The sequence below is a fragment of the Mercenaria mercenaria genome, unplaced genomic scaffold (genome assembly GCF_021730395.1).
Source record: "Mercenaria mercenaria strain notata unplaced genomic scaffold, MADL_Memer_1 contig_1084, whole genome shotgun sequence".
In the NCBI taxonomy this organism is placed as follows: Eukaryota; Metazoa; Mollusca; class Bivalvia; order Venerida; family Veneridae; genus Mercenaria; species Mercenaria mercenaria.
Genome location: NW_026459056.1, coordinates 6,039 through 67,926, shown reverse-complemented (window position 1 = coordinate 67,926; position 61,888 = coordinate 6,039). Strand labels below are relative to the sequence as shown.

At 33.4% G+C, this 61,888-nt stretch overlaps 1 protein-coding gene across 1 annotated transcript; it reads left to right on the top strand.

Annotated features, from left to right (window-relative positions):
• The first annotated feature begins 1,949 nt into the window (after nt 1–1,949).
• Nucleotides 1,950–45,163, top strand: LOC123528263 (tyrosine-protein kinase STK-like). Its single transcript, XM_053532285.1, has 7 exons — nt 1,950–2,048; nt 39,547–39,602; nt 40,113–40,207; nt 42,010–42,078; nt 43,089–43,165; nt 44,341–44,609; nt 44,951–45,163. The coding sequence occupies exons 2-7, from the start codon at nt 39,600–39,602 to the stop codon at nt 45,161–45,163; spliced, it is 726 nt and encodes a 241-aa protein (XP_053388260.1). The 5' UTR covers nt 1,950–2,048; nt 39,547–39,599.
• Nucleotides 45,164–61,888: the final 16,725 nt, after the last annotated feature.

The window sequence follows — 61,888 nt, the reverse complement described above, 5'->3', positions numbered from 1 at the left end:
GATCACGGAAAGACTTTTAATCTGTCATTAATATACTAGTAGTATTCGTCTTGGAGCAGTCTTAAGAAAACACGCCAAAATTTTGTTACATCTTCAACATCTCTGGTAATTTAGATAAACATATCATATGAACTGTAGTAATTCGGTTCATCTACTGTACAGCGATTATACAGTACATATACCTGCAATTATCTGTTTATTTAAAATATGTTACGATATCATATATCTATATCGTCGTGTAAAAAATATAGTTTTTCATGTCTAGAGTTACATTTATTATCATTATATAGGTTTCATTTAACTCGGTAACGAAACTTACATACTGGTTCGAGTCGTAAATTCGGCCAGGTCGTAAATATACGGCCACCCATTTTAAAACTTTATTTCGAGCCAGATGCTTGAGAACGCATCTGTGTCATCACAAGCACTTACGTTAGCAACAAAGTCGGCAAAAACAACAACTTGAAGTGAGTATATAAAAAGTTGTCCTTCCCTAAAGTTGTGTACTGTAAATAACAAATATTTTGTCTCGCGCGTCGCGTGACGTCATCGCACGCGCTCGTTTATGTCGAGGCCCTGCAAGAGTGAATTCAAATCTAAACTTTATAACACGAAAATAACATGCGCTGAATAGCATTAAACGCGTTAAAACCAAGTAAACTAATATATTGTCTCTCAACGTCATTGAATTTCCATGTCAACGTTGTTTTTTCAAGTTGACGTCATTTCCTTTTGAAGTATCCATTTCGGGGCTGTTTATGCTTTGCCACGGAACGCACCTATATAAGAAGGTGTTACAGCAGCATGTGAGCGCGAGAATCTCTTTACTCTCCTGTTAAAACACCACTGAAAAGTGACAAGAACAGCAGTTTTATGCTAGAATGTATGACAGGCGGTTTTTAAATCTAGGTTGGAAAATATTTCCCACGGGGTATGTTGTTGAAAATTGATTGCAGTTTGTTGAAGAAAGAACGATTTTGGCTGTAGCATCGATTTATTTCCAGGAAAATGTTGAAAATATAACCAATTTTATATTTAAAAAGTGGCCGAATATTTACAACCTCCAGAAGGTAAAATGTGGAGGCTAAACCTGTTTGTTATTTTAAGCGCGGTTTTATTGTTTACCGTACTGTAAACGGCCGTTAATGATAACAATCAATGTTGCTGGTATTAAAGCACCTATGGTAGAACCTTTGTACAAATAAATTGTATAAAGAAAGAAATATTTATGAAAAACCGCAAAAAGTATCCGAATTTACGACTCGAACCAGTAGTTGGTTTGCATGCTATTTTTTCAAACTATTCCCTGTTCTATACGTATTGTTTTTATTATTTTTTTATATATTTTATATCACATGGTATTTTTTGACGTTACAGTAGAGTATATATATATATATATTACTAAAAGAACGTATAAATTTTGTTGCTTGAAAGCCTCTGCAGTCTGGATAGATGATTTTTAAACGTATTAGTGTTGCAGGAATTTTCCTAGAAATTCACTTGTTTTGGCAGAAATACTGTGATTTAGGCGAAATACGGCTGTCGGTAATAATCAACCGATTTCGAAATTTATAAAAGTTTTCTTTCAAAAGTTAATATTACTATTTGTCTTGTTTTATTGTAGTTGATATAAAACACGAAACGTTTGACACAGTAATGCTAAATTTTTAGACTAGAAAATCGCGACGTATATATTTTTTTCCTACCGCTAAACTGAAAGTTATCCAGTATGCAGAATTAAGAGGACTGAAAACCGGATTTCACTGATGACCGTCCTTACTTTTTATTTGTTTTCCATACTGATTTGACATTGCTTAATCAATTTTATGTATCATGTATAAAAATAGATATCACTTTTAATGACGCAGTATATATTTAATATATTACGGATTGTTTAGACAATAAAAGATAAGATAATTTGTGTCATATAAATACGCTATCCGCAGTTGCTTAAATGTCACATATATGCGGACTACCTGCATAAGTGTATTGTCAATTCTTAGACCAAGAATAAAAAAGTTTTGGCTGTAGCACAAATTAAATGGCTGGTAAGTGTTTAAAATCGCTTTTGAAATGCATAATCATTTCATACTCAATAAATTAAACATACGGTATTTTTATATTTTCATATTCTAGAAATGATACCGATGCTGCTTTCAATGAGAAAATAACAGTCCTCGTCGATTTTGTTTGTGCAATACTTTGAAAAAACGAAATATACGAGAGCTGCTCTATCCGTTCTTGGAATTTCTCTCTGAAAAGGTGTATTTGTGAATATTTATTGTAGTTATGAAACTCTCCCAGTATTAAGGAAATCATACTGGTCATCAGAAAATTACTACAACATTTAACATCAACAATATTTGTTTCTTATGTTTTAATTCAATATCAAAGAATCTCGTGTAAACCGGAGTGAATTTTTCATCTTAAAAATCTATCTATTATGATGTCAATCGATCATTGTTATCTGACAAACGTTTAAGGTTGAAGCGCAAATGAATCGTTAAAAATATTTTTGAAAGTCGGAAAAAGATATGTTAGATTTCTATTTTAAATTTTTGTATATTAATGTACAAAAACTGCAGGACTGGAACATTGTATACGGTCTGTTGTTATTAGTTTGCCATAAGTGTACGTTAAGATAATAGCCAAGTTGCTTCAAAGTACATGCTTTTTCAGTTTGTGTTTTCTTTGGTATTTAGCTTTTATCACATATAACAAATTTATTATTAATGTAAAAGATATTATGTCTAACACTCAGCGAATCTTACAGTCATTTCATTTTGCAGTTGTCAATATCTGCAACTGCTTTTCCAGTACTGCACAAGTCTTTAGTATGTATACTGTTTTAACGCTTTAGGAACGGAATACGTAAACCTATTCAACTTTCAACAAGTTCATGCAATTTCGCATTTACTTAAGTTCTTCCTGGTACGAAAGCAATATCACGTATATTAAATCGTGTGAATGTCGTGCGCATGTCATTCGTGGATCAGCATTCATATCCTTTCTTAAATTACTAGACGGACATTTTCTGTATTTTGAAATTAAAATAATAGAAATGATGGCCTGATTAGAGGTCAATTGTAGCTCTGCTAAATGATATCAACTCATTGGCAGGTAATGTGATTTAAACTTTATTTAGGGCAAAGGTTTGGCCTCAACAAAATCAAAATGTACGGTACAGATTTTGTTCCTTTTCAAAAGAAATGCTGAGCAGGTTTTTTATATTCATTTACGCCAGGTAGCTTTGCTTCATCTTCTTAAAATTCATAAATTTCTCAAATATATTGTCATCTTTTTAGTAAGGTAAAATCTATTATACATAATTTAATACGTGAACTAGCACCCGTGTAGTAAATACGTGCTACAAAAAAATGGTTTCTAAACATTGACCGATGAATTCAAATGTTTCACAAGTTTGTGTGAACACGATTATCTTCAGTTTGCAAATTACAGTCGACTGCGAAAGATTTCCGCGATTTCGGGATACTAGCCGTTATTTGCTTGCAAACCGCTCAAGAAAGGCAACCGTGTGAGTTTATTGCGCCTGCACAGCGAACAAACAACGATATCCGTAAAAATAATTCTCAGAAAATAACGTTACATTCTGCATATTCAATGTATTAGTTTAAGTTCACGATTTACTATGGACTCCTGACAAAATTTGCTAGCAATTAAGGGGAAACAGATGATCTACTTTACAGAAATGTTTTAATTGCCTTCGCGTTTAATGCCCATCATAACTTTTTAGGGAGGCGAGTTGAACTTGCGCCGTTTTACACATTTCTAAAATTAATACTAACATAATGTGATTAACACAAATTTGGACAATAATCTGCGGTCATCGAAGGGGCATGGTGTGCAATACAGCAGTTTGCTATCTGCTATCTAAAAATGATGTACACAATTTAGGCAATAATTTTAAAAATATCGAGAATGTAAGAAAAAAATGTAACAATCAAATTGACTTATGTCTTTTAGAATTTTTACAGAATTGATATAAATGTACTCAAGTACACAAATTTGTTTCAATACAAGAAACAAAACCTATCGTTCTGTAAACTGAAATATAAAACGGAAAACGGCGACCCCTCTACCCAGTCATACACCTGTCTCATATAAAGTCCGCTCTCTTTAAAGTTGCTTGTCAACCAACTAGGTTCTGTACTGGTTCTTCCCAGGAAAGACGGCTTCGCGTGCATCGGTGCTACCCACCGTGCACGTTAAAGAACCAGACTGTCTATTCGAAAAGAACTAGGCTGTATCTAAAAAGTTCTCTCTGTCTATTCTAGGGGCTTTATGTCATTCTGTCCCTCTGGTCAGATCGCTCTGTGTCTGTACTAGTAGAGGATGATTTCGCGCCCTGTGTTGCTGCAGTTGCTGTAAAGCACATTTGAACGTGTTTATGAACGAGCTCTATAGAAATCCGGAATAATAATAATAATAATAATAATAATAAAAGATTAATAATAAAAACAATTGTCAAATATATATCTTATAAATTTTAATTATTTCCGTTTACAAATCAATTATCATGTCCTTAAAATTGTTGTTTTTCCCATTTACCTCTGTTTTTGTCGATATTTTCAAAATCTTACGGGTTTTTTTTCTCATTTTAAATAATTGAGAAGTTGGAGAGGATGTTGGGCGCCATAGTCAAATCAAATAAAGAGGCGGTGAGGGGAGCTATGGGATCATCTGTCTGCTAAGGGTCTGGACACTTAAAATAGAAGGAAGACAAAGAACAAATACAAAGAAATTTTGTTTAGAAGTACACTAAAGAAGATCTAATTCGAAAGAAAAAAACAGCGGAAAAATATTGATATAAAGAATTTAGCATTTCTTTGCAATCTTGCAAGCTCATCAAATATCGAACATGCGACGAAACAATAAATTACACTAATTGATACGTGAAAATATCCAGTCAAACATAAATTTAAAGTTGTGTGCATTGCCCGGTGTTTGAAATCTGCGTACCATCAGAATTTAGGGTTCCCTAATTACCATACAAGTTCAAATTCAAATATTTGAATTGAGTCTCATCCTAGTGTATACATAAATATATATGTACAGTACATGTAACACAGAGCCAATCTAATAATATAGATACAGATTTGTAAGAAACTATACATATAAAAACATCATTTTAAGTTCACGTAAAATGATATAGATCACAATGGTGCCGTTCTAATTAAAACATGCTCTTACAGCTAAATACTGATAAAAGTTGGTAATACCATGTCACTTACATTAATAAAAGAGGAAAATAACCGACAGTAGAAGTTATGACATAGAATAAAAACGTTTTCTTTCATTAAGTATATTATGACAGGTGTTCGCGGCATTAAATACCACATTTACATTACTAAAATGTAAATTGAACTAAATTAAAAACTACATTAAACTAGATAAACTTTAAGGCAATGCTAAAGAATGGTGATCTTTTTATTGAAAATCATGGGAAGATGAAAATATTTCATTATAAAAATGGTCTTTGATTTATTCATTTGGAAGGAATTACAAAAAGGGAAAATAATTGCTGCCGTATCCACTCAAAAAGTCATAAAGTGTTATAAGTGAACAGAAAAATCTGGTTTATTTGTATGCAAAATAGAAAGATACTGTTATAAATAATCAAAAATACTTTGTTTTTTATCACTACGTAAAATATACATGTAGTTATCTTGCTCCATGTAATCTGAAATCTGGCATCGAAATTGTATAGGTAATAATTATTTATTTGTCTCGAAATCACTGAAAAGAATTCCGTCAAGTTATTGGGGAACAAAAGAAACCAATAAGGTCTGTATTCCGCTAATCGGATTTCCTTCCAGTGACTTCGATGAACGTAATCAATATATTACAAGTAAACTTCTTCAGCAAGGCTACCGTTATTACAAATTGCGTTGATATTTTGCTAAATTTTACTATCGGAATTCTGATTTAGTTTTAAAATTCAATAGTAATTTAAAGACACTTCTGCGAGAAGGTATTTCTAAACCCGTTTTTATGGGGATGTGGTTTATAAACTTCGTAAGATCTTGGGTCATGGTAATTTTCCAAATGTATTTGGTAAAATTATAAAACGTTTTATTAAAAGAGGTTAAGACCCAACTGTTATGAGATATACCGCATGTTTTGTTTTCAACCCGTTTACAGTTGGACACTACGCTTCCGTCTTTGATTGTGTCTGACGGGAGAGGGGTGATGGGGGGGGGGGGGGGGGGGGGGGGGTTTGGTATGGGGGACTCTATGATAAGCAGATTTTATATCCTACCAGGACTGAACTGTTTTGATATCTGTCTTCTAGCCTGTTTCGTCGGGCCCTTAAAGGTGTTTCTCTTGTTGCTCTGTCTTCTGAAAAGTCATTGTGTACATACGTTTTTGGTTCTAAAGGTTTGCTTTTTATATATTTATACACGAGCATTTTTTTGTTTTACATGTCATGCCTTTTTTATTTCCATTACGTGTGTTAGAGTAACCTGGAGGGGATACCTTTTATTTACACTGTCCCGTGTCTTTGGAACATGGTAGGGGTAAGAGTGAGCGCACCATAAACCGGTTTAAGCTCCCCAGTGGTGTTTTTGCCACTGACCGTTCCAAGGCGGTGCCCCACTGTGTTCCTTTGTTTGTTTGTTTTGTCCTCATGTGTTGGCTTTGTATGTGTGCGCGTAAATGTGGTGTTTGTGTTTGTGGTGTGCACGTCTGCGTGCTGTGGGTTTTGTTTTGGGGAGGCTGCGTTTTTGGTACGTGGCATTCCCTGTTTGATATTTGTCTTTGTTTTTATTTTCGCATAATTCCTCGGAGTCAGACAGCAAAATTCCTTAACTGAAACTGGCTGACTCGGAGAAGTTTCGAGTCGGAGTCTTGATACTCGTTTTGGCCATCATCCGAGAATGGAGTAGAATGGGTTTTTCGCGTGAGCTGATCTGTACATCTCTTTATTGAAATGAAAGAAAAATTGAGCAATTCTTCTTGCCTAAACTTGAGGATATATAATTGAATTAAGTGAGCTAAATTAACTAAGTTATTCTTGTAAAGGGTATTATAAAACTATTGCATACTTTTTCTTGCATTAATCTAAGGTAGTTTGAAATGGATACATTTAGCATATTATTTTACAGAGGCCTCCGTGGCCGAGTGGTTAATGTCGCTGACTTCAAATCACTTGCCCCTCATCGATATGGGTTCGAGCTTCTTCATGTGAGGAAGCCATCCAGCTGGCTTATGGAAGGTCGGTGGTTCTACCCAGGTGCCCGCTCGTGATGAAATAATGCACGGAGGGGCACTTTGGGTCTTCCTCCACCATTAAAAGCTGGAAAGTCGCTATATGACCTATCATGTATCGGTGCGACATTAAATCCAACAAAATAAAATAAATATTATTTTACAAAAATAATTTGGAAGAACAAATATTTCAAATATATTTTTTCCCGAAATATTCCTTGAATAATTTGAAATTAACAATACTAGTGGATTTTGTTGTAATACCATTCCATTCTTGTAAATAGCGATAATTTAATTTCTGCTTAAAAGTTAAATGATGGCATATTGTTCTTGATAGATATAATCAGTGATTATTGTATTTGCCTGTATTTCACCTTTATGTTTAAATTTTTTTTAATAGTAATTACCCACTGAGCCAAAAATTAACACTGTTTTTTATATTATTATTTACCTCTAGTTTCCGTTGATAGCAGTATTCTTTAAACACTTCTTGACTTGTCTATAGGTCATTGCTACTTTCATTTAGAAGAACTGTATCATCGGCATATAATATTATTAATAACTTAAAAAACAACCAATATCATTCGGGCTTATATCTAAAGTACTTTTGATATGCTCATACAAAATACTATCTACGCTAAAACTCTTGTTGTTTTTCAATATTTTGACAGTTTTTATTATTTCATCTTCTGTTATCTCAGTATCTATTTCTTCATTTATTTCATAAATTGATTCTTGTTCTGTATGATTTATATTCTTCTTATTATTATTATTATTGTCTATTGTATTCTTGCATGAATTTACTTCTTTAAAATATTCATGCAAATCGTGAAGATTTACTTGTTGTTTCTGTTTATATTTTGTTTATAAATTTTACGAGCAATATGATCTTGTTTCTAGTTCTGAAAAACTAATTGTTAAACCAAACCAGGGTTGAAATTGTTTTAATATGTTCTTAGTTTTGATTTAAATCTTTTACGTATAAAAATTGATTTGCGACTTCCCATGAAAATTCCATCTGTACTGTCTACAACTTGGTCTATATAATTCTGGTTTACTACATTGATATGCCTTAGTATATATAGTGTTTCTGGTTCTTCTTCTACTTTAAAAAGTTCAATATGTGTACCAAAATTAGCATTATTGTCATAATCCAACAATTTAAGGTATAGTTTCTTCGCTATTATTTGTTAGTGTACTAATTCTACTGTTCGTGACGATTTGATAAAAGACATTGTGTCTGAAATCATTCGTCCTCCACCTCTGATAACTCGTGTGGGGAAGTTGGCAGCTACTTGCAGGGAACAGGTTTGCACTGGTACAGAATTCAGGAAACTGGTTAGGTTAACTGCCCGCCGTTACATGACTGAAGTACTGTTGAAAAACGGCGTTAAACCCAAAACAAACAACAAATAAAAATATAAAAAAATCTACTGTCCATTCCTATTTGCAGCCCCACTGTTAGAACCAATATTTTGATTTTTTGACTTTCCATCTCTTCCTCAGGTCTCATATGTTCATTCTTACTCGTTTCTGTGTATTCGACACTATTGCCATCTTCATCAGTTTCTCTATTTGGTGGGCATTTTCTATGCTTTTATGTCTAGATACAAATCTAGAGGTAATTTAGCGGCTCTTTTTGCCTGCCTTTTATTATGAAATTTTCTGTGGAGCCATATTTGTTAAAATTCGAAACATGTTTGTTGTTGGGATTGTTGGGGTTTGTACAGATATTTAAGTTATATCTATGGGATTAGGTAGGTTATATTACCATGACTCAGATCTATTTACACTCTTTCTGTGATATACATTTGTATTGCTGTATTCTCGTGGGTTTTATCCCCTACTGATTTTGACTTAGGCTGACAAAATAATCCCTTTAATCTTTATCAGAAATAAACTAATGATAAATTAATACTATTTAGAAATGGATAATTATCACTACATTTAATATGTAAAATGGAGGTTCTGGTCCATATTGTACAAATGAGGTGAAACAGGCTAAAATCAGGACAATTTTGGCATGTTCTGGACTAACACTTATACGTTTTATTAGGATTCTGGACCAGCATTCACATCTTTTACTTCAGTTTTTAAGATAAGGCTTACAATGCATAATGATGATGGATTCTGCATCAAATTGTAAACTCTTGTAAAAGCTTTGAATAATCGATGGATGCTAAAATTAACATAAATTGGATTATTCAATACTCTCTATGCTCAATCTATTACATTTTACAATATAAACGTATCTATGATTTTATCTATCTGTTTTATCTGCACCACATTACACACATATTTCATATCATGCACATATACCACATATTATACATGGTACTTTGTTTGTATCTATTAAAACTGATTAAAACACTCACAATGGGGTAGTGTACAATAACAGCAAGTCGCATGTTCAAGTACATCTAATGTCAGATTGTGAGGTTATTGTTATTAGGAAGGTTGTGAAATATTTATCATTAAAATGTTTACCTATTAAAACAGTGATACTCTTCTATCTCGACATCAGTGTCTATATATAATGAACTTTGTTCTGTCAGTACACATGCCTTCACTTGTGTTATCTGACTTTCACCTTTATGACAGCTGATAGCACTAAAACAATTTAAGGATATACGAGCGAACTTTTTCTAACGTTAAGAATTATTTTCATACCCTGTGAGCTTGAAGAACATTAGTTTCTAAGTCAAACAAGAGCAGAAAAAACATAGGTCAACGAACACGTTTTAATATTATAGGGTATTTTCTTCACCTACTGTTTACGCATTTCTGAAGTTTTATAAGATTGAAAAAATCTTAGTACTTTATAAAACATATAATATCCTACTTCAGTTTATAGGGATTTCAGGTCTTACAGGTTAATATGAATATATGGTGATGTCAGTATTATATAAGCATAAATGTCACAAACAAATCTCTTTAATTTTTACATGTTGACATAATTACCCTCATCCACTATTTTTAATGGAAAAAACGTATTTAGATCTACAAAAAAATTTTGACGTTAAGATTATAAAACTGTTTTGCAGCATTAATGACATACAAAAATGCTTCAAAATGGAAAGAAAAAAAGTTGGGGTCACCGTGCATCTAAGAGATTTATTTAAAAAAAAAACTGTTAAAAAGTGGTGAATTTTGATATTATTTGTTCTTTTGTTTTAATTTATAGATAATATAAAGTGCTATCTTGAAAACTTTTATTTTATTTATAGCTGAACATTATATGTATCAGTCAAAAAATCAGTCAAAAAATTTCAAATCCAAACCTTATCTACTTTAATAGATATTACCTACCCCTACCCCATTGTAAATCTTACGTCAATTTTAGGCAAATGCCAGCTAAAAATAAGGGTGAAAGTTATCACCCATCACCTGTCAGATAAGCCCAGCCTACTCCCTAAAGGATTCAGCTTACATTCTTTTAGTGGCAACAAGAGCTAAAAAGAAAACTTTTAAACGATTCCGTTTCATGTTCCATACGGACTTCTCTCATGTTTTGCAAGTGAATCCACTAAATCCCTTTTAGGGGCCATCATTATAAAAAACCTTGACATGACTTCTTATTTAAGGAAGGCTAGGTAGATCACCACTAAACTAGGTTGGTAAAATCCTTAGACAAATATGTGGTTCCAGTTCGTTTACATGAATGCATGACCCTTATAGAGGCAGCCAGAGCTAATAAAAGAAAAACTTTTAAACGACTTTTTCTCATATACAGTTTCAAGGGCCTTCAAACTCTTCGTCTCTAGCGTCCTTATATATTGTCAGGTAAGTTTAAATGATTCCGTTTTACTCCTTTGGGGAGCAATCAGAGCTTAAGTAGATTTTTTGAATAGTAGACTATTTCTCGTGAACCACTTGACGGACCATACGCATGCCATAATATACATGTAATATTTTTATCACAAAGATCTGTATTTTATATTTTTTTTTTGTAAAATACCTGAAAAACCGTCTATGTAATTTCTTATTGTGTGAGACTATGTAATGCCTCTTTTTGTGATCGTTTTTTTTTTCACTGCCTACAGCCTAAAGGAGCCCGCCCTCTTAGCTCAATAGGGAGAGCGCAGATCTATGGATCTCGGGTCGTGAGTTCGGTCCCCGGGCGGGGCTATGTTCTCCATGATGATTTGGTCTGAAGTCATTCGTCCTTCACCTCTGATTCATGTGGTGAAGTTGGCAGTTACTTGCGGAAAACAGTTGTGTACTGGTTCAGAATCCACTGGTTAGGCTAACTGCCCGCCGTTACATAACTGAAATACTGTTAAACAAGAAATATCTTTAAAAATGATAGTCGGCGAATTGTAATAAGGAAAGAAGTTTATGAATTTTTCATCTAACATTTTTCAAATTGCAAAACTAAACCCCGCACTTTAACAATTTAAATGGTTCTCTTTTAATTTTTTCGCAAAGGTTTCGTAGGGTTGCAATTTTGTTTCGTTTATCCTTAGATGAATAATTACAACAGTAGTTTGATGAAGGTTCATGAAGCGGTTCGTGAGAAGAGGTCATTAAACGTGTTTATATTTTTAGCTAAATTGGTCCCTATCCCCATTTGTAACAAAATAGCAGGAGACCTTACGATATTGTTACACATCGAGTTTGATAAAAATCCATTACATTTTAGTGGTTAATGCGAAGAAAGGCATATCTACTTTTAGCTATAGTGGTCCCTAATAGGGCCCAAGTTTCTATATAAATAAATTTGGAAGAGAACCTTATAATGATGCTCCAGACCAAATATGACAAAGATCCACCAAGCTGTTCATGAGACGCTGTATAAAGACATTTCTAGTTTTAGCTCTAGCAGCCCCTAAAAGGGGTCAAATGTCCCAGCTGAACAAAGTTGGCTGCGGGCCTAATAAAGATGCTACAAATCAAGTTTGATTAGAATACATGAGAAAAATCAATTAAAGGAATTTTTTTATCTATTATTTTTATTTATTTCTAAAATAAACCAACTGATCCCGCTTTAACAAATAGCATATTCGCTATTCATGAATCTTTGGACAATGACGTCACACCCATAAAAAAGTGAAGGTCAAGCAAAATATACAATTGTAATTATTTCAATATTTCTGTTTCATAAGTAAAGTTTGACCGTAGTCATATCACATAGATAAACTGTATGCAGCGTACCTTCATTTCAGTGTAATGAAATTCAGTCATTATATAGCATATATATAATAAAACAGATTTCAACTGAGTTCAATATTTGCATACAATACTTAAGAAAAATATTCATGTATAATAAATCAGTTAAATAATACATAACAAATATATCAAAACAAACAAGTACTCATTTTAATATGCAATTTGAATAAGTCACAAAAGCATGAAACATTTTCATATACAGACGACAATTGTAACAAGGAAAATCTTTTAAAGTGCACTTCTCTACATAAAAGACTCTTATCACACCCTTATTCATGTGATACGCAGACCGTATTTAGTTCTTTCTTTAATTTGATATATGTTGGTATTTAAACAGGTTTTTATCATATTTATTAAACTTTCTTATCATTTTGAGATATATCAATATTCTTGCTAAATATACTGAGCCAAAGTTAGCTTTAAAACTGTAAACAGCGTCGTTTAGGATAAACGCTTTGTCTACATTTCACTCAGCGTAGCACATTCAACAGGGTGAAAGAAATTGACACTCTCGTCCAATCAGGCAGAGTGTTGCATAAATCTTCCACTTTGATAAATTATCTATAATGCGTTATCAAGTAGTTTGATTCGCAAACTGAAGTCACGTGGCATAGGTAACGAAAACGAATTTAGACGGCGTCGCCGAAAAACGGCGTTAAACCAAAAACGAACAAACAAACAAAAACAGCCTAAAGGATGTACATTTTCTGTTTTGAAATTGTTATTGTAATATCTATATGACAGAGAGCAATAAAATCTGATTATATCAAATATAAATCTCTCTTAATCTTTTCATTACCCTATGAATTGATATTGGACTTATCAGGAAATTTTAATCAATTTAAATAAAATCTTCTGCAGATTTATTAGTCGTCCAAAATTGTTTTTAGTTTAGGAATTGTAGAAGTTGATCTCTTGCAACAGTTAAACGTTATGTAAGGTGCATATCTGATAACATACAAGCGTTTAAAACTATGCAATATAATTTATAAACCATAAGGATAAAGGGAACAAAAATGCGAAGTGTCTCTTCTAGAATCTTGTGTGGTGAAGGGAAATTTAAGTAATTTTCAAGTACACGAAAAGAGCTTTTAAAGTTTCCAGTTATCAGCAACGACATATGGGTGTCATTTGCTGTAAATGTCTTCTTTGAAAACAGGAAGATTTTAAGAGTGTTGTCCTTTTCCATGTTATATGACAAACTTCCTTTTAACAAGAAGTGATTATTGTTTCAGTGCGGATTACTTGTTTAGATAATGATACGGAGTGGGCGCCTTAAGATGGTTAAATAGCCAATACCGCAAAAGTGAAAACAATGACACACACGTTTAAAATTAAAAATAGAAACATATTTGTAAAAAAAAGCTAGGTTATGTTATATGTCAATGTTTAAAGCTACTCGCCCACAGCTTTGGGTGAAATATTTCAATATGTTCTTTCCCACCATGTTTTGAATAGAATGTAGATAAGACACTGAAAAATGATAAAGTGGGTGAAAATAAAAGTTAGATATTGGTAGAACTACCAGAAGGATGTAAATTCTCTGTATTAATGCAAAAGCGTTGCAACGGTTTACTGCCTTTTGCACAATAGTTTTGGTTATTTATAGGAATTTCTTGCACAAATCCTATGTCAATAAGTTTGTACCACTAGTCACTTTCAGAGTACTCACTTTTTATGGAATTTTGAGAAAATTATTTTTCGCTTAAAAGGTGTGGGTTAGTCCTTTTAACTGGTCTTCTTTCGCAGCTACGTCTTTCAACCCTGATTAGCCAACGTGTTGCATTCCAGAGTGAACTGTTCTGTTTGTTTTGAGTCTAGCGCCGTTTTTCAACTATACGTCACATCGAGCATTTAACCTAAATACATTTCATGAATATTGTATCAAAACTCAGCTGTTACAGAACAAATAATTTCAGATACAATGTCTTGAAATCAAATTGTGAAGGAAAACATGCGCCTCGCCTAGAAATCGAAATTGCGTCTCATTAACCCATTGATATTGAGCCTTGCGTGCTGAATCCCAATTATGGAACTGTCTTTTGCTATATATATATATATATATATATATATATATATATTTACTACGACTTTCCTTCATCCTTTATGTTTCTGTCGACGAAATTAGAATTCATTTGCACACTGATATATTGTATAACAAATCCTTGAACAAATGTATAATTTAGTCCAGAGTTTTCTGTTATATCCTGCCATTAGGAGGCCGCTGAGGCAGGTTTAACCAAAAATGATTAATCTACTGAAACTTAGGTATACTACATACCCACTTTAATATTTGGCTTAATCATGACAACCACTTAACTAGTTAACAATGCCAATGTTAAAAAACACACAAGGAATTACATTTTGTATATGAAATATCTTATTGACCTACTCCCAAACTCATCACGTGGCTTCAAAAGTTCTATAATGTTAAACACTATTGTTGGATCTATTTTTTCCGTACTAAGGTGTTTTCATCATAGCTCTTACAATATAATATACCATATGTACTAAACAGTATTTTAGAGAACACAAGACTATCGTTATTAGTTAAGAATTCATCATTTAAAACGATTTTGGTAGGGTATTGTAAATTGTAAATTTCAGCCATTTAAGACACAAACATGTTTTCTAGATTTTGTTTGTTTGTTTGTTTTTGGGTTTAACGCTGTTTTTAACATTATTCAGTTATGTAACGGCGGGCAGTTAACCTTACCAGTGTTCCTGGATTCTGTACCAATTCAAAACTGTTCTCCGCAAGTAACTGTCAACTCCCCCATTTGAATCAGAGGTGGAGGACAAATGATACCAGACACAGTGTCTTTTATCAAATCATCACGGAGACCATACGCCCCGCCGGGGGATCGAACTCACGACCCTGCGATCCGTAGACCGGCGCTCTCCCTATTGAGCTAAGCGGGTGGGTTTTCTAGATTTAGTACCAAAAAACGTTAAGATATCTAAGCTTGTATGCTAGTATAAAATATATACAATCTTAAAATTACCCTACTACAATCCCTCTTAATGCCGGAAGTTTTAATTAAGTGCACTAATCGTATTTATTCATTCGCCTCTTAACTGATCGGCACAGTGTATTCAATTTTTTGGAATTAAACTAAGACAGTATAAAGAGTTCCAAGAGAAAGAGTTTAGCTGAGTGCTTGTACGTGCATGCTTTTCACGATAAATAAATAACCCTTCTGGCAAGAGGCGTTTGCAGGGGGTGGACGTATCTAGTAAGTTGCTGCTTTTAGGCGAGAAAAATGCTGGTTGCAGTTCAAAATGGCGGCATTTGTTTACTTTGTGACATAACAGAGGACACATTTTGCAGTGGTAAATATGTTTGTTATATACAAATTTTCAAACGATAACGCCCAGTTGGTGGCCATATAATTTATCTTCACTCGGCTTTTGGTCTTATATGTTTATCTTTGTTTGTTAAAAAGTTATCGAAGGTACAGTTGCAGTAGAAGTTGAAGTTGAAGTTGAAGGTACGTGTTCGTTTTGTACAGGTATTAATTTACATGCACGGCTACGATTTTTTCATTATTATAAACTGGAACTTTACCTTCAATAATTAAAAAATTCAGCAGTATCTAAATGACATCATAAACACGAAAAATGGCTGCCTCCATGATCAGCGATTTTCTTAAATTTCAAACTGCCATATCTTTTTTAATAGTTGTCCGATTTTGATTTTCTTTTCAGCATTATGAAAGGCTTCAGGATGGCTTTCATATAAAATTAACTTATTATCAGATTTTTTTTGTCCTTTAAGTTAGTGATATGCATAATTTGTAGCATAAATGACATGAAAAATGCAAGCAATGCACGACGACTTTCAGCTGCTTGCATGTCGTTCTTGACGTCTCTAAATGCCTTCGGTTTCTTTTGTTTCCTTATTACACACTTAAAAGTAGTGTAAGTCTTAAAATGGATAAAATAATGTTCTATATTTTTATTTTGTTACTTATACAGGTATTATCATGGATATGTATAGAACAGCGAGTGTGACAGGGTCAAGTTTAATTTCTTGAAAATGCAAAATGTGCCTTAGGTGTATTGTCATGTAATTTGCCTCATTAATATTCTATTTGTGTTGAAAGAACACAATGAAATTCTTGCAACCTGTAGAAAATAACTACTGTTTGCGTAAGTGTCTATGTTCTTTTTCTATACCTTTTTATCAAGGCGATTTGTTTTTAAATGATTGTAAGAACGGCATTTTACTTGAGCCAGCTCACGGTTTTTACTTTGAAGTAATTCAGCTCAACAGTATAAGAAAATATTATCATTACTTGTATATATACTACAATTACAAGGTACAAAATAATAGAAATAGTAAGGGGATTTGGGTCGGGGTGTCACGAAAGGGGGAATGTATTAAGATGTTTACACTACCATATCATGCACCTTTAGTGCGTTTCTACAAACAATCTGAAACAATTTTTTCACCGACTATGCTGTCACCGCACATCTTAATTTGATTTTGTTCCTATCTGTAGTTTAGGCACCTCCTGCGCTCGAACATTAGACGTGGCTTAATCGATGGTTATCGTTAATGACTAATTTACTTCAGTTAGTGTCGAGGCAGTATTGTAGGTTATCACGAACTCTGGTTCACTTTAATGGTTTGATTGTCGAAAAAAGAACTGAGCGTATCGTAAATATCTAGTTCACTTAACTCATTGCATAGAATTATATCTGAGGGTATCGTAAATATCTAGTTTACTTAAATCATTGCATAGAATTATATCTGAGGGTATAGTAAATATCTAGTTTACTTAAATCTTTGCCACAGTATTATCTCTGAGGGTATCGTAAATATCTAGTTCATCTGAATCATTGCAAATGAATTATATCTGGTGGTATCGTAAATATCTAATTCACTTAAATCAATGCCAAGAATTATATCTGAGGGTATTGTTAATATCTAGTTCACTTGAATCATTGCCATTGAATTATATCCGAGGGTATCGTAAATATCTAGTTTACTAAAATCAATGCCAAGAATTATATCTGAGGGTATCGTAATTATCTAGTTCACTTACATCATTGCCAAGGAATTATATCTGAGGGTATCTTAAGTATCTAGCTCACTTAAATCATTGCCAAGGAATTATATCTGAGGGTATCTTAAGTATCTAGCTCACTTAAATTATTGCCAAGGAATTATATCTGGTGGTATCGTAAATATCTAGTTCACTTAAATCATTGTCTAGGGATTATATTTGGTGGTATCGTAAATATCTAGTTCACTTAAATCATTGTCAAGGAATTATATCTTTGGGTATCGTAAATATCTAGTTCACTTAAATCATTGCCAAGGAATTATATGTGGTATCGTAAATATCTAATTCACTCAATCATTGTCAAGGAATTGTATCTGAGAATATCGTTAACCTCTAGTTCTCTCTTGCATTATTGCCGGTATATTACCTAGTTCACTTTAGTTATTGTCAAGCAATTACATCTGAGAGTATTGTTACCCTCTAGTTCTCTTGAATTATTGCCAAGATATTATCTAGTTTACTTGAATTATTGTAATGGTATTATCTTAGAGTATCGTAGATATCTGCTTCTCATTCGAATTACTGTTTTAGTATTATTTAAAGGTATTTTAATCACCAAGTTTACTTGCATTAATAAATGTCTAGTTTATTGACCTCGTTAATTTAGCAAGATAAGACATTGCAAATAATTCAGTTACTGCCAATTAAATCCTTATCATTTATTAGTAATCTACTGAACAAAACATATGCATCAGTTATGAAAATTTTTACTTAGGCTGCCTTGTCATTTTGAACAGGGAAACAGTGTCCACCTTTGATAGGCTTTTTACAAAAAAAACCCGAAAAATGAATATATTTTGAACTAGAATAACGGTTAAAACAGTTTTTGAATCATTTTTTTTTATACCGAGTTTGACACATCCAGCTTAATTTATATTCATACAAAAAATAAGCAAACATTTAATAAAGTTTGGGTGTTTCGGGTCAGTTTAGGTCCAATGACTTTTGTCATAGTTGTTTTCATTTTTTTCGGGGCTCAAATTAAAATTTCATAATTATTGTAGAATATTAAATACACACAAAATAGTGTAGTCATAAACTGTCATAATATTTATTTATTTATTTATTTATTATACCACATTTTTTATAGCATCTTTTCATGCACGTGAAACACTTTTCCAAAGTGCTTCACAGAAAAATGCTAAAATACTAACAAATACGCACAAAAATAATGCATTCCACATTTTAACAAAATTCATAAATGTAAAAACGTATTAGTTTAAACAAGATAAACATACATACATATTTAAAGAGTATTCAGGTTACCCTAGGATAAAATACTGTTCTACGCAGTTTTATGAAGAAGGAAAAAAATCATCAAAGGATTGTTTAGATAACAATTGGTATTAGCAACAATGTGTCACGCCATTGTATTATGTACTTTGTACCGTACAATTATTTATGAAATGAATGTAACAAACTTTAAACATTTTGTCATAATAATCTCACACAAATAACCTAAGAACGTTCTATATCATTATACTGACCATGCTTTTCTAATACATCGTATTTGCATTTAAATTTTCGCTTAACAGTGTACTTTTTTCGGAATCTCTCAATGTAAAAAAAAAACAAGGATAAATACTAGTAGGAAATATTTCGTGCCGAAATCACAGCAACCCCAAACTGCAATACTAAGCATGAGGACAAGCACAGGCCAAGCAGAAACGTACACAGTCAGGCAAAGCAAACTCACAAGGACAAAACGCAATAAAGAACTAGCTTGCGTTTTCTCAGCCAGTCTTGAAAGTATGGAGAAAGAACATTTGCAATGTTGCCAGCTTAATAGAAATTACATGATATAACAATGAACAGTCGATGATATCACACATTTTCCCACTGTGACAGGAAAGGCCGTACCGGCGACAGTAACCATCAGAACAAATCAACACCCTTTACAATATTTACAAATTTATTTACAAAAGATGATTATTAACAATGAATAGATATGAAAAGAAAAAAAAACTGATTATCAGAAAGAAAAAAAAAATTCAGTATCTCTAGATACAAAAGTTCTTATAGTCCATTCTAATCTGACGTGACACAGGTCTTTAATGTAATTGTGAACTTTAAGTAGCACAAACAAAACAGCTTCTAAATTCAAAATACGTCCCTTTAAACGTAAATACGTTGATTCCGTATTGGCTCCCTATGGTGGTAGGTGATTGCACCCCTGAGCTGACTTCAGAGGATAACAAAAATCATCGTCTTTGCGGTTTACGGCACAACCATGGGACGTAGCTCTGCCGCTGGGAATATCACATCCAGGCGAGTGAAGACAGTGAACCTCGGGCATTGTACTTCCGGGTTATGCATCACCAGGAAAAATCGTCTGGCGGAAGAAGCTAAAATATATAAATATGGAAAGCACCAAGCAAAACAAATAAGTCAGGGCATAAAACTGCTCCTTTGGGTACACCATACCCCGTAGGCTCCCATAAATAATACGTGCTACTTATAAAAAAATATATGTGCTACTAAGTTCAGACGTCACATGATTAAAATACGTCACTTATTACTTCCATTATTCCCAAAGATTACTTACTTAAAAGACTAAAGTTAAAAGTATGAAAAAGATAGGGAAAAGTATATGATGAAACATTATAGACACGGACATGATAAACTGCAGCCATTATTACAACTCCAAATTAACAAAATTCAATGTAAAATCAAACGTTATATGAGAGTTGGCATCCATATAATATCTAATGCCATACACTACAACGGAAAATTAATTAGATGTGCTATAGACTGGCACACAATTACAAATTACAATAATATATTACCAAACATGGCACTAGACTTGCCAGATAGATTTATACATAACAATACAATGCAGTAAGGGCGTTTCCATAATAACAAAATGTTTGACATAAGTTTTTTGAAACAAAGTACTTTAAAATATCATGTTACAAATTTCAGTCCAAATTTTACATTTATATAAAAAACATTTTAGTTTCCCTCTTTCGAATAATTTACAAAAGTCTGAAAAATTTAATAAATCATCCTGACATACCGAAAGTAGCCAAAATCATATGCCGAAAAGTAAATGTTACAGAATTCTGTAGAATGAACAAAAATTTACCAAATAAAATCGTAATGCAAAATCATACAAAAATCTAACAAATAAATTTCTTACCTCGATCGAGCATAAATTTCTAGAAAGAAAATAATTCAGACATAGATTCGTCTATAAAGTCGTAAGGTGGGGTGCGCAAGGCATATCTAGTCCAGTCTATTTAAAGGATAATGTCCGCCAAATACTAAATTTCATGGGATTCAGGGCCCTAAGCCGTGAGCTATGATATTGTCATTTTCAGGGGATTCACGATATAGCCGGGAAATCTAACAAATTTGGCGCGAATTGAAATTGACAATTTGGGCCCATTTTGTGGTTTTGGGGATAAAAACATAATTACTGAAGTTTATAAAATATCAACTTTCTTATTACTGAACAGAATTTAATGGAATTTACATGGAAATTTAAAGTTATGAAATACAGAAAAACATGAGAGGTATTTCATGCGTGAAATCGGGACTTTTTACCTCAATAACTCAAAAATTTACAAAAAGATGAGCAATACCTGCTTTACAATACATATAAAATAAGGCCCGTATGTAAATTTGTGACACACGTCCCCCCTTAAAAAGAAAATTTATAATTTTCTTAATTGAAAGCAAAATGACATACTGAAAATAGCAAACAAAAAAAGAAACAACACTGTCACTATCTGTACACCATATAATATAGCCACCTGTCTACACTCTACTCAAATATCTGCGCCTACATTTTCTCTACCAGGAATTGCTCTAATACTGATCCTATATGGCTGCAATGCCAATGCCCATCTCATCAGCCTGGAATTGCTAAGTTTCGCTTTTTCAAATAAGTGAGCGGCTGATGATCTGTCTCTAAGACAAAGTCTTTACCGAACAAATACCGGTAAACTTAGCTACTGCCCATACTATCGCTAAACACTCCTTCTCTATCACTGAGTACTTTTGCTCCCTAGGTAGCAATTTTCTACTAGCATACGCTACAGGTATTTCTCTCCATCCTTTCTTGAAGCAATACTGAGCCTAAACCTACATCTGAAGCATTACTCTCAATATAAAAGTCTGATCTAAATCTGGCAACTTCAAAATAGGCGGACCCATTAAGTTAGCCTTCAAAGTCTGGAAACCCTTTTTCTTGACTTTCACACCCCACTCTATAAAATTTGGCTGACCCTTTTTGGGTAATCTGGATGGAACTGCAATGGCGGCAAATTTGGGATAAACTTTCTGTAAAATCAACTACACCTAAGAATAAAACGTATTGCCTTCTTGGTTTCGGTCTTTCGGCATCCTGAATAGCCTGTACCTTATTTGGAATGGTTCAAGGGTCTGAACATCTCCTATCATGTGCCCTAAACAATTCTAACTTCTGAAAACCTATAAAACACTTAGTCGGTTTTGCTGTTAACTTAGCCTCTCTTAGTCGGGTTTAAAACAACTCAGTAAGGGCTACTACATGTTCGGGCCCCATGTGATTGTATACACCAGGTATCATCAATAAAGCTATCTGAGTGCCCTAGGCCATTAAAAACCCTTCCGCATCAGTCTACAAAACGTTGCTGGTGCGTTAACTAACCCAAAGGGCATCTTACGGAACTGGAACAAACCTTTCGGGGTTAAAAAAGCAGTCATGGGTTTTGCCTTTTCAGACAAAGGAACCTGCCAGAAAACCTTTGCTCAAGTCTATTTTGGGAAAAAATATCTGTACTTAGATAGTTTTGAAAACATCTCCTCCAGGGTTTGGCATAGGTTCCGCGTCGAAAACCGTCATTTTTGTTGACCTGGCGAAAATCTATACAAAACCTTATACTGTTATCTTTTTTCCTTATGAGGACAATAGGGGGGGAAAAATGGAGCATTTGATGGTCGATTACTCCCAACTCCAACATTTTATCTACTTCCTCTTTTACTACGGGCTGTGAATGAAAGGAATAGGAAAACCCTTTACTCTTATCGGATCTGTAGTTGACAACTGAATATCAGTTCAACTAAGTTAGTATTTCCAGGAATATCTGTCAGTACATCTGAGAAATTTTCTAACAAGTCTATATTTCCCTGCTTACATTCTTGGTAACCCCGGATTTATCTCTACATCTTTGTACGTTTCTGTACCCTGCTTTATAGGACACAAAACTATATCCTTTTCTACTCTATCGAAAACTCATCACTACTTTAATTCGGATCTAATCTATCATAACTCTCTGATCCTCCTCTAAAATAGCTGCTCCAACCTTATTTAAAAAATACCCTTATCTGGTATAGACTTACTATCGTCTTCCTTTCACAGTACTTTTTCAGCATGTTTGCATGAAACGTTTTCAATTTTCCCGTCTACCATCTATCCTGTAATCTAGTCTATTACTACCTCTAATATACGTAAGGACCCTTCCAATGTAACAAAAACTTATTATGTTTCGTAGGAAAACAATACAAGTACCTTACTACTGCCTTAATCTCCTTTCTTACCCTTTCCCTATTGTAATACTTCTTGTATCTAGCACTACTTTTTGCTAACTGTTGCTGAGCTATCTTACACGTATCCTCCACTTTTCTTGCAAATCCATAACATACGGTAAGTGGTTTTAACCTATCATTCTCCGTCTTACCAGCCCATAACTCTCTTAGCACAGTTATCGGGCCACGGATTGTTCTACCGTAAAGTAACTCAAAGGAGAAAATCCCCAAACTTTCTTGCGGAACTTCACGGTAAGCAAAAACATAGCATTCAAATACCTATCCCAATCTCTAGGTCTCTCACTACACATACGCTTCAACATTTGCTTTTAAACTACCGTTAAACTTCCTACTAAAACCCTTACACATAGGGTGATACGGTGTTGTAGTTAACTGCCTTAATGACAATAACCCACTAACTCTGCCATAAGGTCTGACGTAAACTGCGATCCACAATCGGTAAGCATTTCCTCTGGCACTCCTAATCTACTGTACATATCTTACTAAGGCCTCTGCTACTCTCTCAGTTTCAATACTAGGTAGTGCTAATAGCTTTGGAATCTAGTAGCATAAACTACCATAGTCAAAATGTACCTGTTTTTCCTATCAGTCATAGGTTCGATCGGACCAACGATGTCGAAAAGCAACTCTCTTAAACGGAGTATCAATCAAAGGCATTTTTCCTAACGGAACTTTACTTACTTACCCTTGCTATAGTACCCTTTTTACAAATACAAAATGACTGACAGTACCCCCTAACCTCTGCCATTACTCCTGGCCAGTAAAATTCGCCTAATACCTATCACTAGTTTTCCTTATACCTAAATTTGGGCCGACAGTAACGAATCAGTGCAACTTTCATCACAGTTTTCTAAGACATTTAGGTACAATCAGCTGTCTACTTTTGTCTAAATTCTGGGCGGTATACTCCCCTATATAAACAATCTATCCTTATCTCAAAACCCAATGAACCTTTACCTCACACTGCTTTAATCGTACCTTCCTCAGCCTTTTTTCTACACAAATCTAAAGTGCTATCTTTCTGTTGCTTTTCTAAGAATTCCTCTCTAGATACATCTAAAATCTGAGACGGAACTTTAAGCTTTACTTGCTTCTTAAAATTTGGCTTGCGCCCTAGTTTCTACTGCTTACGCTAAGCTACTAAACTGAGGGTTTTACAGCTCCCTCTACATTACCAATATAACATCATTGGTAGGATTATCTACAACCAACGCCTCTACTGTACCCTTGAAATACGGACAATCATATCTATTCTGCTACATCTAGCCTATGTTCACTCCATCTATGTACTTACATCTACGGGTTTTCTCTAAAAATGACTTGCTTCTACTAAGTTCCGTTTCACCATCACACATGTACAGCCTGTATCTCGCATAGCGATTACATCCCTACCATTACAAGTACCGGGTTTTGTAGGACATGTACCTTACACTAAGCATACCTAACTCCTCAACATCACTTAGTTCTATAATGCTATTTCCACTCTCTGACCTACTTTACTTTTCTCTACTCTATCTCTATTCTTCCTCTACCTCTACTCCCAGATCGGGCACGGCCTTACCTCTATTTCTACTTTCCCTTTCTATTTCTATTCTCCCCTTTACTACTTTCTGTTCCTGCTCTACTTCTAACTCTGCTGCTGCATTAGCATATTACCGCCGTACTTTCCACCCTACAGTAATAAAGAACTATGGGCCCCATTTGACCACACTTATAACACTTCAGTACACCAAAGGGTTGATAAAACCCCTACCTCTATTAGCAACATTGCTACTACCTCTATTACTAGTGCCTACATTACGACTAATAGGGTTTCTGTCTCTGAGGTGTTTCATATGGTTTATAGCTCCGGTCCTTATTGGTTCGATTGACGACATACTTGGGACCTCCACGAGTCTTTGCAAACAAATCTGCATCTTTGCTACATCCTTAGGTTAACTAACCTCTTACTACTTTAAATTTGGTAAAGTTCTCTATTACATAATCTAAAAATTGGTCCCTAAGAAAAATCTAACAATCCTTCGTACGTTTTCTCTACCTTACTCAATCTAAGCCAACCATCAAAAAATCTACTTTTTCTGGTAGAAATCACAAAGGTCTCATTATCCCGAGCCTCTCAGTTTAAACTTTTTTTATAGCCATCGTTTAGTGAGTTCGAACTGACGTAGCAAAGCGGCTTTCAGTTTATCATAATCCTTCCTATTCTTCCAACGGAAGCCCATCAAAAAAACCCCTCTTGCCGTACCTTTAGAAGGAACGGTAAGTTAAGTGCCATATCTCTTTATCCCCGTCCTGCGCAACAGCGTACGTTTCGTACACATTCAAGTACGCATCATGGAATCAATTTTTCTCATCAAAGGGAGACATTTTTAACCCTTTTCCTTTTTCTTACTCATCTTTTCTAAGTCTTGTCTTAAAACTTATGCTCTGTTTCTAATTTCCTACTTTCTGCTTCCTCCTTCTCTGTTTCTAACTTCTAGCTAACATTAACTTCTCCTTTTCCATTTCTAACTTATTAATTTTAAATTCGTTCTAACTCTAACTTTTTCCTTTTCAGCCTCTAAGCTACTACGTCGTTTTATATTCTATCTTTCCTTCTGCAAAACCCAACTTCTAACCTAATCTTTCCCCCATCGCTTCTAAAACTATTCTTTTCTGCTTCTAAATCTTAATCTCTCTGCTTCTAAATACTTTGTTTTTCATATTCTATCTTTTCTTTTTTGCAATCTAGCTTCTAACTCTAACCTTTCCTTCTCTGCTTCTACTCTATCTTTCTCTGCCTCTAATCTACTATGTCTTTCCTCACGTTCCCTGGCCTGCTCTTCCTTAACAAAGTTACGTAACTCCTCTCCTTCATAACCTAACTCCTTTCCACCTTCGTTAACTCTACTACACTAGTCATGAATTAAAACTACGTTTAAAACTATATAACACTACAGTACAACAGCTACTATAACAACCCGAGACACTAAATAAACAATCGTGAGGAAATAATAGACTACACTAGTTTTACACTAAGGCTCTACAGTTACCACTGAAGCCAAAACAAAATACTATACTCTACGTTATACTACACAAAACGTCCTCACTAAAATATACACTAAGTTGCGCAACAGTACTATGTGTCAATCAAGGTGCATAGGCAACAATCAACAAAGTACAGTGACAGTAGGCTGTAACAATACCCTTTGCCTTATCAAATATCAAAACAACTGTACCTGGTGTTAACACTTTTGGTAACAAATAAACAAAAATAAATCAACGTGCTTTATCCTAAGATAAAGTATAAGTATAAACACAATGTGTAGCCCCTAAAACATAAGAGTAGGTTTTAAAAATATATGCAAGAAACAAGCTTGCTAAAACACACCAAATTAAAATACTGTATCTAGTATGTATACAGTACACTAATAAAAAAATAGGATCACTGGGGGAGTAGGGCGACGCACAATTAAGAGTGAGTAGGATAACTCTCCTTGTCAAGGGCGGTCACTCCAGCACAGATATATGGTGGCTTAATCATAGAGTGACACAAAAATAAACCCAAAAGAAAATAAAAGGAACGAAACTCACCCAGAATCCAAGGGTCGTTTTTCAACTGTCTATCAGTCTGTGACCACTAAAGTGGTTAGCTGAAGCTATGGATCTGTCTTGTCTTGTCTGAGGTAAGACGTCACTCCCGAAAAAAGAATAAAACTATTATAGTGTACCAAAAGAACAAAAAAAAGAGGATCTTTACAAATTATATGCTGCAGTTAAATGGGTGTTTAATAATGTTCGAATAGCTACTGTGTCTGGTCGACCAATCCCATTCTGACACCATTGTGACAGGAAAGGCCGTACCGGCGACAGTAACCATCAGAACAAATCAACACCCTTTACAATATTCAAATTTATTTACAAAAGATGATTATTAACAATGAATAGATATGAAAAAAAAAAAAAAAACTGATTATCAGAAAGAAAAAAAAATTTCAGTATCTCTGATACAAAAAATTTTATAGTCCATTCTAATCTGACGTGACACAGGTCTTTAATGTAATTTGTGAACTTTAAAGTAGCACAAACAAAACAGCTTCTAAATTCAAAATACAGTCCCTTTAACCGTGAATACGTTGTTTTCCCTATTGGCTCCCTATGGTGGTAGGTGATTGCATCCCTGAGCTGACTTCAGAGGGTAACAAAATATCGTCTTTGCCCGGGTTTTCGGCACAACATGGGACGTAAGCTCTGCGCTGGGAATATCAATCCAGGGGAGTGAAGACAAGTGAACCTCGGGCATTGTACTTCCGGGTTATGACATCACCAGGAAAAATCGTCTGGCGGAAGAAGCTAAAAATATTTAAAATTGGTTTCACCATAGCAAAACAAATAAGTCAGGGCATAAAACTGCTCCTTTGGGTACACCATACCTCCGTAGGCTCCCCCTAAAAAAATCGTGCTACTTATACAAAATATATGTGCTACTAAGTTTCAGACGTCACATGATTAAAAAACGTCACTTATTACTTCCATTATTACAAAGATTACTTACTTAAAAGACTAAAAATTAAAGTATGAAAAAGATATGAAAAGTATATGATAAACATATAGACACGGACATGATAAACTGCAGCCATTATTTACAACTACAAATTAACAAAATTCAATGTAAATCAAAAGTTATATGAGAGTTGGCATCCATATAATATCTAATGCCATACACTACAACGGACATTAATTAGATGTGCTATAGACTGGCACACAAATTAAAATTACAATAATATATTACAAACATGGCACTAGACTTGCCAGATAGTTTATTTCATAACAATACAATGCAGTAATGGCGTTCCATAATAACGAAATGTTTGACATAAGTTTTTGAAACAAATACTTTATAAATAAAATGTTACAAATTTCAGTCCAAATTTTACATCTTATATAAATGAAACATTTTAGATTCCTCTTTCGAAATAATTTACAAAAGTCTGAAAAATTTAATAAATCACCTGACATACCGAAAACTAGCCAAAATCATATGCCGAAAAGTAAATGTTACAGAATTCTGTAGAATGAACAAAAATTTAAACCCAAATAAAAAACGTAATGCAAAATCATACAAAAATCTAACAAATAAATTTCTTACCCCGATCGAGCATAAATTTCTAGCAAGAAAATAATTCAGACATAGATTCGTCTATAATGTCGTAAGGGGGGTGTGCGCAAAGGGATATCTAGTCCAGTCTATTTAAAGGATAATGTCCCGCCAAAATACTAAATTTCATGGGGTTCACGGCTAAGGCCGTGAGCTATGACTTTTGTCATTTTCACGGGATTCACGATATAGCCGGAAATCTAACTAATTTGGCGCGAATTGAAATTGACAATTTGAGGCCCATTATAGTGGTTTTGGGATAAAACATAAAATTACTGAAGTTTATAAAATATCAACTTTCTTATTACGAACAGATTTAAAAGGAATTTACATGGAAATTTAAGTTATTTAAAAACAGAAAACTGAGAGGTTTTCATGGTGAACTGGGCCCTTTACCCCAATAACTCAAAAATTTACAAAAAGATGATGCAATACCTGCATTTACAATACATATAAAATAAGGCCCGTATGTCAATTTGTGACACCCACATCAGTTACAGATACATTTGTTTCATTTTTACACCCATGAAACAATGCATTGATATATTGTGCAATTAAATTGTTCTTAAACAATAAATAAAATGTGATCTATAGTAAATTTGTTTATGCCTCATGTAAAATGGCTGAATTTTAGTCTCGTCTGAAAAAATCAGATACTAATAAGTTTGGAATAGGTAACACATGATCATTGTAACAATATAGCTATAAATTTTGGCGCTGTTTGCTACTGTTTATGCTTCATTATCATTTTCGCAATCAGTATAGTTACATTTCGTTCGTTTTTACTACCTTAAAACAATGCATTGTGCAATTAAACTTTTCTTACAAAATAAAGAAAATGTGATCCATGGTAAAGTTTTTGTTTGTGGCGTCTTGTAAAATGCTGAATTTCAGTTTCGTCCGAAACATTCCATTTGATAATAAGTTTGAAATAGATAACATACAATAATGTATGGCTATAACGTATGGCGCAGCTCACTAGCTTTTTTGTTACATTGTCATGTAAACAATCTGCGCATGGTCAAGCATTTTCTTTCTTTCCACATAAAAACTTTCATTTTCGCAGATGAAAATATGCCATGTGACAAATTATTTTTGGCCAACAATTTGTACACTCCAGCTGTCACAGTCTAAAACTTTGTGTGCCGAGGTAACTATGCGACATTAGGATGACTACTGTAAGTGTATAAATATTAACGGTGTACTAATTTTCGCGCTATTAGCGGGATCGGGCATGCGCTAATTCATGTCTAGCGCTAATATTAGACTGAAATGAAAGGCTTTCCTAATAAAAAGTAACATTTATCGTATTGTAAATATCGTAGTTACAATGTAACAGAACACAGAGAAATACATATGTAGTATGTAAATATGACAATAACTGCATTCCTAACTAATATTCTGCTGAAAGTTTTGCTGTTTGAACATTAGTAAAAAAGTCATCTATTTTTGTAAATTAAGTTGCATTTTTATCAAGTTTCAAGTTCCTTCGGAGTAGATTGGATCGCCAGTTTGTCTGGTGGCGCTAATAACGAGTGTCACCATAACATTTTACTGCTTTGAAAACTAAGTTTGAATTTGAAAACAAACAATTATCACCATTCTGCACTGTATACATGTACAAATTTACAGTATACAGAGTAACATGATCTAAACAAATTTAGATTTTATGCCATACTGTAGACCTGTGCATGTTTATTTGCAGGCCATGTCGATTTCATTACGAATACCAGTCAGCCGCCAGCCATTTAGTATTGTCGAGTTTTTCACATTCTGATGGGCAGTAATAAGCCAGTTTGCGAGAATAGGATTCATTCTTGAATGTTTCGGGCTATTCCGTATTTCATCGGAAATTGGTGTTTTAGATACCGCCAATTGGTTATTTTAGCGCTGCTGATACTGCGCTAATACAAGTACGCGCTAATAAGCCGAAACTACTCAATTTAAAGCGTTTGCGCTAAAATTTAGCTGCGCTAATATTAGTTCACTTACAGTATGCATTAGCTGTGTTGCAATAATGTGAATATATGTACTATGCGTTATAGTGTAATTATTGAATTTGAAAATATTATGTGATGCCGCAACTGCATTCTGTTTTAAATTTGCTTTCATCACAGTATGACATTTGTATCAATATATGCACTTCATTTTGGGAATAAATATGTTTAAACTAAATAGTAGCTCTTTTTTTTAAAAAAAAAAAAATATTTTTCACGCACATTTTCGAGCTTACACGGATCTTTTTCTTCGCATAGGAAAAACACACTTTGTTTAATTCAAAAGACAACAACAAGAGCAAGAGCAAACAAACATTTTCAATACATATATTAATTTGCATCAACGCTGATTGCCTGTGATCTTTAAGGAGGTAGGTTACCTTCATATTTGTATGTGCGCATGTCCAACCGGAAGCTACCGTGACGATTTACGACGACGTTTACGACAAATTAAATGTGTTTCTATATTCATTCTCCTGAAAACAAATCATGAACCTGCCTCCGATCTGATACTTTATGGTTTAATAATGCAGAAATGATTAATCAATTGCCGCAGAAACGCTTCAAAACAATGTTGCCTTAAAATGACGTCATTGACGTCATGACGTTACGTGTCAGTTACCGCGCAAAATTAATAGCTTTTATCTTGAAAGTACGTAATTCTGTGCATTTTCTTTATTTTAACTATCTTCAAATAACAAATATTTGCTGAAATATTTGTTATGAATCTTTTGCTCTGAATAATCATCAATATTTTGCTTCTTTTATGTAGTTATATTGAAACGTTATGCGGATTGTAAGAAAATGGATGATGGTAACCAATGTTATTTGGAATATAGTTGGATGAAAGGTTACTTGTAACGGCCATTTTCAAATAAAAAATCTAGCAGTTTGATTTGTAATACTTATTTTTCAGGTTCCGTTGATAATTTGTTACTTATATACAAAAATAAGATCTAAAACTGTTCAAATTTCAGTAGAAAAATGTGGTTCCTTAAATTTAATTGATGTTACCATGGAAACGAAGCCCGTGACCTATGTATCTAAATGTAAAATTCAAAAGCGTTGACACTGGTCTATTTAAGAAACACAACTTCGGCTTTTTATTTTCATTTCAACAATATTCATTAGAATAATATCAGCATGCTGAACGATTTTTCCATGAAAAATGCCAGGCGAGGGGTACTGCCGTATGTATTCTAAGCTGTGAAATTTGTTTGAATCAATGCAAATAACAAGAAAATATAACTTACGTTAGAAATAATATGTTTTCAAGCTACATTAACTAGAAAGATAATCTTATTCAATATTTTTTTATAAGAAATTACGACAAAAAGCAAGATATAAGCTATTTTAATCATCTCTGTTGCCATGGTTACTGTAAACTTTAAGAAAAATAGGGTACCATGTAAAGTGCATGGTATTTTGCTTATAATATTTCCCAAATATTCCATGTTAGTTATTAACAGAATGCCACTTAAGCCGTCGAAAACCCCTATTTTTATACATAGTTGTTTAAAAATGAGAGAAAATGCGTTACCATGGAAACACGAGCCCCGCGACATATGCATTTAAAGCTTATATTAGAAAGCTAACGTGCATACTAGTAAAATTATCAATTATGCAGACTTCTACGGATATCAATGAAACTAAAATACACTGAAAAGTGTTAAATATCCGTATTTTCCTTCTTCTTTTAATATGAAATACCTTTAGAGGGTCATGTTCTTCAAACCTAGATAAAAATTGAATTTGAAGGGACAGAGACAAACGAAATTGAGATTGTAGCAGGTAAAACTTCATATTACACGAAATACAAACAAATGCTGCGGTTAAACTAACTTGAATTTACCCTTGTAACAAGGTAACCTACCTCCTTAAAAACATTTTCTCTATACGGCGGCAGCCCGCCTGCATAGCACAATAGGGAGAGCGCAGATCTACTGACCGAGGGGTCGTGAGTTAGAGCCCTGGGCGAGGCGTATGTTCTCCGTGACGATTTGATTAAAGACATTGTGTCTCAAATCATTCGTCCTCCACCTCTGATTCATGTGGAGAAGTTGGCAGCTACTTGCGGAGAACATTTTTGTACTGGTACAGAATTATGTTAACTGCCCGCCGTTACATAACTGAAATACTGTTGAAAAACGGCGTTAAACCCAAAACAAACAAACAATACGAGCGCAAGAGAAAATATTCATACATATATATATAAATACAAACCAAATAGCATCATATTTAGAATACAAAATAAAATTAAATTTGATCGCAACTGTTGACCCAGTCTAAACAAAGGGGGAAATTAATGCTACCTACGGGATGATTGGTTTGTTGCTGTAACCGTTTGCTTGAAAAACGGACATGCGCAGTATAACAGTATGACAAAATCGTTCAGCAATAACATCTTTTCTTAGTTTGGCGATTTACGATTAGGTAAGAACACGTTTTTTTTTATCCGAATGCAATAGATAATTGACTTGTTTTACCTGAATGTCTTAAAAATAAAACCTTTTCTTGCACGCGAATGTAAAATGACTCTCGTGCTGTAATTTTCGCTACTATGATAAAGTATTCCCTAAAAGAAACGCATTTGTTTCTAATATATCTTATTTATTTGGTTATTTGAAGAATATGGCATGCAATGAAAGGAGAAAGGAATTTATCACTTGTAGTAGGTATGGATGGAAATATCCGGCGCTCGGCTAATTGTTTGGAACCAACAGTTACCCTCGAGCCGGATATGTCCACTTGCACCTTCGATCAGTGAAACAGTCTTATAATTTAGCATCAGGAAAAAAACATATAAAGGATAAATAACAACAGTTTGATTTTTTAACACTGCTTTTTCGTTTTTATCTCATATTAACAAACATTTTGGCAGATGAAAGTGTTCCACATAATGCTCCCACAGTACAAAGTAAAGAAAGGAAAACTTGATTTTAATACAAAAACACAGGTCATTGTTTTTGAGAAATAAAACATAGAACATTATACTAAAAGACGTTTGCATTAAATGATATGTCTATTAAGGGTAAATATAGTGTAAATTTAGGTCATGAATGAGGAATAAGACTCGGCAAGTAGGAACTAGACCTGTATCTACTTGATTGCCCACCCGAAACTACTTTGCAGTAGGTTTTTTTCAGAAACAAACCTAATTCTATGAAAATTTGCATTTGGTGCCTTAGGAGTAGCCTTTTAAATATGAAACGTTTCAATCATTGCATGATCCCGAAAAGAACTGCATGTGGTGTGATGACCTCAAACACCGACAAAAATCTACTTCATCCACCAGACTGTACAAAGTGTTTGAATAAACGGCACAAATCTCAGCTAAATGAAAACATGTGCTAAGAAACGGACATATTTGCGCTCCAGATGCACCGATTGCTTTTATTTAGTTCGGTATATAACGGGAGGAATATCTTTTAAGATGAATTGATTGTAACATTTAGACATTAATGAAATGAATACAAGTATCTCGCCCTCATTTTAGAATTAAAGTATTTCCTTGTTACACAAATGATATCTACATATTTATGACGATACTGTTCAAGGTACGACAGCTATGTAATAGACCTTTTCTGTCTACATGAAGTCTGACTGTGAACATCATCGGCTGTCAAGAGAGCGTTTCAAAATAATTTTATTCATTTATTTCTTTATTTGTTTGTTTGTTTTGAGTTAAGTGCCGTTTTCCGACAGTAATTCAGTTATGTAACGACAGCAGTTGACATAACCAGTGTTTATAGTACCAGTACTTACCTGCTCTCGGCAAGTAAGTATAATTGTCTCTCCTCATAAATAAGATGTAGAGAACGTATTATTTCAGGCGGTGTTTTCTATCAAATCGCCATCAAGAACATACCTCTCGCCCAGGAATCGAACTGACGACCCAAAGATCCAAAGGTCTACGCTGTCACTGTTGAGTTCAGCAGACCGGCGATTGATTTATTTAATGACAAAGAAAAGTAACATTGACTTTTAAGACTGAATGATTTCTCTTATCTCGTTTAACGGGAAATTTGGGGAGTAATGTAACAAAACGACAATGTAGTAAAGCTTTTGCTATTTATTAAAGAGCAAGCATTTTGCTGAATGCGCGACATTAGCGCAACAATCAGTCTACATCTCTGGTAGATGTGGCAAAAAGATTGTAGGAAACATACTAGTAACAGTATCGTTTGTCGCTATCGACCATAAATTGTTCTTAAATTGAGTTGATACTGATTATTTTGCTAATAGATGCAGATGAGTCCAAAAGATCCAATGTTACTGTTCTAAATCTCGCATTAAACGTTCGTACGAACTATTGTCCGTAACAGAGCGCAGTGTATGCAACTTACATAATACGATGCATCCACATCCACATAAAAGGATGTTTCTACACCATATATATTTGAGACTCACACACGGCTGACATTTCAGCGGATCTTGAAATCTGCATACACTACACTATTAAGTGGCTATCAATGTTGAGAGCCTTTGTCTCTATTACTTGTTACCTGTTTTTCCTATAATAGCCACAAACGACCGCCGAACAGAAGGTATTTTGCAACCTTTTTACTACTTAATCCCTTAAAGGGGGGTTATTTAACTTAAGAACAGAAGACGGTCATAACACACTCCCACTTGGAGGAAATCATCATACACTGTATGATAACGTAAATTCATTATGGACTGACAAATCCCACACTAGTTTGTCCCGGACGAGCCCCCATCTTACGTGCATTTGTCCGCAGTTGAGCACTGTGTATGCATACTCCCAGAACCCTGAGAATACGGCATCATGTTGCATTTAATACAACTATGAAATGATTACGGCCGTATTTCATGGGAAATACTAAAATAATACGAATAGATTATGTTTAAGTTGCAGTAATACAGGAATAAATCACACTTGAACTGTTCTTACTGTTCTATGTTTAGTGAAAGAATAGTTAGCTTTGTGCGTTTGTCATGTAATTGTTTATAAACGATCTCGAAAATCTCTAAAACATTAAATTGCACGTAAAGGCAATGGGCGGATCTATATTCAGTCTTTAGCGATATTTTGACAGCAATATTTTTGCATTAAGAAAAATTTACGTCAGCTAAGTTTAGGAAATGAAATATGAAGTTAATGTTAGAAATATAATTGAAAATTATGCACGGTGGTATGTCGACTTTATGTGTAAAAATCAAAACTTTGTGAAAAGCCATTCATCATCAAAATCCGTACCTAGGTTTGCTACTCGCCATTTCTATAAAGATTCTATGAAATGCAACGAATAGTATTGGAAGGTATTAGAGACAAATTCTATTTAACAATGATTTGAAGGGTCATAACTCCATAAAATATAATTTTAGCGAGACGTGCCAACTATATGCTCAAGAAGGTCACTCCCATGAATTGTCATTGAAATCTTGACTAGAATCTTTGAGACGAAGCGTTAACAAAAAACTCTAAATAATCTTTATATAAAATAATGTCAGGTCCATAACAAAGTGTAAAATCATTCAACCGTAAAATCCATAATATATGCATATTCATTACTGCTACTGATGGTAAACTAATAGTGTACTAGAAGTAGTCCGAACGAATTTCATTCAATAAGTAACTTGAATTAGCCATAATTCCGGCAGGATATACCTACGACATGCAAAACTTATTCGAAACACTTTTATGAAGCTTCAGTGAAATCTGGTCAGAATGTTTGAATATACCTCATCACAGACTTGATGTAAGATAATCAAGAGGCATTAACTCTGTGGAAGCTCATTCAATAATTTACCCCGAAATGTATGCGCAACTATAGGGTTCGTACCGATCATTCATATCGAACTTCATTCAAGTCGCACGAACAGTAAAGTAGTTTGGACAAATGTTATCTAAAAGTAACTTTTAAGTGTTGAGTTTTTGAATAAAATGCTTTCCAGTATTTCACCAATAAGCATAAAATAAATGTTATTCTATATACAATTTGGTGATAACGAGCTTGGTAAAGTAATTGTTCTAATGTCTTATAAGAACATTACTACAAGTTCACTCATTTAAATTGTTGCACATTTCATTACTTTTTGGAAACAAATGAAATGAAGCTGTGAATTTCGGTTATCTTCTATGCTTGCAAAGGAGCTTCTTATGCATTTAACTGATGTTCCGTCAGGGCCTAAGTGAGCCACACAAGTATCGTATTGCATGTTATATCAACAGCAAATAAAATACAAGTATGTTTTGAGACGACCCTCATTCATAGTTCATTGTCCACATAAACTTAAGCCGACAATGTCTAATAGCAGTTAAAAGATTATTATCAAGATAAGTACTGATAATAAGTGTTTCAAGCCAATTTGTTACACATGTGTATCTTTTTCTATGAAATATAAATAACTCCTAACTGACAGTACTGCTGTTATCAGATAGCATATATGGTGTGATCGTATCAAGAGCCAATCTATGATTGACCAGCATTTGTTCAAAAGTCCACATGATGGTGAGCAGCTTTTATGAGCTTGGGAATATAGAAAATTTTATTGAAAATGACATTAGGCTTTTGTATTCATGTCATCGTATGAAAAACATATCGCGGGGTCGCGAGTTCGATCCTCGGGCAGGGCGTATGTTCTCCGTGACTATTTGATAAACGACATTGTGTCTGAAATCATTAGTCCTCCACCTCTGATTCATGTGGGGAAGTTGGCAGTTACTTGCGGATAACAGGTTTGTACTGGTACAGAATCCAGGAACACTGGTTAGGCTAACTGCCCGCCGTTACATGACTGAAATACTGTTGAAAACGGCGTTAAACCCCCCCCCCCAAAAAAAAAAAAAACATATATTAATATTTCACGGGTGGAGTAATATTTTGTTTTCATATCATCCGAAAAAAATAAAGAACATATTCATTAAAAAACTTGAAATCCTCTCCATATCTAAAATTGTCTATGGACAAATAAACTACATATGGCGCAACTAGATATCATTCTGTTGATATATTATGGTTCTTTGAAATTGGCTGGTCTTTAGATCTTCCAAATTATAATAATATAAAGTACAGAGAGTACTGATTTTATTGTCAATGTCTTAACAGGTTTTGTTGAACATCTAATAGGTTTCGTCTTTCTTAAATAACATTTTGTTTTACAATCATCAAGTACAAGGTTTACATCGTTTTATTGGTATGATGTGTTAGTAGAAACTGTTTGATTTTTAACACAAACAACAACATTTGACATAGCTTCACAAACCTTGAGTTGTTTAGTATGAAGTGTGTTGTGGGATTTTTATCATGCACATCCTCAGCTTTTATTATATTTCATATCATAGTAGGTTGTCCCCCTATGAAAATCACCCGATAATCAATGATAAAACTTTGAGCAATAGGTTATATAAGAAAACTATTCTCAATGGTTAATTTCAAATATTTTTTTATACTTGTGAATGTTTTAGCAGATGATATTATACATCAATTTCTCCTCTTCAGTTTGATGAAAAAATATTTATTCTAACTGAATATCTTCTTGCTTCCAATTTTGTTTTTAAAGTATCACCATCACTTACATTGAGCATATAGTGAAAATCAATCACTGAAATTTACAATTTCTTTGACTTTAGAGGCAAATAAATCATGTTTATCGAAATATGATAACTTATTAGCACATATGTAGATGTTCTTGACTTTATGAATATTATGATAACATATTTACAACCTTTAAAAGCTAAAGGCTTCTTGCTTCCATTTAACGTCAAAGTTAACCAAGAAACTAAACACTGGCGGTTTTCTTATAGCTCTATTGTACATAACTTAAGCGGTGTGAATTTACAGAACTACAGATACCAACAACTGACAATTCAATCCAGGGATATGAAATGATCACGTTCATTATATAGGAAAGGGAACAGAATATAACATAACAGAACGGAACAGAACAGAGCTTTTATTTCTTCCAGCTGTTTTAGGAAAATACGACTATAGGGTTTAAGAACAATACGAATAATCATGAATTAGATCGGACAAAAAGTTAGATATTTTAGAGTATTTGACGATAGGATAAAAAAATGCTTTATAAACACGCAACCAAAGTGTGAAGTAGTGCATTAAAAAGATTTAAAAAAAGCAACAACAACAACATAAAACAGTTTGAGGACTTTTCATGCCGTTAAACAGATTAACAGACAATACCATTTTCGGACGATATTTGCTAAATCACTTCATATGAACTTCAGAATGTGAAATATTGAAGTCAGGGAGAGCGGGGCTGAGACCACACTGGTGCGGTGTTTGTTTTTCTGTAAAATCAAACACAGAAAAACTCACAATAAATAATCGGCTAGCATAAATGCATTTTTACATTGGCGTATTAAGCAAAACTTTCATGAACTGTTTAATATTATTTTACGTATTACAATTAATTGAATTTAGCTGCTGTAGTTAAAGAAATTCCCACAATCATTTTTTTCTGACTTAGGGAAGGAAAGACTTAATACATAAATTAATAAAAACTAACAAATTAATGTGACGTTGTGTAAGTCAGTTACCTCTTAGATTCGCACCAGCGCGGGTATTTCCAATTCATGAACACCTCCAACTCGGTTAGTAACCTACACAGAATGAATCAGAACTATTTTTATAACTCGATGACATTTTCTAAAGGTCTATGATTGCCATATACCAGTAGATTCATTAATTGAAAAGTTTCCTTATTTCCTCTTTTTTAAGCTATCTGGCAATAAAAATGAACAAGCCCAGTTAAAATTGGTAATCAGTCAAATACGTAGGAATGTTTTACTAACATGCCTGTTTAATCAAGTTTTTTTCATACTGCTGGAAATTTATAAATATGTCAGATACTGTATTGCTAAGATTATAACTTTTTTTCATGACCTCTAGGTGAAATGACATAAAAATGCCGTTATATAGAGAAGAGCATGCAAACTAATGAATTAGGAATACATGTGTCTTTATATTAGTCTCGTTTTGATCAAGGAGAAAACATACTTTACATGTTGTTGTTGTTAACATAATGTTTTTATATGATTTTACTTAAATGTTTTATATTTTTACAGAGATAATTTTTATATATGAATCTATTAAGTAGCGAGAGTTACAGCTTTATTTCAATGTATTGTCCAAAGCAATACCACAATCAATGAAGTGAATTTTTACTATACGACTTTAGCTAATATAAGGGAAGGAATCCAATCAGGAGGTAACTGCTTAAAAACAATCGATAATCCAGACAGAGAAAACTCGATATTTCTCATCAAAAGCCGGCCGTGATTTAAAATAAGTTGTCAAAAATCGTTGAATCAAACAGAAATTTGTGCTTGACGTATAAACTTTTATAAAAAGTGTTATAAATGATACTTGCGCCATACCTGTTTCGTTTGGAAGGGTGTACAGATTGATTTTATATCTATTTTCAGCTGCATATCGAGCCTATAACGGGAAACTGACATCAACATAACAATATCTGACGATGGTAAGGAATCACAATCTCTTCTATTTACTACTTTTGACAGGCAATCATTATGAATTTAACAATTAATTGGGTCTCCAATGAGATTTGCCGGGTCTCTTTCCACATATTTGGTCTTTTATACATATATATTGGGTCTATGTATTCTCTGGTACTTGACTTTTGGCCTGTTAGTCGGTTACTGTTTTTCCTTCTAAAATACACTTAGGTCTCTCTTTAGGTTTTCTTTTTATATTTTTACACGAACATTTGTGTGTGACCTTATTTTGTACTAGGGATAGACCTTGCGAGGACTTCTGTTTACACTGAGATGTGCCTTGCTGAGGTTAAGTTTGTCTCTTTGTTTTGTTTTTATTTTTGGTGTGCATTTTGTTGCCAATTATATGCAAATATTCCTATATAAACAAGTTCAAGGTAAGAGTACTTTAAAGGTGAAATATTTGTACTAATAAGTCTAACCATTAATCTCTTGTTTTATAACGGATTGATATCTCAAAGGCCTATCCATTCTAGGCGTCGCCTTACTATTGGTTCGACCTATCAGATGAAGACAGTGACTTTGAAACATTATTCGCCGAAGGTCTGACGTTATCTAAAAGTGCGTCTTTGTAAGTGTATTCTTTCTAATAAAATTAACCGTTTCATGGTCTACAGTTCGACCTTTTCTGCAGCAATACTATTACCTAATTATTCGTTCAATGTTAGATAATAACATTCTTGCTATGCATCATTCTAAAACTCTCCAATGTGTTATTAGAAACATTGTTGTTGTTTTTTTAAAAATATTGATAAGTGTTTAATTTATGGTCTAAACAAGATTTAAACGGTACTTTTCAATAAGTATGGCTTTATCTGTTGGTAGATATACTCTTCCAGATTTATCTTAGTTAACAAAATAGACAAATTTTCCAAATAAAAGTGCATAATCGAAAAACAAAGTCAAATGTTGTCACGGATCAAAATTTATCATAAGAAACCAACTATTTTCGCTAGGAAATTGTTCATAGATATCTCAAAACCTAAATATGATCCTGCTATTACAACTTTTAAAATGACGTTAGACTTAAGGATGTAGGAACGAATTTATTCTAACGTTAAGAATTTTTTCATATATATTGTGAGCTTGAAGAACATTAGTTTCCAAGACAAACAAGAGAAGAAATGTCACTGAACTCGTCTTAATTTTATATGGCATTTTCCTCATCCACTGTTTAAGAATTTCTGAAATTTTGTAAAATTGGAAAGAATAGTGGTACTTTATAAAACATATAATATCCCACTTAATGTTATAGGGATTTCGGGTCTTACAGGTTAAAATGAATACAAGGTGATGTCAGTATTATATAAGCATAAATGTCACTAACAAATCTCTTTCATTTTTACATGTTGACATGATTACCCCACCCACTTTATTTTCAATTGAAGAAAGATATTTAGATCTACAAAAAAATCTTACGTTAAGATTTTCAAAATATTTTGTGGTTATAATGACTCGCAGAAATGCTTCAAAATGGAAAGAAAAAAAGTTGGGGTCACGGTGCATCTAAGAGATTTATTAAGATTAAACTGTTAAAAACTGGTGAATTTTGATATTTATTGTTCCTTTTGTTTTAATTCATATTTTCTATATAATATAAATTGCTATCTTAAAAACTTTTATTTCAATTATAGCTTATCATTATATGTATCTAATAGAAAAAGCTTAAAACCAACTCTACTTTAATAGATATTTGATATTACCTACCCCTACCCCATTGTAAATTTTACGTCAATTTTAGGCAAATACCAGCCCAAAATTAGGGTGAAAAAAAATCGCGCAAAAATTAGAATCTATTTGGTTAAATGGTACATTATTAGCCATATTTTAATTATTTAGCATTAATATTTGTCGAAACATTTGTTAGAAAGCAATGTTCGAAGAAACATTTTTCAAAATGGCGGATGTCCTGAAAAACAAAACGCTCGTACATCCTTAAATCTGAATCTTGCATAATTAAGCCCCGATTTAAAGAGAAACCTTGTATGGATTTGGTGAATTAAACTGTAACTACTACATTCATTCACCAGATGTGTAGCAAAGTATATTGTCCGCTCCGCATCTTTTCTGATAAATACAATCTCTCTCTCTCTCTCTATTTATCTATCGATCGATTAATCGATCGATCTATCTATCGATCGATTGATTTATTGATCGATCAATCGATCTATCGACCGATCGTTCTATCTATCTGTCTGTCGATCTATCTATCTATCTGTCTAGTCTTGTCTAGTCTAATCTAATCTAATCTGATCTAATCTAATCGAATCGAATCGGATCTAATCTAAAATCTAATCTAATCTAATCTAATCAAATCTACCGACATTTTGCTTGCTAAGTAAATAGCTAACATAGATGCTGTTTTGTTTATAGATCCCTATCTGAAAACGAACCTGACAAAGAAGTAGATGATGGTTTGCACGGAAATCTTCCTTCTTTGAGGTAACATATGTGGTTCTTATTATTGTTATACAGCGTGAGGTATGTAACACATTTCATTACCCCCTCGTAGATGAACTCAGTCAAAACAACGCCGATTCGTAATGACTATTTATTATTAAAATAGTTTTACAGAACCAAATATATAAGGGCCTTTATACGGTTTTGTCAAACATAAAGGTATTTAAGTTATATATGTTTTATACTGTATAGTCACGCAACAAAGTTATATTGATAATTCATTGGTTTTGTGAAAAACAAAATAGCAAATCTGTTTTTTTTCTGCATTATTTTTATCTTCCTTTCGAATATATTAAATAGCAATAGATTGAATGTTTATTATTTATCAAGTGATTTATGAACAAAGCTGATCAATATTCATTTCCAATCTAAACTGAAACACGCAACACGAATATAATATTAAGCCTTGATCAGTAATATTGTTTGAAATTGCACTTTAAAACAATTCGGAAAGATTATAGAAAAGGAATATTCGAAAATATAATAAAATGCACCATACAACATTGCATGGAGAAATGCACTATTCTTAATATCCCAAAACTTTATCGAATATTGCACACAGGGGCTTGTAACATTGAGTCAGGTCTGTTATGACTGCAATGTGTACTGTATCTTTTATAGTTATATAACTATATACGTTAAGCTATATAGGCGATTACATTTTAATATAGTAAAACAATACAGATATCCTGGAAAAATGGTAATGTATTATTTCTCTTTAATACGTATTTCTTGTTAGGAACTTCACAAAAATGCGTGAAATAATTATTGATATCACTTTTTTATTGGGATTGGATAATGACTCGTAACTGTACATGTTAAAGTAATCTCGACCTCAACACCAAGTTCAAACTCATCACGGAAAATAATGAACAAAACATTCGTAGCGTCGCTAGATTGACTCAGGGCGATGTGTATAGTTCTAAATGTCTTTAAATATTCAAATTTTGTTTTATTAGATTAGTTTGCAGCAACGTAATATATATTTGTAGTGATGTGGAGATAGACAGAGAGTTTGTACATGTGGAAAGACAACTCGGTGAAGGTGCCTTCGGGACTGTTCATAAAGGTAACTAAACAATCATAATGATAAACAAAAAAAAAAAAAAACATTCGAAATATCTTCATAAAATACTAGAAAAAAAAGTAACAATTGATCCCGAGTGACCCGATTTAACAAAATAGTAGATTGCTCTTTCCAAAGTGTCCCATGTAGAGGAAGCAAATCGGGATATTATTTATTAAAAGCTCGTTACACGTCTGCGTAATTCAAAAGTTCAACTCGTATTTGTGAAAAGAAATATTGCAGAAATCTGCTTTTACTATTTCAAACTAAACAGTGGAAATGCATTGTATTTAATGTCATCCTTTATTGTCCATAACTAAAGTAATTGATTAAAATTGAGAAAAAAGCCATGAAAATTACTCATACATTTACACCGTTGTGCCTTGTTTTGCCATAAGTAGCAACACTTAGTTAAAAAAAGTGGTGAAATACAAGTACTTTAAAAAACTGTTAGAAGATTTCCGAGAGTGATTTGATTAACGGTCCGTTTCACCATTAAGAAATAATTTACTTTTTTCTGAACTGTTCTGAGAGTTTATCATCTGATGACGCCCGATTTTCAGCAAGTTTCGTCACAAATGCCCACTAGATGTCTTTTTCGATGTTTTAGGGTTAAACAGAAAGGAAATCCCCTTTTATCTCACCTTTTGTTTCCTGTTTCCTGTGGCCAGTTGTATTTCGAAAAATTTGGGCGAGCAGGGATAGTTTACCTCTGACATTGAATCATCTTTAAGAGCTAGGTTTCTACTTAAAGTCTACTCAAATTCCAATTTTTTTTTACCCTAGACAATTAAATCATGTTCAAGACCCTGCGAGCATTTTCTCCAGATTCTGATTATTTTCATGATTCTTTCAAAAAAAGGTACCACTGACAAAATGAACAAATCTTTTCTTTCTATTTACACATGCTACTGCTTAAAAACAATTAACTTCTACATTGTACATGCTTTAATTAACAAACTTATGCTGTTGTCATATACTAAAACAAAGCCAGTAAAATTAACAAGTTTATACAGATCACAGGCAACAATTGTTGCATCATGTATGTCTTCAGCAAAAGAAAAGGTTTTGTTTGGTATTCTGAACTGGTAGACAGTGAATAATAGATGCATAAATAAAACAATTACTATACCTGAATTCTTCACGCAAAATTATCATGTGAATTTATTTCCTTTTAGGAAAACTTATGAAAGATTATTGTTCTTTAACGGTTGCTATCAAAACGCTAAAGCAAGGTATGATGACTTCTAAAAAGTTTCTGGATGAAGCAAGAACCATGCACAAACTGGAACACGATAAGGTTGTGGAACTGATAGGTGTTTGCAGAGATAAAGAGCCAATCTTGATAATAACTGAGTATATGTGTAATGGTGACCTGTGCAGATTCCTGAGGAGGGACAGTGGTTTGACAATTAAGATTAGAGAGATGAACTACTTTGCTTCTCAGGTGACTTTATATATTTATTGCATAGCTTATATATGTTTTAACCTAATTATAATTAATTTCTTAAGTTACTTATGAGATTAGTGGTCTTTGTATATAAAAAGGTACTAAATAGATGGTGTCATATAGGTCCTGATTTGGACTAGCCATCCTCCAAATTAAAAAAAAAAAATACAGATAAATTGAATCAGTTTAGTTCATATTTATATGGCGATTGTACATTTGAAAATTATTTTGTTTAAACAGGTTACGAACTTATTCCATTTTTAGGTGTTTACTTGTAATATCAAACTTTTCATCGATTTAATAAAAACCCTTGTTGTTACATTTGAAATGTTTGGCAGATTGCAGATGGCATGAACTATCTGGAGTCGAAGGGATTTGTACACAGAGACTTGAGGTGTGCAAACGTTCTTGTTGGAATAAAACATTTGGTAAAAGTTGCCGATTTTGGACTTGCTCGGTTGGTTGACGATTATGACAGATATATCGTTTTCTTATTTTTATGCTTTTGTCGAAGACGGAATCTCTTTCTTATTTTAGTTTATTTAAGATAATATTTTGGAAAAATAGCAAAAGCGTAATGTAATTATTTGGACGTGTTGGTCGTAAAATATATGATCACATTAGGTTACATATTCACCGTACCAGATAATTTAAATCTGATCTAATTAAGTGATGATTTATTCTAATAATAATGTTTGAGCTGAGATAAATTAGGACAGCGGGGTTCCCAACACGGTAAAAATACAAAATTGCAGGATCGGTTTCATTGAACAAGTTCGTGAAATGAAGTGGAAATGCATGCTACTGTCCACGACAGCTAGCTCCGGGTTGAGCAAAACTCAACATTTGCACACGAACAAGTGCTAGAACAATTTAGAGGCATTTGTAGATGTGTTCATACAGCGATGTACATGGAACGTCTTGTTATATTGTCGACAAAACAAAAAAGAAATATGACAAATTGAAACCAAAATAAAATGGCTTCTGCTTTTTTATGTACAAAGTATATAAATATCAATAATAAAAAGCTTTGGAGAAATCATCTAGAAGTTGCAAAAGTGAATCGCATCATGAAAATAAATCAATTATACTTACGTTCTATTGTAGGTCTTAATATGTCGCAGTAGAAGTAATGTACTAACGTAGTATTGACAGTGTTAAGTCGCTAACCTTACTAATAACAGTTAGACCACTATTTTGTTAGCAATTTAAACACTTTACGTACGTCGCACGCTATTTTGCACAAATGCGTAACGTCATTTTTACGTCAGTTCGACGTACAAATTACTAATTGAGAAAATAAATAGCAAAAATGCGTTGAGATAAATCTGCATATTCTTTAATGGTATCGTAATTTACAGTTATTGCTTTGAACACATTGTTATTGTTTTTTATCATTAATTATTACCGCCCGTTTCTTCAAATTAAATAATATATATGCATTTTAATCTGCAATTCATTTTATCATGTTGTACCGTGTTGATCGCAAACATTTATATCAACCTCCGGACGTTAACAAACCTAGCATCAACGGTGATCAGGATGATTATAACCCACAAAGAGGCAGTGCTGTCGCACGAAAATATTTGAAAAAAAAAATTTTCATTAAACCGTAAAGCAGTTAATTTTAGAAAAAATTTATGCATTTAAGAATATAACAGGTCCTGTGGATTTAAAACTTTTTTCATGCTAAATTCAGTTTTGTACTCTGACTTTTGTTTAAAACAACACCAAAAATTTAATTCTAACACGACCAACAAATAACCCTACAAATAGAAGAAAATCAGACAACGGTTATTTTGCGATAATCCTGCGCGTGCAGTGATGTCATCCGATCCTGGTGCGTAGCACGGTCGTAAAACGTAGTTACCATTTTTTTCTAACACTGTTAATACTAGTATGTCTTATTAGAATCGAAATAACAAATTCGCAAGTGTGATTTATCATAGAATAACCCTTATTTTTCTTTCTTATGCGAAACAATATATCAATCAGTATGAACTGTGCCATGAGAAAACCAGCATAGTGCGTTTACGACCAGCATGGATCCAGACCAGCCTGCACCTCCGCTCAGTCTGGTCGGGATCCATACGCTTCGCTTTCAAGGCCTATTGAAATTAGAGAAATTGTTAGCGAACAGAATGGATCCTGATGCGCAGGCTGGTCTGGATCCATGCTGGTTGCAACCGCACTATGTTTGCTTTTCTCGTGGCGCGGCTCAAATATTCTTATGCATACGAAATCAAAAGACGTGTTATCCTACGTTAAACAACGATTGGGAAGTTATTATTTCATAAAGAAATTATTTAGGCCCTATAACCAGTTCTCAACCAGCTTAAGTACCGTTTAAATAACACCTTTTTTATTCACATCATGTGCGACACTACAAATGAAAAATGTTTCGTGCTCAAAATGAAATAAAATGTTAAAAAAAAGTTTAATAATCTCAGTGCTTTGGACAAACTTACCTAGATCTATAGACATTGTGTGCACTATCATAATAAATTAATAAATAACGGCGTTATCGATTAAATTTTGTTTATTGTCTTTATTAAAGACCGCGTATTATAAGCAGGAAAAAAACATAGTTCGGTATCAAAGTTTGATGATTTCTTTATATCTATTCAAAATACATGTAAAGCATCAAAATGTCAATCAGCTTTTTATATTTTATATTTGTGCGGAAAGCCTTGAAACTTCACATCCGATACTAGTCACAGTTCTGCATCTAGCGTTCACGTTTCTGTTCAAGTGGCCGTTTGTTTCTGTGCTTTTTTTTCTTTTGGCGGTACCACTCTCGCCTCTCCGCAATGCTCAGACAAGGGTGGGGTGGGGGATGTGGGGAGGGGGTATCACACTTCATTTGTGTAAATATCAATAAGATAGAGTAATCATTGACAAAATTCATAACATTTGTATATCAACTACGTATAGATACTGACCGACATAATCTCTAGTAAGACAGACAGATAAACGGAAATACTGAAGAAACAAATCTTTCAGGCTGACTAAATGAATGATCGAGTAAATAATTACCAACTGGTCATGAATTCTTGCATACTCATCGGCTATTCGACTGCAAAAAGACACGCGGATGGATTGAATGGTCAATTGAATGTTGCGTTTCATTATTTGTTATGTATATTCATTTATACCTATTATTATTACCGCAGTAAATAATACACAACTTGCATATATATTCGGAAAATATAGAGCGAAAATAAACGAAACACTAAAAATTGGACGGCTATAGTTAAAATTCGGACACTAAGCTGTGTACGAACTTTTTCGAATTTTATATTAGCAAACGAAATATACAACAATGGAATGATAAATAAAGATAAGTATGTCAAAGCATACATTAATCTAGGTTATATACTTATGAAAGAAATTTATTATATAATTCAGCTGCTTCAGGTCCTTTTTGATACAGTTTCTAGTTTTTCACTCCGTTATAGACCTATTTCCAAAAAAAGACATTTATGAATATCGTTTTTAGAGTAATAAAAAGTTAAAAAGAAAAAAAAAACAATAATGAAAGGTATCCTTTTTTCCCGGGATTACGCGCAAATGCGCTAAAATGAAAAAAAAAAACAACATTTATTAGGGATCTTAACGATTACGCTACACTGCGGAAGCATATTTTTGACCGAATTACTGCTGTATAACATCAAAAACCAGCAAAATGACATACGTGAGGGAGCGAGGGAGCAGTTATTGTGTGACCATGTGAGTGAGGGACTGCGGACGAAGCAGATTTCTTTTCATTTGAAATTTATCAATTAAGACACCATGACTGTGCCTAATGATTTTTATTCTTTTTGTGTGCTCATTAGAACATAAAAGTATAATTTTCCCCTCTTTGATTTATTATATTAGAAAAGTATCCAAGAGTGACTGTTCTACTTTTGAAAGCTGTATAATTATGATACATAAATGCATATGCGTATGAAATTGTCCTAACTTAAGTGTAGATAAAAAGTATTACTTTTATTTATTTCAACTTCGTATGCTAACTGATCGCCTTAATTTTATCACGGTATTACAATGCCTCGAATGTAATGCATTCATATAGACCTGTAAATTACCACTTAAAACACTGGTTTTTATGAAAAACTAAACGGGAAACAGAACATTTGATTAGTTCATAGATGGTAGGTCTGTAAGAATATGTAATATATATTCGTTGAGAAAGTAATTTAAAAATACTTCCATTTTCGGGGCACATCAAATAAAATGACGCTTGCCATGCAATTTTCTCTTTCTTTATAGGTCCAGTACAATTTTCTTACAGAACATTATTTTTTTTGGACTGGACCTTAGATTTAAATGTAAAAGTGATTTGTTCAAATTATCATAGATGAGACGTTCATACTTTAAGTTTACTTCTAGGCACAATGTTCAGAATAAATTATTTCGAAGATACTGAAAATATAGAAGAAAGATAATAAAGATCTACAATATGCGTCACAAATTTGTAAAATGAACAAAATACTTTAAAGTTATTTAATGGAAATCGAGCTAATAAAATCATCAAAGACGTTGCGTTTTTATGTACAGCAAAGTGAAATTATACGACGTAACGTTATGCAATCTAATATTTGCAGCTTTACTGTAAACGATGTAATATTTTCACAGAATGATGGTTCATGAAAGTTTTATACTAACAAGATAAGTCAGATATCTTTAGAAAGTTCATACAATGCACTTTTAGCCATCTATAAAGATCAATGCCAACTTTCAATAATAACTCGCATAAAATGGTGAAACTCACTTTTGAAATGGACTTTTTGACGTAACATTTTCAGTATGTAATTTTTTAAAATATACCGTAGTCGTTTAATACTTGTTAATGATTATTGATTTAAACATGTACATAGTTGTTAATGTATGCATTTTATGATAGTATAAGTTTTGGTATTTTTTCCGATAAATTATTACAGTATAATTGAATAAATACGCACCAGGATGACGAGCGTAACGCTTGTAGAAAAAGCCGTCAAGGTTTTGTTAAAGCGAGTAAATACGGAAATGACGTAAAATAAACGCATTGAATGATGCGCGGCAAAATTCAATGTCGTCTGCTGGTTATTTTGTCCAGATATCTTTAAAATTAACAGATTTATCGTCAAAAAACCGACTGCCATACTAACATCTTGTTACGCGTAACGTTACATTTTTCGTCATTTTTGTTGATGATAATTCGATTTTTTATGTATTTTACGATTATAAGTTCTCTAAAAATTAAACGGGGAAAAATGTAATTTAAATCTTTTAATCACTGTAGTAAAAACATACATGGACGTCAGTTACTCATAATTTAAATAGCTGCATGCACATCAACATGTATCTCGAAATCGCCTATGTGTAAAATAGCGTGCGACGTACGTTTAAGGTAGTTCTGCACGTTTGATAAACCGGAAGTGATGGCGTAACGTCATTTATCCGGAAAACGTAGAATAAAGCCTGGATTCGGCGTACCGAAATGAAAATAATTTTATGATTTAATCGAAAGCTGTGAGTAAATTTATTACAATGGCACTGTTGTTATATTTCTAAAGTCAAAATATGATATTAAAAAATATGACACGTTAAAAAATTCAAAAAATGTCTTAAAATTAGCGTGAAATGTCCGGTTCACTTAAATCTTGGTCAAATATCTCAAAAATAGGCACACGGACCTGTATTTTTATTTCACCAAATTATAGGCCATATGTTTATTTACATCCGTGAGAAGTTTCATCAAAGTCTACATTGTGGAAAAATTTCTATTTGCGAAAATGTTATGAAAGTTATGATTTTCCCATATATTCCCATTATGAAATATTGCGTGAGGTTCAAATTTTTCAAATCAGTCTAGCAAAAAATCAAGCACACGACCCTGTCTTTTTTATTTACTGAATTTTCTAGGTATATTCTGAAGTTTTGAAAAATCAGAGTTTAATCAAATTCTACATTGTAGAAAAAAAATCGATCCAAACATGCAGAACTACCTTAATACTGGATATAGAGGATATTACATGAATGTCTTTTCATATTGAATTTATGAAACGAGTTGAATAAAATAATAAAATAATAAAATGCGAGGCTCTGCCGAGCATTTTATCAATTTTATTCAACGAGTTTAATACATTCAATGTGGAAAGTCACAAATGTAATATTCTTTTTATCACATGTTAAATTTTCCTGTCGAAACATTAAAACTACTTTCTTTTACTACATAAACAAGTCAATTTGACCAACGTCTCCTATACTATAAACGACGTCGACGTCAAAGCTTTATTACACTAGCGTATTATCCTTTTTATGTAATGACTTTATTACACTCCCGCGACGTCAAACATAAATTTACATTATGACAACATGATGAAATAATTTATCATCCAATGCTGTTTCTATATTCACAGCCTCCGCTTTTCCGGCCCTTTGGACACCTCCAGAGGCAAAAGAATTCAAAATATTTACAATTCAATCTGATGTTTGGTCCTTTGGTGTACTGCTGTATGAGATGATAACATATGGTGAAATGCCAAAGAAAGGTAAGATATTGGTCCAATAAGTTAATTTTATCATGATGATAGTGGATGCTTACCATAACATATAAGATTTTGTTCAAGAATTGAAATAGTTATTACCTTATCTTAAAAATTGCTCGTCTACAGTTTCGAGAAGCCTCAAGTCACTTCAACCTGTTTACAGAGGTGTTAATTCTTTAGAATATCCCGTGATAGAAATTTGAAAACTAAAAGGTTTTGCTGCACCCAAAAAGTAACCGTGAAACATAGATATAATTGGAATAGAAATCGTTTTGACTATCAGAATTTACGCATGATTAATGCTAAATCCTCTGTAGAAATTTTGCAGCTTTTCCATTTCATGTTAAATTTTGCCTAAACGTTCTTTGAAACGGTGAATAAAGTTCCTATAAACAGTATAATAACTTGTAGAAAATAGTACTACAAAAGATTGTTAATGAACACCCCTTATTTTAAACATCTGATTTGAGCAAAAACTTTAAAAACATATACAGGCAAAAGACAACATGCAGATGATACAGATACATCTTTATCTTGATCAAGAAATATGTTCATGCATTTTGATTTCTTATTAGCACAATGTGCTTGAGTTCAAATGACATTGGTGTTTGATTAGTAATGCATGTGAGTTTATCTATGACCGTCTCGGAAATACGATACCTTACTTCTGACAGTAGAAAAATAGATTAACTGCAGAACATCCTGTTGTTTTATACAACTAAATACAGATAAAATGTTCCTTTAAATGTTGTATTTAAGTCACTTCGGAAAATCAAGAAATCATTCCAAGAACTGACGACTGTTTTCAAGGCTGTTTCGGATACTGTATCTTTAATTTAATTTGATTTACTTACGTATCTTATCAAATACACAATGCAGGATTTTTTCGCCGGTGTAATGTACGATGCCAAATAGCTGTGTATAACATCAATGTGAACTTCAGAGTAGTCTTTAAAGTAACCTATGTGACCTATATTTATATTATCAAGAAGACAAAGGACAACTGACAAAAAATGAATATGTTTTAAGCAAGAGGTTTCACTCAAAAGGACATAATGACTGAGCGAGTCATCAATAATGTAAAAGTGGCGAACTGATGTTTTAAGTATCTTATAAAAGACATTCAGCCTCAGGAAATTTGTTTTTAAAGTAAGCAACACGTCTTCGACATTATTTCTAGCAGGAAAAGTAATGAACTGGTTCGATAATCAACATTGAAAGCTATTAAGGCGGTTATTTTAAATCGTATACAACTAGTCTCAAATGAAAATGAAAGATGACCAATTTGAGACCGATATACACATGACAAACTGAATATTAGCGGACCTTATTGAAAAACCATTTGGACATCAGCAGAAAAATTGCATGTTAAGGAAGGAAATCTTTATTCGTCCCGTAAAGTGATTTTAGATTCTCAGGTTAGACGGTATATTTGGATAAGAAAATTTTGTTACCAATGATTCACTCACCAATGTTTTATTTTCAGATATGAAAGCTAATGTTGTGGAAAAACCTAAACCGGCTAACTGGCCCAAAGGGTATTTCAAGTGTATGAGTGCTTGCTTAAATCATTACCCGGACCAGAGGCCAACATTTTCGGATCTACATAGTTTCTTTGAGGCCTACAGAAATATGTGGACTAAAATCGACAATGTTCTGTAAAATCATATGGATAGGAAGACATTAGTATGCCTGAAAAATATACACAGACATTGTAGAAAACATGATTTACAGGTTCGGATTGCTTAACGTAATTTTGTTGGTAGCTTCTATAATAATATTATCATTTTATTAACGTTGATTGGTTTGTTTTGCATATTTTGTTTGACGCTAAGATGGTACTAAAAGTATGAAACATAGAATCATAATAGAGTACATAAAGGTGATTACTAAAACTGTAATTTTGCATACTTTCATCGATTTAGATTTTTGTAAGAAACGAGTATTGAATTTATACTACACAAATCTAGAATTAGAATTGAAAATAAGTGTACAACTTGATTAGTTTTTGTTGTCTGTCTAATTTCATATTTAAGCAGACTTTATTTTTAGCTCACCTGTCACGTAGTGACTAGGTGAGCTTTTGTGATCGCCATTCGTCCACAATTTCTTGTGAACACGATAGAGACCACATTTTGCATTCGGTTTTAATCAAACTAACACACAACTTGTATTGGCATAATATCTCGGTTCCTTTCTGGCCAGATCCCATCATGAGTTACAGAGTTATGGCCACTTAAATGGCCAAAATTTACTATTTTTGCTTTTGCAGCCATATAGGGACTATTGTTTATGATATGATTTAATACAAACTTACAAAATATCTTTAACAACAATAGATCTTAGATTACATGATGTATCAGTCAGATCCAATCATAGGTTCCGGAGTTACGGCCTCTGACTGACCCCTGAAAGAGCCAAAATTTGTAAATTTATACCTTGTGAAAACGATAGAAGTGACATTTTTCATTTGATTTAAACCACACTTATACACAGCTTAAGTCACAATAAGATCTCGGTTTCTTTAAAAACAAACCGGTTAGGTTCCCTCCTGGGTATTAAAGTTACTTTTCCTGAAAGGGGTAATTGTTCTATTCTGGCCTTTTCAGCCATATAGAAGTTTTATTAATGCTTTGATTTGAAACAAACTTGCACAGAATATTTGTCCTGATGATCTGTAGGCCAAGTTTGAAACTGGGTCATTTGGGGTCAAAAACTAGGTCACCAGATCATATAAAAGAAAAAAAGCGTGTTAACACGCTAGAGGCCATATTTATGACCCTATCGTTATGTAACTTCAGAATGTTTATCTTGATAATGCCTATGCCTAGTTTTAAACTAGATTATATGGACGCTTAAAAGCTTATTAACACAGTAGAGGCCACATTTAGGCCCCATCCCCAAGAAACTTGGTCAGAATGTTTATCTTGATAATTCCAAGGCCAGGTTTAACAGGTGAGCAATATAGGATCATCATGACCCTCTTGTTTACTTTCTCTCTGCCTCAAGTTCTCTGTAATGTGCGATTATTTGTGTTTTTGTTTCTTTAACGGTAACGTAATAACATCATAGACTATGATCTTTACCAACATAATCATGCAGTTGCTTAGTAACATCATAGACTAAGATATTTACTATATTTGGCATTGCGATTTTATTTCAAATGTAAAAATTCTCATCAGATATAGTTAAAGGTGGCCAATCACATTTTAGCAATATTTTGTGACATTTTTCAGTTTTTCTATATTCTGTTACAGATTTATTTAAGGAACTTAAAGACCAATTACATACAGTTAGATCCTTATTGGAAATACGTATTACTTAACATTTTATGAAATTTTGTAATAATCTCCCGGTGATATAAAACTATTTAGAAAGTGGTCTATTTCTATATCTAGTTTTACATTTGTATTTGATAAATACTTGATATTTCAACAATCTGAAAACAAAGGCAAATTTTACAACAGCGTAAATCTATTGAATTTATCTATTTTCATTCTATACTGGTTGCCTAGCCGAGATAGGCAAAGGGGGGGGGGGGGGGGGGGGGTAATTAATAATAACTTAATTAAAAGTTGCATTTCTAATGAATTTTGGCAAATTATGTACTTGTAAATGCAAATCTTTGACAACTTGAGTGATTATATTCATATCATTCCTTAGGCAAAAATATGTTAATTTAATTTATACTTATGTTGAAATAAAGCTGCCTTGGTTGGGCAACCAGGTTAGGAAAATCAAATTTTAGAAATACTTCCAGTGAAAATCTGTTGCATTTTAAGAACCTGGTGAACATAAATATATGTAAATGATCAGATGGTTAAGTTTTGAAGAAATTCATTTGTTGACAAAAATCTGATTAACCACCTTTAAATTACTAAATATATCAATTAATTGTGCATGTATACAGTGACAGCGGATTGTTTGAAAATACTCCAGTTTTTAGTGGTAGTCTACATGTATACTGTGTTCACCCATACTTGTATACAACGTGCACTATTTTAACCTAATGCATAATACTGTTAATGCACATAAACTTATTAATGTTATGTTTATAAAAACCTATATGCAGTATTTGTTCATGTTTTCATGTACGAAATTTGAGTCCAGTATACCTTTAAACGGGCGTGTAACATGTAACAGTAGTATCCAGATTAATGAACGATTATAAAACTATAATATAACAAAATGTTCAATCTTGGGGTTTGAATAACACGTACATGTTTTGCAGTACTTTAAAATGCTAATGTTATAAATATAAAGTCTCGCAATAAGCATGATTGAATATTTGTTCTGTTCTTACACAAATTCAAACAATATATAAATATTATGCTAAAACTAAGTTTTTTTTTTTTTAAAAATTGTGAAATAAGGCGTATTTGGCTTATTTTTCATTCATAACATAACATTCATAACAACAATCTGAGAAAACATTCTATTAAAAATATATAATAGGTAACATACGGTTAATTTCTTCTGTGATTACGTCGGCGTAAATTAAATAATTACAATTAGTTACGCTTTCCGACATTTTGTTGTCCATATTAAACAAAAATAAAGTCCTTGTTAATTATATGTGAATTGTATGGGTTTTTTAGATGTGGATAAAACATATTATCAGCTACTTATAATTATCATAATGGTGTACAATTTGTGTTCGCCTGGTTTCTTACTAATGAAAAGTGTACAGTGCCCTCAACAATCTGGAAATGAATAGGAAATGAATACAAAATGTCCAAACCATAATATATGAAATTTGTTTATTTCTTTTCGACTAATATACGTCATTCTTATATCTCTGCTTCATTAACTGATAAATTCTTTCACTGATATTAATATTATAAGGAATTATAGAGGCCTATATAATGATGAAAAATAAATATTTCTCATTTGTCTCTTTGTCGTTGTAGGGCACTGTACATATGTTTTGCTTTGATTACTTTTACTTTCTTCCTTGTGAATTATGATTATATAAGGTCTCTATTAAACCTTAAAATGAAAAACAAAACAAAACAAAACAAATATTCCAAGATTCTTTTGAATATGTTACGCTTGCCTATTATTGCTTAGACTAGTTTTTGCTTTGATGCTGTATTTTGGAGAGCTTATTGCTCATAAGAAAGTCCTTCGACTTTTTGTTTTTATTTTGCTTTGACTTTTGTTAAGGAATGGTTGTACACTGTTATCTACAAAAAAACACGAGTGCGCACCAGATACAATATGAAAATGTAAGAGTGACAGATAAAACAAACAAATTTTCTTTTGTTTTGACTAAATTCACCCATTTATATTTTCTTAAAAATATACTTGATATTTTTCACAGTGATAATGCCAGATATATTACACTCAAGTATTTCGATAAATCACTGCAAAAACATGTAATAAATGGCTGTAACTCTTATAGATATTTTGTATCTGTGCGAGGCTAAAAGTAAGACAACAACGACTGACATTGTTTAGAAATATCATTTAATCAGTAAATTTCTTCGTGACAGAAAAACACTATTCAAACCATTATTTTTCAACTTCTACGACATCCGGCATTTGGCCTTTGAAGCGGCCAGATACTGATTGTTTAACATAAGTCGAATGCATAAATATCAGTATGATAAATTGAGTTTGAATAATATTTAAATATTAGAAAAAATAGAAAAATACCAAGCACCTGTCAGGACATAAAACGGGACGGATGAACTATAATGATAAAAATATTTTCGAGATTTACTACAAATAAAAAAATATGTGTAGATTTCCCGGAAGCACATAATTAGGTAAAGGGTAGATAAATGGGTGGGGTGTTATGAAAACAGCAAGGAAGAATATGCACCAGTGAAAGCCACGCTCCAAAAACGCTGTCTCCCTACACTACAAACCTCAGCAGCGCAAACTTTGACATGCACGAGACAAAGATACGCACGCACGCAATGCACAGAAATGCAAAAGCAAGACAATATACTTACATAAACATAAAACGGACAAAACATCTTGAAATATGGGTAACGCCTTGGAACGGTCAGTAACCTATTTAAAGAATATTTGGGTTTAAACATGTTAAAGGCATGACAACCTTACACTTACCGTATTTACACAAACCGTCCGGATATTTTTTTGTAGAATCTAAGAGTAAAGTATAACAGAGTGTTACACTTCAAACTTAATCGCACAATCAAATAAGGAAGCTTAGCGGCTATCTGATGAGGGATCAGTAACCAAACATACACCGTGCTTTACGGTTTTCGCATTGTATCCTCTTTTGATAAACGTACCTTACACATTTTCACAAATATGTGATTAAAATAAGCATTATGTTTAATTTTCCGAAGTTTAAAAACTACATTCCCATTATACACTGATGTAAAACTTTAACAAAATTATTAGGACTTTATTTGGATGATATTACTGCATGTCGTAACAAGAGCACCGCAATGCCGAGCAGCATGCGCCCTAAGGTATGACCTTTGATCCCTAAGTGTGAACTAGACCTTGAAGCCAGCCATCCGAAACATGCGCTCTGCATGCACTCGATGTGGTGAACATGTGTGCCAAGTTTCTTTAAAATCATTCAAGCAGTTCAAAAGAGCAGAGCAAACACGAAACAAACTCATCTGACCTTTGACCCCTAAGTGTGACCGTGACCTTGAAGCAAGCCATCTAAAACATGCGCTCTGCATGTTGTCTCGATACGGTGAACAATTGTTTTGCGTTTCTTTGAAATCCTTCAAGGGGTTAAAGAGTTACAGATCTATGACCATTGACCTCTTAGTGTGACATTGACCTTGTAGGCAGCCATCCGAAACATGCGCTCTGCACGTCGACTTGATGTAGTAAACATTTGTGCAAGTTTTTTAAAATCCTTTTAGCAGTTCAAGAGTTACAGAGCGGACACGAAACAAACTCGTATGAACTTTTACCCTAAGTGTGACCTTGATATTGAAGCCAGTCATCAAGATCATGCGCTCTACACGTCGTCTTGATGTGGTGAACATTTGTGTCAAATTTCTTTGAAATCCTTCAAGGGGTTCAAGAGTTACAGAGCAAACAGGAAATAGCTAACGGACGGATGGACAGACGGACACCGGCGTCATAACATAATACGTCCCTTCGGGTGCATAATACAGACAGAAATGCCATGAAAGGTATCATTTGTTTGAGAAGGAACACTTAAAATTGGTAAGACACTCATGACTGTGAAACTGACCTCAAAAGCTGTTGTCATTACAAGCTGGCCAATCAAACTCCGTGACCTTAGAAATACCCTCTGACGTATTTTTTTTCTTTTCTTATTGAGGAGACTCTATGACCGAAGGCGCTCCGCGGATTACATATTACTACACCCGAGGATGGAGAAGAGGCTTTGTTGAAGCATGTCAAACATTTTATTTGTCGCAAAGGTTAACATGCTTCGTTACCTTCAAATGCATGATCAATATACGAAAGCAAAACCCCATTGCGACCCTCTCATTGTGCGCAACAAATTCGCGCATCGAATGGTACACTACATATGGACATGGACTGATTTTAAATCCCGTTTCCAGAAAAGTTGAACAAATTACTCTTTGTCATGTTTTTAAAATAAAAAATGGTCAATCCCCTGATTACATGGGTCATCATATCGTTAAACAGGATTCTGTTCACACATACCAAACTAGATCTAGCCAAAATGGGTCATTTGTGCCACCGAAAGTTAAAGGTTTTGGCCTAAAGTCTTTTTCCTACTTGGGCTGCAAGTTATGGAACATGCTGCCTCCCCACATAAGACAACTGCCCAACATACCTAGTTTTAAAAGGGCGGTAAAGGACCACTTTCTTAACGATAAGCTTCATTGCTGAACTTATGTGTTCTTTCTGTTATCTAGTCCCTGGTTGTAATGCATTTTTTTAAGAAATTATATTTTTACAATATACTGCGATATTGATGTGATATTGGTGTCTATTTATTCATATGTCTTTCATTTAATTAAGAATCATAAATTGAGCAATTATAATTACATATGCATAACATATACGTTATTTTATAATAATGAACTCGGTAAGTTTTTTTATATATATTCATGTTAATGTTTCATGCCTCTCTATGTCAGACCACAATGGAAATAAGAGATTTTTTTTTTCTCTTTCTTGTGTCATCCTTGATATTGATGTGACTGACATAGTTCATAACACATTACTTCATATGACAACTTTTATATTTGATTATAAATTTTATTATATGCATGTACTGTAACTATGTTATGTTTTGCTCAATTATCGAAATAAATCTATCTATCTAAATCGGGTCAATGTGTACAGCCAGTGTTTCTTAATTGCAGTATTTCCTCAACTGAAAGTGGCAACGGATTTACTTTTGTTGTTAGAATTAACAGCTTATGTTAGCGTAAATACTGTGGAAATAGCGGACTTGACATTTTTAGGTAGTAGAAAACAACATAGTTTTCTTCACAATTTTAGTGTCTTTTTGTATGTTGATGCAGAAATAACCCCAACCAACCCCTTGGTGCAAAATGTAATGCCCCCCGGGGGCACTTAAACGGGAGCATACAGAATGTCAATAGAATGGTCTTCTCCTTGTGTCCAATCCTGGGGTTCCACACACTGATGACCAATGTTTAAAACAGACTTTACAACCACAATTTTACAAGATGATCATTATAAATCTATATAGATGTGCCCTAGAAGGGACTTTAGCTATGCTTTAACTTGTTTTTATCTATTCATTGAAAAATACGGTCACTTGATAGCCGATGATGTTTTACATGACATATGATTTATTGGTTGATTGGCAATGTTTGTGAAGATTCAGATCATAATATTAATTGTATCATGGTTTACCTGTAATATTCTTCAACTGAGGAAGAGGCGTGGTTATAAGCCGTACTCTCAGTTAGAGAACATGTCTTAGGTCCCGCCTACATATAGAATACTGTATGGAAATGTTGAACTTTCTGAAACCGTTCTCTATTTCAGTCAGAGTACGCTTGTCACGTGATAGTACCAACGCTTAAAATGGAATGTTAACTTGTCAATCAAAATTAGTAGCCGAATGCGTTGTTCATATTGGCTGACCATGATACAAAACAGAAAGCATAGGAGCCACTCGAATAATGAGGTTATTTTTCGAAGGCTACGCCTTCTCCAAATAACCTAATAATCCTCGTGAACCCCTACTCTTTCTATTACTTATTATGTTACCAACACGTATATATTTCCTCACTCTAAGTAATCCTACCTAAATAGATACTTTTTCAAAGGGCTCATCACAATATATTTTGTTAATAAGTTTGAGTAATATAAATATTCTGCTGATGTATTACACTAACAAGTAGTCTACAGTTTCAAATTAAAAGCTATGTCACCCTTTTTTCAAGAAGTATTGTCACACCTAATAGTTATTTCGGAAACACTTATTCCTTTGCAAATCTAAGTAATAAAAGATGTGTCATCAGCTGCTACTACTTGTCTATAATGACGTCCATTACGATAAAAAAATATTTTACAGGGACTATTAAGACACGATCTTTAGGCATGGTAACTATGTATAGGTACAGCAAGATGCCCACGGGCAACATGTCGAGCCCGCCTTTTGACTCCTAGCTGTGACATTGACCTTTGAGATAGGAACCAGGAGTTTGCACATGACACTCCATACATTTATGCCAAATATAAACAAGATTCCTCAATACATGACAAAATTCTGGGCCGGACAAGATCTGACATGACATTTGCCCTCCAACTGTGACCATGGCCTTTGAGATAGGAACCTGGGGTTTGCGCATGACACTCCGACTGAGGTTAACATTCATGCCAAGTATAAACAAAACAAGATTGCTCCATCCATGTCAAAGTTATGATCCGGACGGACACACGTACGCATGCACACACGCAGGGACGCACACACGCTCATACACCGAACAGCGAATTAGACATCTATATCTCCGCTTCCGCAAGCGGGCTCGACAAAAAGCATACCTTTCGGAGCTCTTCAGGCGCCTTAGACATATAAAGCGTGGCGCGCAGCGTAAAAAATAGGTTTTGAAATAGTATGTGTGATGACTTTTTTTGTATTAATTCCTTGGTATGTATTTCGAAAAAGTATTAACGGAAAAGACAAGGAAATAATAACACCTCTTTCGTTGTCAGCCATTTAGAATATTTATCGACTTCCAGTTATGACCATGTTCTTACAAGTCAAAATAAACAAAAACAATTTTCTTCATATATCAGTGGACCGCGACCAGTTGCAGAAATTCGCGAATCTTAATTCTGAAAACGAAAATTTCACAGTGAGCGGAGACTTGATGGTGTTTGAGTTTTGAGGGGATTAAGAGGGTGACAAAGAAGTGTTTTACGTTGCGTCGCAGTTAGAAACAGTTATACTCTAGTTCACGTTATAAATGCATCATATCCAGAACCACTGTATATATTGACTGCTAGAAAGCGTATTCATCATTAAGAAAAGAGAGCTTCGAACATGTTACAGTAAATCACAGTATCAATTTTGTAGACCCAGACACTGGCGTTCGCACTAACACAGTTGTAAGTATGTTGAGGGCTCTTAAGACTTCCCTTGAAAAACGCGGTAGCATTAAATCCGTGCCGTTAGAACTAAGCAAAAGTAAACCACTTGATACATTCAAAACAGATCTTAAGACACTGTATTTCAGAGACCTCATTGCATTGTTTTAGATTTTTTGATAACAATTATTGTTTTATATGCGATAACAGCAGGTGATTTTAAATTTT

Bases quoted from the DNA above. Each gene is read 5' to 3' on its own strand.
- LOC123528263 (XM_053532285.1), top strand. The intron at 40,208-42,009 runs GTAAGTGTATTC...TTTTGTTTATAG, and splicing joins TTATCTAAAAGTGCGTCTTT to ATCCCTATCTGAAAACGAAC. The intron at 42,079-43,088 runs GTAACATATGTG...ATATATTTGTAG, and splicing joins GGAAATCTTCCTTCTTTGAG to TGATGTGGAGATAGACAGAG.